This window comes from Vidua macroura, chromosome 4 (genome assembly GCF_024509145.1).
Source record: "Vidua macroura isolate BioBank_ID:100142 chromosome 4, ASM2450914v1, whole genome shotgun sequence".
NCBI classification, from domain to species: Eukaryota; Metazoa; Chordata; class Aves; order Passeriformes; family Viduidae; genus Vidua; species Vidua macroura.
This window is the reverse complement of record NC_071574.1, coordinates 74257660-74329748: the sequence shown is the minus strand read 5'-3', so window position 1 is coordinate 74329748 and position 72089 is coordinate 74257660. Positions and strand designations below refer to the sequence as shown.

Here is a 72089-nt window from a genome sequence, read left to right as displayed (position 1 = left end):
TCGGAAGGCCCCGTGATCGCCGGTTATCCTCTTAGTGAGCTACAATAAAGAACACCAAAATCAATGCGTGACTGTAGCGCTATGTGGGCCAAATCCCAGCGAGTCAGCTCCTTGACCTCTCCTAAGTATGCCTAGGTCCTCAAGGCTCCAGCTTCACCCTGGGTCCAAGGCCATAGCTGTTATGACTAGCACCTGGGTTACAGAGATCCAAAGTTACATGGTATTTCTGCGAGTGCTGTAGATGAGCTGGGGTGCTCTAAGACACGTGAATGCCTCTGCCACGCTTGCTAAAAACCTTGGGGGGGCCCTCAAATAGACACCATTTCTCACCCTGCTGCCCCCCTCCCCCAGTAACTCCTAACCAGACATCTACTCACCCTCCCTCTCCTGGTCACAATCCTCAGCATGACTCATCCGAAGCCTCAATCTCAAACATCATCTTCAACACGGAGCAGATCCCTCTTGTGATATGATGAATTTGCTGAAAAAAATCTGAAGTGTCACACTTGACACAGCCCAGAATTTCAGGAAGTTGGCCTCCTTGTAAAAAAGAAAATAAAAAAAAAACAAACCCAGAAACTACAAAAGCACCTAATCGCCCCTGAACACACAACCCAAAATCATGAATTTAAATACTCCCTGTGCTCATTTCTGTATTCTTCGCAGTATGTTCAAAGCCCCTATTGCTTCAGAGGCTGAAAAGCACCTGCTGAAAACAAGCTGAGATAAGCTGAAAGAGCCTCTTCACTGAAATGAGAGGAGACCTCTTACCTCAATGGATCCCAAAGAGGGAATGAAGCCCCTTAGCGAAGGCTGGGGTTAATATACCCCTGATTGGGCCCGCCTCTCGTTCCCACAATGCCCGGGAAAAGGGAGGGGGGGCAAATCCCACCGGGTATAAAAGCCCTCCCAGGAGTTACAGCTGTTTGGCTCCTCTGACTTGAATTCAAGGTGAGTAAAGGGCTTGATCCTCAGGGAAATGACAATGCTTTTGCTTTTTTTTTTTTTTTTTTTTTTTTTTTCCCTTCTATAACTGCTTTGAGCAAAAGGGCAGAAAACCGGTAAGAAATAAAACTTTATGTTTAGGTAGCACAGTTAAGTAAGTTGGGTAACTTGTTATTAGCTCACATAATTATTCTTTAGTAACTGCTAAGTAGTATTCCACATGTGACTAAGTAGGGTGGAGAACAATACTGATTATATAAATGGCCCAAGTCTCCTTAGGACCTCTAATTAGGGCTATCTATATTATATATAAAAATAAGAAAAATAATAGACTCCTGGGCAGCATTAGGGTTAAGTACAGGCCTGGCTTGCCCTTGTCTGAGGTATTCAGTCCCAGGGCACAGATACAAGTGCCCTGAAATGTAGTTTGAAACCATTAAATTGCTGAAAAAGACAGAGCTTCCATCAGGTGAACCCCTCAAAACAAGGAAATTAGGCGGTTATGTCTTTAGTTACCGGTCTACTGAAACTGATACAATGGCAAATAAATGGCTTCTCTCCTTTAATTTAGTCCCATAAAATATTGGGAAAAGAGGGGTGTTCCTCGCTTTAAATCTCTCCGGCGATGAAACAAAGTAGGTACGGCTGGCTTCCCCCTCAATTTGAGCCTTAGGACAACAAAAAGGGGCAGTGACCCTTAATTCAAACCCGCAAGTAAGCTCTGCCAAGGTTTTCCCCTTCTATTTAAAGTGGAAAATAATGAAAAATGGGAATTGCCTGTTAATTAACACCCCTAACAGCATAAAAGAAGCAGGAATCCTTTCAGCTGAGACCGTTAAAACTGCAAGAGAATGGGATTCCCTCACAATGTGAACACAAAAAATAATGGAAAAGGAAGCTTTTTCCATCAATTTAAACCCCTTATCTCCGAATAACCCCTCGGTTTTCTGGAGGTGCTGCAGAAGGACACAGGACTCTAGGGAGGGATTGACACGATAAAAGCGGACAGTTGAAAGCTCTCCCCTGGAACCCCGCACGCTGCCCTGCTGGCTCAGGTGCTGCCCCTCGGTAAGAGGGCTTTTCCCTCGGCGTTTTCTCGAATGGATGTTCCGTGAACGGACGCGTCCGGCTGCCCCCCGGGCCCTCAAGGATGGTTCCTAGAAGGACAGTGGGATAGCCTCGTTAGCGCCTCTGGAGTAACAACTCCCTGTGCGGGTGTGCCCGGGTGTGGCGGGTTTGGTGTTGGTTAATTACTAAAACACTTGCTTCTTGCTGGCAGATAGGAGAAAAGTAAAGTAGATTGAAAACTTCAAAAGGGTATAAAGAAAATTTTAGTAAAAGTAACTAGAAGATAAAAAAAAGATAGTAAGAATTAAAACAAACCTTTTAGAACACTTCTCTTCCCCCACAACTTTTTCTTTCCCACTGATAATATAAAGAAACTAAAGGTAAGATTTGCAGACCGTTTATTACTTTTATAATAGTTTTTTTCCACTTAGCGAGAGAAAGCTGTGTTGTTAGGGTGATGGAGATTTCTTTACAAGAGGGAAAAAAACGTTTTCTTGTGGTGCTTAATTCCGTTATGAATAACGGTTGTCTGGGGAATTCTGCTATTGTGAATTTTTTTTCATTTTTACGAGCCTTCCCACACCTTGTTGATGGGCTTTGTTGACTTATGGGGGATTGTTTTAAAGATGAGCTGTTTAAAGGCAAAAGTTTTTATTATTCATCTCTAAAATTACTTTTATCTCTGGTAACAGAAATCTTTTTCTTTTTCTGTTTAAACTTCTTATGGGATTACAGTTATTTTAACATTTGTTTCTTTTAGCACGGAGGCTTTTCCTTGATATCAATTTGAACACTTTCATCTCTTTATAGTTTCATGCATTATAAGGAAAAAGAGTCCTTCTTTTAATAACTCGTAAGAGGATTTTAGCTCTAAAAACAAGGCATCTCCTCCTCCCTCCCATTCGGGACTTAACTTCTTCTTTACTGACTTCGATGCCTTTATGTTGTTCTTTTACGTGCTTGCATTTTGGTTTTTTCTCTTACTCGAGAGACGACTGAAGTATTGAAAGGGTTACCATTACGCCCAAGGCCCACCTGACCCGCCGGTAACTCGCGGCGAGGATCTGCGACTGGGCTGTGTCGGGACTGGCTTCGCGGCAGGTTTTTGGTTTTGGGCGCGAGCCGCAGGGGTCTCTGATCTCAGCCACGCTGAGGGGGACGGGCCCTGACGGTAAGCGCTTCACAGCCACGGCCAGCGCCGCTCCGGCCAGGGCTCCGCAGCCTCCCCCGCCTTCCCGCCCGGCAGCTGCTGGGGCCCGGCCAGACCGGAGCCGATGGGGGAGCCGGCAGATGGCCCGGGGAGGGGAGAAGGGGCCCGGCCCGCAGCGGGACCGCCCGGACCGGCCTGGCTGACATGGGGGGCCGGGGCCCGCCACCTCCTCACCGACCGAAAGGAAAGAGAGAGTTCCCGGGTTTTTTCGTCTTTAACGTGTCTGTTTCACTGAGGCGTGTCCAGCTTCGCAGTGGTTCAACAAGCTTATAGCATCCCATGAACTCTCCCACCTCAGTCAATTCCCAAGTCCTCACCCCTGGCAACGGCAGTAACTACTCACCGTAGAGTTAGTCCTCCTGAGGAGAAAAACAGTCTGCCCTTTGGGCTTCGGCCGCAACTTCCCGCGTGTAACTTCCCCTGGTTTCTCCTCTCCCTGTCCTCTTGCTGGATTGGTATCCCTGGTGGCCACCCCCCTTTCCCTGGAGACCAAACCCCTCTGCCCAGCCCTTAGCTCTGCCCCCTTCCCCTTAAGCTGTCTTCTCCACGTGGTCAGTCTCTTTTTTTACCTCGCTGGGTTCCCTTCAGCCGCGTGTGATATCCTCCGCCAGAATAAAACCATGTAAAAAGAGCCTTTCTTGCCTTTATCGCTGAGCCACCTGCAGTGAGTGTTGGCTGAGGGTCTGACCGCGTCGCCTGAAGGTTATCTCAATTTGCTTTTCCACGGGAGAGGCTCGTGGGGGACGGATTTTAGGCAGCGGCGACCGCTACTCCGACACCGGCACCTTTACGAGCTGTCAGTTACACACAAAGCTTTGTATCGCTTCCCTGAATTTCCTCCCGTTCGAAACCGTGACGCCGGGTAACCCTCTAAAAGCAGCCGGTCACACGGGGAACTGCTACGCCGTGGAGTGGGGGATGACGTGAAGAAAGGTCCCGTGGGCAGTTCCCTCCCCTACAAAACCCTTCGTCTACCCTGTGAACGATGAACTTTACTTTCCGAGGAAATTAAGCGTATATCCTCTCTCCGTGCCCGTGGCCAAAACTGGGATTCGACCTCCAAAACTGCAGACGGTGAACGATTCCTGAGAGACCGCAGCTGCCGACGCTGAGAACTCTCGATGCCCTCGGAGTGCCGCACGCCTCCTGCGAACGGACGATGCGCAGGGAGGGTGAGTTTGGTTTCACGGGGAAAAGGGGCAGAAGATGTGTCCGGGGGCCTGTGGCCCCGAGTGGCCTTCTGCCTCCTCCAAGTCCGAACACGACGGGATTTTTCCCGGAGCGAAGCTGCCTGCGCCAAGGACTCGGGCAGCCCTTGAAGTCTCAAATACCTCCTCTAAACTGATATCAACACACGGGAGTGGCAAGTTTTGTTTCACAGGGCATTCACACTGTGGCCCCGAGTGGGCTGCTGCCTCCTAAAATTCCAAAAGGCGCGGGATGTCTCCCAGACCCAACTTGGTACTGCCTCCAGCTCAGGCTACCCTGGCAGTGCCAAGTACCTCCTACAAATTGACTTCAGGAACCCAGGGTGGTGAGTTTTGTTTCACAAGGAAACGCGCTGGCGTTCGTGTTCGGGGGCCAGTGACCCTGAGTGGCCAGGCGCCTCCTGAAATTGCGAACGGCGCGGGGTGTCTCCCGTACCCGACCTGCCGCCGCCTCCGACTCGGGCTGCCCTGGCAGTGCCGAGCGCCTCCTGCAAACTGGCGTCAGGAACCTGGGGTGGTGAGTTTTCGTTCCCACGGAAAATGGACGGCGTTCGGGTCCGGGGCCCTGCGGCCCTGAGCGGGCTGCTGCCTCCTAAAGCTCTAAACGGCACAGGATGTCTCCAAAAGGCAACCGGCCTCCACCTGCTACTCGGGCTACCCTGGCAGTGCCGAGCGCCTCTTGCAAACTGACGCCAGGAACGCGGGGTGGTGAGTTTTGTTGCACGGAGGAGAGGGCCGGCATTCGTGACTAGGGGCCCGTGGCCTTGAGTGGGTGGACGCCTGTGGAAATTCCGAATGGTGCGGGATGTCTCCCGAACCCAACCTGCTGCCACCTCCGATTTGAACTGCTCTGGCAGTTCAAAGTGCCTCCTACAAACTGACATCAGGAACCCAGGGTGATGACTTTTGTGTCACAGGGAAAAGGGCCGGCATTCGTGTCCAGGGGCCCGTGGCCCTAAGTGGGCCGGTACCTCCTGAAATTCTGAACGGCAAGGAATTTTGTCGGTTTCAGTTTGAAACTGGGCAGAAATGGTTCTGAAATACTTCATGTGAACTGTGTTGTTAAGCTGTACATTAAGGTTGAGCCTGAGTTGAAGGGGTTAAGCAACCCTTTTCGAAAAGTTTTAACTTGAGCCGGTGTTTGTGGGCTAGCAGAGCTGTAATAGAGAGAGCATATTCTAAGTTGATTCCCTAGATTTCAGGTACAGGGGAGTTGTGTGGCTTTTTCCCCCGCATTGTGGTAATTTGATTCTCGAGACCGTATAGTTGTGTCTGTAGAGATTTTAAGATTTTGTTTGCAACAAGTGCAGCATTTTATGTGGAAAAACTAGTGTGGGAATTTATATATGTTTAAAACAAATTAAAAGAATTGCAGGAATTGCCCCCCCCCCCCCCCATTTGTGTTTGTAGGCGTATCAGAGCTTTTGCTGTAACAGGCACGGCCTTTTCGTTTGTTTTAATCGTGGTGAAACGGATCAAAGGAGTCCCTTTACCTCACTGCTTTGGACTTGATCTTGGGGAATGTGTGCAAAACAATATTATTGTTATTCCACGAGGCAGCAAATTGAGTGTGCCCTGTATCAATAGAAACAAAACTTTAGTTGAGCAGATTTTGAACCAGAGATTTTAAAGTTACTGTGTTCAAAGTCATACTTAGTACATGAAGATTGGATTATGCAGGAAAAACTAGGAAAGGACTGTAAAATTTTGTGAAATAACATTTAGGTACAGTGCATAACAATAAGTAGCTCGGGTGTCCTATAAATAAAATCAGAAATCAGAAGAGACAGAATTTGGTAGAGGTTGCTCATTCAAAAAGCTACCCTTGTGAACCCTGGGTTTGTTTTTGCTGTGTTCGGTGTAAAACGTTGTGGTATACGCAGACGTTTCGGTAGAGAAGGGCGAGACTGGCGCTTTATCATCTTAAAGAAACAAAGGCTACTCGGAGAGCTATAAGGATTTTAGTAGCCGCTGGTCGTGAGGAGCAAGGAAATAACAGCAAGTTCTTGGAGAAAAATGGCAATGAAGAAAATAGAATTTATAGTAGACGTGGGGGAAACCTACTTGGTATTAAGTAAAGCCTTAATGTCTATAACAGATAATTATGTTATGGTAAGGGGAGCAACTGGCCAATCTGAAAAAGCGTATTTTGTAAATTTGGAAAACAAGTGGGCATTTATAGGTTTGTGTAGCAGTTAAAAGCAAAAGATGGGGAGATTATTTTGGAGGTAAAGGAAAATGATGGATCAGGTATCTTCTGAGGTGTGGGCTTCTAACATACCAGGAAGAGCAAAGAATGCACCCTCGGTGCAAGTTAATCTTAAAGAAAGGAAACAACCAGTTAGAGTTAAACAATATCCCTTAAAGAAGAAAGAAAGAAGGGATTAGTCCGTAATTGAGAATTTTTTATATGTAGGGCTATTAAAAGAGTGTCGGTCTGAGTGCAATACTCCTATTTTACATGTTAAAAAGCCTGATGGATCTTACTGAATAGTACAAGATTTAAGAGCTGTTAATAAGATAACCGAGGATTTATACCCGGTGGTTGCCAACCCCTGCGCTTTGTTGGCCTGTTTAACAGCCGAATTAACCTAATTTACCATTTCTGATTGGAAGGGTGCCTTCTTTTGCCTCCCTCCTCGTGAAGCCAGCCAGAAAATTTTTGCCTTCGAATGGGAAAATCCCAAAAGTGGGCGTAAGACTCGGCTCACGTGGACGGTATTAATAACAGCCCCGGGATATTCGGAGAGCAACCTACAAGAGATCTAGAGTCCTGGGCAGCTTCATCAGAGGAAGGACAGCTGCTGCAGCGAGTAGACGGCCTCCGGATAACTACTGGAACCCAAGAGGCGTACGTGGAGTGGACGGTAAGCCTCCTGAAATTTCTGGGTTTACAAAAATATAGAGTACTTCAGAAAAAGGCTCAGATAGTAAAACAAACAGTCGTCTCCTTGAGTTATGAGGGCAGTGCTGGACAAAGACTCTAATGCAAAATGACAAGGAAGCAATATGCCAAACCCCAAAACCCCAGACGATAAAGGACTGTAAGTGTGTGATAAGTTAGAGAAGACTCTTTGTTCATCAAGACAGAAAGGAGAAGCCTTGTGTAGATAACAGAAAATCAAAGGAGAAGCCTTGTGTAAGATAACAGAGAGCCAAAGGAGAAGCCTTGTGTAGATAACAGGAAACTGCCAGACAGAAACTAGCTAATATGTTGCTTACTTAAGCTAGTTGTGTAATTAGAACTTAGGTGCATATAACATATAACCTTATATGGAAAAGACCATTACAGGGCCGTGGACTTTCACCAAGGAAGAAGAGAAGAGCCTTCGTCAAACGACCACCAGAGAGTAGAGGACGACCCCCTGGCAACAGAAGGTGCAAGCGCAGAGTACACCCAGAGATACCGCGGCCCCGGGAAAAAAAAAAGTATAAAAAGACTGTGGGAAGGGGGAAAACGGTGTGTGAGCTGTAGGCGGAGCGGGGACTCCCCGGCTGCACCCGGCGCCGTTTGCTTGCCATCGCTCGCTGTAATCAATAAATTTCTGATTGACTCTTGAAAGGCTGAACAAATTATTCGCCTCTATTTATAACAATCTGGTGCCATGACTCGGATAAGGGCTATCCGTTGGAAGCTCCTCACGGGGAGGCGCCCTCGCTGCCTTGGCAGCGAGCCCCGTTCAGGAGACCTCCTCCTGGGACCCTTACTGACAAACCCAAATTCGGTGGCAAGCAAAGAATAGCCGGCAACCCCTTAATCTTTGTGCACAAAGTCCCAGGCGAAGACACAGGACTGTGTAAGTACCTTTCAGTGGTCCTTCGGGGCTACTGAGGTTGCCCCGTTCGGAGGCAGCGGGGCCCGCTCTGTCAGGGTTGGGATCCCGGAGTGTGATGAGTGAGACGTCTCTGTGAGACGACGTGAGTGTGGACCTCGTAGTAGTGCGTTTCCCACAACCGGCGACGGGCTGGGCCACGAATTGAGGGAAGCGTAGAGGTGTGTGTGAGAAGGCGCTCTGGAAGATGGGACAGAGGAAAAGCAAGCGCTCTGGTCCCATGGGTAGGGGAAACCCTGTAAAGCTTCCCCAAATTCCTCCAGATAGTCCATAAGGACTAATGATTAAAAATTAGGATGCCTTCCCCTCCAGGAAAGGACGAGGTAGGATACAGACCTACCCGACTCCACCCCTCCACCCTACATACCTCCTCCCCCTCCACCCCTACCTCCGCATTCACCACAACATCCCTCTGCCCCGGTTCGGAGGGGGATGAGGTGAGAATGAGGTGAATGTTGAGCTCCAGGGCAATAACCAGCGGGTAACTAGAATCCAGACTAGGAAAAGGCAAGAGGACCTCCCCAGCTGATAGCGCGGCTCGGGGAGGGAGAAATCGCAATTTCAGTGTGTTGTGTCCCGATTGCAGTGTGGTGTGCCCCAGTTTCGGTGTGGTGTGTCTGTTACATCCGGACGTGCGTGCTTGTGTGTGTGTGTGTGTGTGTGAAGCGCGGTGCGGCTTTACTAAGATACAGAGACGTGGCGCGGCGGTGCCGAAGAGCGCATGCGCGGGGCAGTTCAGCTACACTCCCTGATGGAGCGGGTGGTGCGCATGCGCGGCACGGGCTGTCTCTGGTGAGCGGGCGGATCGCGGCGCGGGGCTTAAGTCGGGGCTTGCAAAGGCGCATTAGGCGCGGCCCAGCTGATAGCGCAGCGGGCGCGCGGGCACAAGCCGCGGTTTGAGGAGCTGCTTTGAACGCCGCTAGCTGATAGCGCAGCTAGTGGGAGCGTGGTACAAGCTAGGAGTTACAAGCACCGCTTACAAGCATCGCTAGTTGGTAAAGAGCTTGCAAAAGTAGCCAGCGAGCCCGGCTGGGCTAAGAGTTAAGTGTTCGTTATACAATAGCACTGCCCTTCAGTGTTAAAAGCTGTCATTGGGAGATCCTTTGCATTACAGGGCGAATAAAGGGGGGATGAATGTGTGTGAATGAGAGGCGGGCTGGTTACCCCAGACCTGCTAAGCGAGAGCGGTAGTCTCCCATGCTGCGTTTCCGTCTTTTTCGCGAGAAAAGCGGCCAGTAAAGAGATGAAGTGAGTGATAAAAAGAGTGAGAGAACCCCCCCTGGGACTGGGTCTCAGAGAAAGAGTGGGGACCCCTTGGTGGGGGGGGGAATAAAAGGTAATTAATTAGAAAAAAAAATTATTAAAAGGTAAAAAGAGGGTTTTCTTGGCATAATCTATTGGGGAAAAATAAAAGGTAAAATGTGTAGGAGGGGCCCCTAAAAATTCTGCTGGATTGAGGGATAAGAATGCCCAAGAACATCCACGGTTGATTAAACCTGCTGGATTGACGGATTAATATTCCAAGAGCATTCAGGCTTGATTAAACCTGCTGGATTGAGGGACTAATGTTACAAGAGCATCCAGGGTTGCTTCAAACCTGCTGGGTTGAGGGATTAATATTCCAAGAGCATCCAGGGTTGATTCAAACCTGCTGGGTTTAGGGATTAATATTCCAAGAGCATCCAGGGTTGCTTCAAACCTGCTGGGTTGAGGGATTAATATTCCAAGAGCATCCAGGGTTGATTCAAACCTGCTGGGTTGAGGGATTAACATTCTGAGAGCACCCAGAATTAAGTTTGCTGGGTTGAGATATTAATATTCGAGAGCACCCAGAATTGAATAAAAATTTTGCCAGTTTGAAGATAAATCGGAGAGGATCTGGAGTTAGGAACAACACAGCTGGATTGAGGGGTATCCGAGAACACTGAGACTGGCCAGGGAAACCTAAAAGTGTAAAAAGTGTGTTGAAAAATAAAAGGTACCTTGTTGTTGTGATTGTTTTGTTGTGCGTGAGAGTAAGTGAAAAATAAAGTTAAGGTAATGTGGACGAATAAAAGTATACGTATGCATCCTACCCTGTTAGGAAGCCTCACTGTGCTCCCCTAGTGTGATCCACAGATGCAGGTTACGATCCGATAGACAAAAGGACTACAGCTGACGGTTGGAGAGTAACGAGCCGACCCGGAAACCTGAAGGTCACCTCGAAGAAAAACTGTCGGACTCAGTCTGGGTAATCCAGATAGACCAAGAAGGGGAACGGAAAAGATACACTTACCCCTTGGCTGATGATTATGGAGTAGTGTGTAAAGAAATACGTTGTGATTGTTATCCTTTTGTGTGCTTTGTTTGTAAAGCTTGCCAAGAACAGTGGTGAGTCCGTTGCCGCAAAGGAAAGCCACCTACTGGGATTTGCTCCAGCTGCTACAAGCTAGAGCAAGGATTAACAAGAATCATATTAGAGTTAGGGGAATTGGAGAATAAGTGGGTAAGGTTCAAATCAGAAGAGTGGTGGGAGGTTTACAGAAAAGGGGTTAACCCTGAGAATTTTTTTCCACCTGAATGAACCTGTCCCCCCCTTGCTGCCCATATTGTAAACCGCTGTTGTCGGAAAGAGCTGAAAGAAATCCCGTGTGACTCATCCCCGGTCAAGGATAAGAACTGGGAGCGGTATACGGCTAGAAGGGGAAAAGGTAACGGATGCGCTGGAGAGTACCGCTGCTGCCGAGAAGATGGTAATCCCCGCGGCTCGAAGCACCAGAGTCGGCGGGCGAGGCAGAGGGGCAAGAACCAGGCTCTTCCCGATCCCAAGTGGAATAATGCAGAGATACTCCAAATATTACCGACTGGGTATTGATAATCTCCCCAGAAGGTACCGACTCAACCACCCTGGGTAAACAAAAAGGGCAACAAGCTAAAAGGGAAATGGTAGGAAATTATGAGTTAAGTACAAAACCTGGACTCTGTCCTCCTTGGCAAGTTATCGTTATTGTAATTCTGATGATGTTATTACCAGGAAGATATTCTCAATTTTCACATCGACCCTTTAAATAGATATTACCCCGAGTAGATAGGAAGGAAATTCAAACTCAGCTATTGTCCAGATCTCCTAGTTTTACATCGTCATTATGCACATTGGCCCCCATCGATGTGTCCAGCATCAAATCCAGGAAAGGGATATTGCAATTACCCCGGGGAATACTTCTGTGGGTATTGGGGCTGTGAAACAATAGCATCGGATTGGTCAGTAGGAGGAGATCAATGGCTTACTGTTTCTTAAAGACCCCACGGCTGTAAAGCTCCGCAGAAGGACTGGTCGAGCGGCATGGTCAATCCGGGGAATTGTCAATTTGTGTATATGAATGTAACTAAACCGTCAGATCCGAGATAGACAGTAAGACGAACGTGGGGTTTTCAGTACATAGAACCCAGTAAGAAAGAGCCTATCCCACCAGATACCCGGCCAGTAGGCCCTAACCTGGTAATAGCCAAAGATAGAGAGCCAGGTTATGTTGAAATAATCAGTAATCAAAGTAACTCAGGAATAGAAAATTCAACAAGTGATAACCAGACAATAATACCCACTAGCGAAGATTCTCGATTTAACACCCTTTAGAAGCTAGTAGAGAGAGCGTGCCTAACCCCCAGATTACAAAACGTGGTTAGCTTTGTTTTAATGTTAAACCCCCATTTTATAACACTGTTAAAATAACTAAAAAAGTTTGATGAACAAAAGAAAGAAAAAGAAAAGGGGGGATTGTAATAAGGTAGAAAAGACTCTTTGTTCATCAAGACAGAAAGGAGAAGCCTTGTGTAGATAACAGAAAATCAAAGGAGAAGCCTTGTGTAAGATAACAGAGAGCCAAAGGAGAAGCCTTGTGTAGATAACAGAAAACTGCCAGACAGAAACTAGCTAATATGTTGCTTACTTAAGCTAGTTGTGTAATTAGAACTTAGGTGCATATAACATATAACCTTATATGGAAAAGACCATTACAGGGCCGTGGACTTTCACCAAGGAAGAAGAGAAGAGCCTTCGTCAAACGACCACCGGAGAGTAGAAGACGACCCCCTGGCAACAGAGGGCGCAAGCGCAGAGTACACCCAGAGATACCACGGCCCCGGGAAAAAAAAAAAAGTATAAAAAGACTGTGGGAAGGGGGAAAACGGTGTGTGAGCCGTAGGCGGAGCAGGGACTCCCCGGCTGCACCCGGCGCCGTTTGCTAGCTGTCACTCGCTGTAATCAATAAATTTCTGATTGACTCTTGAAAGGCTGAACAAATTATTTGCCTCTATTTATAACAAGTGTATAATTATAAACTGTTAGTTAAACCCCTGTATGCTGTGATCAGGGAAGGAAACGGAGATCTCCGATGGACGACAGAATCGGTACGACCCTTTGGCCAGCTAAGGAAGGCCCTCGTGTCACCTCGAGCACTAAGACTTCCAGATGTGAGTAAACCGTTCCTGTTTTCTCGTGAAAAGCAGGGAATTGCTTTGGGAATGTTAGCGCGAGATCTGGACCCGTGCCGCGGGGCGGTCGCCTGCCTCTCTAAGCGGCTGGATGCGGCGGCTAAGGGATGGCCGGGACGCCTTGGAGCTTTGCGGCGGTGGCGGCGAACGTCCGAGAAGCGCGCGGCTTCGCCCCGGGCCAGAAGATGACTCTGCTGGTGTCCCGCGCGATGTCTGCAATGTTGGAAGGAAAGGCTGGAAGTAAAAGGGACGTTGGCTCTCTCCACAGAAATTCTTGAAATACCAAGTCATAATGGTGGACCGAGATGATGTAGAAATTGTGGTGACTAACATTGTGAACCCAGCTTCTTTCCTCAGTGGTAGTATGGGAGAACCGGTGATCCAGGATGGCCTGGAGACTATCAAAGCTACCTACTCCAGTTACCCGGATCTGAAGGACAACCCTCTCGAGGACACTGAGACCTGGTTTACTGATGGAAGTAGCTATGTCATCAGCAGAAAAAGATATGCTGGGTATGCGGTTAGCACGAGCCGAGAGGTAATAGAGTCTAGATCGTTACTGACCGACACCTTGGCACAGAAGGCTGAAATAATTGCCTTAACCGGGGCTTTAGAGCTGGCAAAAGGAAAGAAAATCAATATTTATGGACTCGAGGTATACGTTTGGGGTAGTCCGTGTGCGTGGAGCCATCTGGAAGGAAAGAGAACTGTTGAACTCGCAAAGAAAAAGCATTAAACGTGCACAAGAGATAATAAAGCCGTTGGAGGCAGTCCAGCTGTCGCGCACATCGAGGCACACAAAAAAGTGAGCTCTGAATTAGAAGAAGGGAATGAGCTGGCAGACAGAGAGACAAAAGAAGCAGTTAAAGGTGAGGTAATTGTTGAGACAGTTGAGGCAGCCTTAATCCCAGATGGACAAATTTCTATTGAAAGTAAGCCAAGATACGGTAAAAAAGAAAAAAGGCTTGCTGAAAAAGTAGAAGTTATAATCGAGAGGGGTAGGCTGTTACAGATGCGGAGAAAGGAAAGCTGGTGATCTCTTACGTGCTATAGTCATAAGTGAAAGATGAACGTGAGAGAACACATTAGGGAATAGATGCCTTGTATAATTACTTGAAAAAGAGAATCCTAACCAGAAATTTGCAAAATACAGTGTTTCGGGTGACTCGCCAATGTAGCCTTTGCCTCCAAACTACTCCCAAAAATATTCCTAAAACAAAACTTGAACCTGGACAACAATGGCAAATTAATTTTTCAGAAGTACCCAGGAGAGGGGGGTATTGATACCTATTGATGTTAACAGATACCTTTTCAGGGTGGCCAGAAGCTTTCCCTACTAGAACTACCAAAGCACAAGAGGTGACCAAAGAATTGTTATGAACCAGTACATAGTGTACAGCCTGGGGATTATGTATATCTTAAGTCTGTTGCAGAGAAGACTCTGGAACTGCAGTGAGAGGGACCATTCCAAATGCTCCTCACCACCTTTACTGCAATCAAGATTAAGGAACAAAACGCCTGGATCCATATTTCCCAAGTGAAGAAACTCCTGAGGGACTTGAGAAAGTTATACCAGTTATTTTATAAACTAAAATTAAAACTTTCTAGAGGAAATAAATAGAGTGTGAGTAAAATGATAAGCATAGTGATATAATCCTCCCAAAGAATAGAAAAGCTTGTAGTTGTAATAGATAATCAGGTAGGTGTAGCTTAGAGAGTTGTGGCATTTATACTTATTGCTATAACCGCAGCTAATACGGTACTGCTTATATATAATGTGACTGGTATATAAGTGCCAAGGGAAAGCCTATGATTTTGACTCCTGTAAGTCTCTGGATCAAACGCTACAAATTACAAATGCAACTGTATAAGGAGGAAAAAATGTGTAAAGATATAAATGTGTGTACATCCAGGATGGATTTCATGAATCTCATCAAGAATCCCAAATACTGATACAAATGCTTAACAAACTGCTCTGAATTTAGGCTCTGGATACAGAGCAAAGTATTTATCACTTTGAAATGCATCCCATTAACCAGACAACCTTGCTCATGTATACAGGACAAGGCTGTGTCTGCCTCGAATAGCACGCCCCGCTATAATAGTGGATGAGATCACTGTGAAAAAAACTCAATTTAACTTGTGCATTTAGAACTTTGTCAAAATTGATTATTCCTGTCAGGTACCTGGGGTATCATACCAACATATAAAGGCAAACTTAATTACTGTCAAAGAAATATTGCCTGTGCCTATAGGGATGAACAACTTTGGTTACCCAATGTTTGAAACATCATGAATTAAAGGAAATTCTTAAAGAAATTCAAGATGAAGGAAAGAGAACTCTGATTACAATATACCATGACATGGAGACTATACGGAAGGTATTTAAATTATTGGAAAAAGGCCAATTCCATCATTGGTGGAATGTGCTTTTTGGGTGGTCTCCAACAGCAACCAGCTTGCTCAATACCTTGGTTCATCCAATTAAAAAACAACAACTCATACCATCCCAACTACCGTGATTAGAACACATATTCTATGCAAAAATGTCCTCTACCCTGCCATCAACTCCACATAAAACAAAGAAATTACTCTCATCATACAGTACACCCCTGTCAAAACTCTAATTGCCCTAAAACCTTAAAAATCATTACAAATTAACCCCAAAATAAAAACTTTAATCTCTAACTAACAAAAAAACCTAATCTCTAACAAACAAAAAACCCCAAAACCAAATAACGCTAATTTAAAAAACTCCACCATAGAACCAACTACCAGCAAAAAAACACACTACGCTCTTTTCACTAACAATTCTTATCACATCACAAAAATGAAACAGAAATAAAAAACAACCATATAGAAACCCACAGAGCAAATCACAACAAACACTAAAAAAATAAATCCAACCAACTTACTAAAACTCTGTCTCTACACTAACTCATAAAGAGCAACCAATACTCTATAAAACTTACAAAAAAAAACCACCAACCTAATTAACGATATAAAAAAATCTAAACCACCAAGAAATTAAAAATCACTACCAAAATAAAACTACCTTAAAAAATCCACCATAAAAATACCCATGTTCCCAAAATAAAACTAATAAAAAACAACCACCAAATACATCAAATTACAAAAAAAAACCCTTACATTAACAACAACACAAAAATTATTCCTAACTCAATGAACCCATAATGTCTCAAACCATCAAAACAAAAATACCACCTAGAAATAAACACGATGCCAAAAGATAAATGTAGCCATAAACAATATCTCCCAAAGGATCCATAACCATAAAACATACAGTACAATCAAACAAACCAAAGAAATAAAATCCCTATAATAAACGGTAATGTAGTTAACAATATTTTAAAAACCTCACCAATTAACTATAGGACACTACCTCAAACCCACCAAAACAAACACTACATACGCTAATAAGAGCCATTACAAGAGAATTAAAAACTTACCCTCTACTTCATGCAACGACCCATAAAAAACATTGTGAACCTTAAAAAACACGTCCTTTAAAAACATAATACACCATCAAAAAAAAAAAAAAAAATCCAACAGCAAAGCTCAATTCAAAGAAAACCCTTATCATCAACACATGAACCAAGAACCATAACATTCAAGAAGTAGACCGTATTCCTTATCATACGCCAACTACAAAAAAAATAAAACGATACAATCAATTCCTAAGAACCACCTCCAAACCGCTACACCAAGGACCTTCGGAAAATGAAAAGCCGCGCTGCCGGCACCGGGCGGAGCGCGGCTCCCGGCAGGAAAGCGGCTCCTGCGGCAGGCAGAGGCGGCGCCGCGCCGGGAGACCCCCGCCCGCTCCCCCTGCCCGGCGGGGCCGGCACCGGGCCCAGGGGGCCCCGGCGGCGCCCGAGCCCCGCGCCCTGAGCGGACGGGGCGGCCGGCACCGGCCGGCATCGGCGCAGCGCCCGCGCCGCCTCTCCCGCCCGCCGGCCCGGCAAAGCTCCCCTCGGCTCCGCACGCCTCGCTCCGGCGCGGCTCCGGCAGTCCCGCGCCAGCCCGGCCGCGCCCAAGTCCCCTTCCACCTCGGTAGCTCCCCAGGCAACGCCAGCAGCTCCCGCGCCGGAACCTTTGGTGCCGGGCCAGGGGCAGAAGAAGCGCCCTCAAATGCAGCGGCACACCCCGATATCAACCCTTCAAACACTGCGAGAGCTGCAGCTTCCTTCAACTGAACCCGCAAAACTGACGCCACACTCAAGTGCTCACCTCACTTCAACAAGGGCAAATAAATGAGTTCTCCCCATCAATTTCATCCCCTATAATAGCAGGAAAAGGGGTTTTACTCAAATGATGGTAAAAGGGGGATTTTAACCTCAATCCAAACCCTTTACAAGGACGGACAACAGGGCTGCCCCCTCAGTTGAAAACTTAGGCAGATGAAAATGGAGGGGCTAGCCTCAGATTAAACCCATCATACGACAACAATATTTTTCCCCTTCCATTTAAAATACAACACAAGGATTCCCAGTCACCCCTGTGATACCCCTAACGCCGTGGAAAAGGCAGGTTTTCCTTCAATCAGTACCCTCAAAACCACAAGTGAAGGAGGATCCCTCCCAGTTCAAACAGACAATAATGGAAGAGAAGTCGCTTCTCTCAATTTGAATTTCTTTTGTCCTCAAAAGCCCTTTTTTTTTTTTTTTTTCCGGGGCAGCAGAAAGTGATTGCAAGATGAAACTTAAAAGGGAAAGGAGAAAAGTCCCCGCTACAAATCCACACGGGCTTACGTGTTTGGCTGCAACTTCCCGGCACAAAGGTTTGTCCCTCGGCACCTCCCTTGAGCAATGCTCCATGTATCCAGGTGCTCCCCCAGACCCTGTCAGAAGCTCCCACCGTCCTTCCATGAGACAGCCCCCGGAGCTCCCCATAAACCCCTCTGCTCCAGCAGCTCCATGCAAAAGGGACCTGAGGCAAACCCTTTCCCTAAAATAGCCTGCGGTAGGAGCCGCCCCCGTCCTCATCCTCAAAGCTCACACCTGGGGCTGCTCTGGGTTTCTTTCCAAATGAATTTAGCAATAAATTCCTATTCTTTAGCAATACCTATAAAAACGAAGCACTTGACAGGATGTAGTATTCTACACACCCCCCTCCCTGTGCATTTTGGGGCAGCTTTGGGTCCCTCGGGGGGACGGCATCCGGCATGACCCCCCCTCATTCGCCACCCACCTGCTCCTCCACCGCAGTATGCCTCCCCCTCCTAGGGACCTTGGGGTGCCCCAAATGACACCAGAGCCCCGAGTCTTCACCCCCTTTTCCTGGCCCCCAAAGAAGGCACAGAAGGAGTCTTAACTGCCCCGGACAGCAGCCCAGCACTTGCTTCCATCCCTTTCCACATGTACATCCCCCCCGAAAGGGACTCTGCCGCAACGAGAAAGGGGGGCAGCCCCCAGAAGGGTTGAAGCTCCTGCCCAGCCTCGCTGTCACGGGCGAGGGGCAGAGAGAGGGAGCGGCAGAGACGGCGGGGACGCGGCACGGACGGCACGGCACCGAGCGGGGGCCGCTCTCAGCGCGATGCCGGCAAAGCCGCAGGTCCGGCGGGGCCGGGCGGGGTTTGACCGGCACGGGGGGATCCGCCGAGAGCCTCCGGCCCCGTGCGGGGACTCCCGCAAGGGCCCGGGGGCGCCGGGCTCCGGCCCTCTGGGCTTTATTCTCCGGCGCCCCCGGCCCCGCGGCTGCGGGGAAAGAAGGAACGGGGCGACGGGAAGAGAGGAGGGACAGCAGGGCATGAGAAAGGGTAGGGAGGGAGGGAGGTCGGGCTGTGGAGGAAAGCGGGAGGGCAAGGGAAAGGCCGGGAGCGGGGAAGAGGGACGGTGCACAGAGGAGGGAGAGAAGAGGAATAGAACGGAGGAGCGGGATAGGGACGGGACAGGAAGGACGTGAAGGCAGTGGGGGGTGGGGTTTAGGAGGGAGAGGAGGGGAGGGTCTGGGGGACAAAGAACAGTAATATGGGGAGAAAGAGGGAAGCGTAGCGGGAAAGGGAGAGGGGATGCCAAAAAGGAAGAGAAAGGAGCTGGCTTTGGGCAGAGCGGGAAATGGGGGAAAGAGAGAGAGAAGAGGAGAAATACGGGGAGGAGGAAGGAGGAGTAGAGAGAGGGATAGGAGGGGAAGCCTCACAGAGCGCCTGTCCACCACGAGCCCGCCCCGGCGCCCAGCCCTGCTCGGAGTGCTGCGCTCGGCAGAGCTCGGCTCGGTTAGAATCGGCTATTATTGGCCAAACTCGGCTGGATTCGCCTCTTCGGCGTAGCTCGGCTCGGCTGAACTCGCTGCCGCTCGCTGCGTTCGGATCAACTCGGCTCGGTCCGGCTCAGCTTGGATCGGTTCCACTCCCTGGGGGCGGCGCCGCCTCCCGTGCAGCGCGCACAGCTCGGGGCTCTCCTGATGCCGAACCCCGCGGCCGGCCGGACCGTCGCACGGAAACCCCCCACGCCAGATTAGACCAAGCAGTTTCTATGTTAAACCCTTTTTGCCCTAGAAGAAAAAAACTTATCTACCTCTTGCGTTTTCTCATTTTTCTTCATTGATTTCAAAATCAGAGTATAAAAAAGTTCCCCTAAAAAAGATTTGGTAAGAAGTCAAGAAAGTAGTCCCGTAAACTTTATAACCTGAAGATATACTTAGGTTTCTACAAAAAATAGACCACACAAGTGTCCTACTCACTATGTCAAACCTTATGTAAAGTAGTAAAAAAAAAAAAACAATCCAAAAAAAAAAAAAAAACACCACCAAGATAAAGAGTTCCACAACCAAAACAAAACATAAGCAACACTAAAACCACCCATCCAAATACAATATGTTTATTGGTCACCAATCCTAAAAATCTATTTTCTAAATGCCGTGTTAAGTATACCTCTTCACAACTAACCTTTATCCCTCACAGAATTCACAGAGTAAATACAAAAATTCCTCCACATAACATACATTTAAAATAACAGCTATACACTCTTATACCAAATTACAACTAAACTACAAAACTACAAATTACAAAAAACATTTAAAAAAATCCAAGTATAACACTTACACTCAAAAAAAAAAAAAAAAGAAAAACTTAACAAAAAGAAACCACAAGGAAGTTATCTCAAAATATAACACCTACAATTGAAAACAATAATACATCAAAAATAACCAAAAATACCCAAAAACTACAAGAAAAATTTAGTTCACAATATCAATTCCCATAGAAGCGAAACCGGGGGTCCATTGGCCACTTGCGGACGTGGACTCACTGTAACAGGAGCGGACCGCCTAGAGCACACAAACAAGAACGGAGCCTAAAGAGCTGCACCGGAAATTGAGACCGGAGCAAGAACAACTGCTGCCTGCCACCGCTCACTGCTCACCTTGCCCACTTACCTTGACCGCTAGTATCTGGCTTTAGTTCCTAAAAATAACAACAAAGAAAATAGCTGTAATACAGAGGCACCATTTATACTCCCCCTGCAAAGACAAACGGTGACTGACCTTCTCGGGGGACCCCCCTCACCCGGGACGGGGCCCTCTGCCACGGATTCCATCTGGCTGCGTCTGAAAGAACGTTAGCACAAAAGTCAGAGCACTGCAGGATAACTTAACAGCTCCAGATAGCCTTCATCAATCTACAGATCCCATCTAGAGTCCAAATACACCCCACATTACAAATTTCCAGGACACGCCCCATTCTAGACCTACACCAGGCTATGCAGCAGGGCAGAGCAGCTCCAGGCCAAATACCCAGACACCCGTGACACAGAACAAGACAAACAAGGGGACACAACAGGGGGAGAAAGCTCTGAGCGAGAAGAATGCCCTCAGGGAGCCAGAGACTGCAGAATGAGATGACCTAGCTGAGACTGATGGCGAGCCTCTAAGGCTCAGAGAACCCTGCAGGAACAAGATGCTAACTGAATGACCTATTCCAAGCAAGGCAGAGAAGGATGCCCGACAACCCTAGCGTCAGAATGCTCTACGGATCTCCGCATCGCTACGAGGCCTAATCTGCTAGAACGCATCCTTGCCGTCACTATTGTCACAAATCACAGCTGTCGAGAACAGCCCAGAACAAGACCTCAAAAGACATCTGACCGGATGCTACTCTGATGCCTGTCCGGGCTCCCGAGCCAAAGGCGAGAAGGAATCAGCACGGGGCCGAGGAACACAGAGATGAGAGATGCTAAGATGGACGCCCGGGCTTCTGATAAGCCCCTCAAAGGACTAAGGCAAAAGACACAGAAGGCACGACAGACAAGTGACACACCGTGCACCGGCACTGCTCTGCCCTGAGCACTTCAGCACTTGTGAGGCTTTTCCTTTATGTGGCCTAAAGGGCCACCCCCATCTCCAAAGCTGCCTCCAAAAGCCCTCCCAGCGCCTCGCTTCCATCCCCTCTCAGGGTCCCAGCCCTCGACTTATCTCTCGGATGTCCGGGGACGAGAATCCACGTCCGGTGCCGAGGAAGGCCGCCTCGCCCGCTGGCAGTCTCCTAGAGTCACCGACTGTGGCCCCTTGCTCAGCTACAATCAAGAACACCAAACATCACTGCAGGATCTTAGCTGCACAGCGGCCAATAACCAATAACAATTCTGCTACTCACCATTCTCCTAAGAACGTCCGCCTCATCTGGCCGCGCCCGGAGGCCGATGCCCTCGCGGCAGGGTCTGCCTGGGTGAAGAGGAGACGAGGTGACGTGGCATTGCTGAAACTCGAGTGGACCCTGGCTCCTCCTCCCTAGCTCCCCGACTTACAGCAACTCCTCGGCCGCTCCTGAAGGCTCCCCGGGTGACACCTTCAAATGACAAAGATCAAGGCTTCATCACAGATCCGTGCACTGCTTCCCGAATTCCCACGAGAGTGACGAAGCGGGGGTCTGCGGCCCCGTTGCTGAGGGGGGTCTCGGCGTAATACGAGCGGACCGCCTAGAGCACGCAAACAAGAACGGAGCCTAAGAGCTGCACCGGGAATTGAGACCGGAGCAAGAACAACTGCTGCCTGCCACCGCTCACCGCTCACCTTGCCCACTTACCTTGACCGCTAGTATCTGGCTTTAGTTCCTAAAAATAACAACAAAGAAAATAGCTGTAATACAGAGGCACCATTTATACTCCCCCTGCAAAGACAAACGGTGACTGACCTTCTCGGGGGACCCCCCTCACCCGGGACGGGGCCCTCTGCCACGGATTCCATCTGGCTGCGTCTGAAAGAACGTTAGCACAAAAGTCAGAGCACTGCAGGATAACTTAACAGCTCCAGATAGCCTTCATCAATCTACAGATCCCACCTAGAGTCCAAATACACCCCACATTACAAATTTCCAGGACACGCCCCATTCTAGACCTACACCAGGCTATGCAGCAGGGCAGAGCAGCTCCAGGCCAAATACCCAGACACCCGTGACACAGAACAAGACAAACAAGGGGACACAACAGGGGGAGAAAGCTCTGAGCGAGAAGAATGCCCTCAGGGAGCCAGAGACTGCAGAATGAGATGACCTAGCTGAGACTGATGGCGAGCCTCTAAGGCTCAGAGAACCCTGCAGGAACAAGATGCTAACTGAATGACCTATTCCAAGCAAGGCAGAGAAGGATGCCCGACAACCCTAGCGTCAGAATGCTCTACGGATCTCCGCATCGCTACGAGGCCTAATCTGCTAGAACGCATCCTTGCCGTCACTATTGTCACAAATCACAGCTGTCGAGAACAGCCCAGAACAAGACCTCAAAAGACATCTGACCGGATGCTACTCTGATGCCTGTCCGGGCTCCCGAGCCAAAGGCGAGAAGGAATCAGCACGGGGCCGAGGAACACAGAGATGAGAGATGCTAAGATGGACGCCCGGGCTTCCGATAAGCCCCTCAAAGGACTAAGGCAAAAGACACAGAAGGCACGACAGACAAGTGACACACCGTGCACCGGCACTGCTCTGCCCTGAGCACTTCAGCACTTGTGAGGCTTTTCCTTTATGTGGCCTAAAGGGCCACCCCCATCTCCAAAGCTGCCTCCAAAAGCCCTCCCAGCGCCTCGCTTCCATCCCCTCTCAGGGTCCCAGCCCTCGACTTATCTCTCGGATGTCCGGGGACGAGAATCCACGTCCGGTGCCGAGGAAGGCCGCCTCGCCCGCTGGCAGTCTCCTAGAGTCACCGACTGTGGCCCCTTGCTCAGCTACAATCAAGAACACCAAACATCACTGCAGGATCTTAGCTGCACAGCGGCCAATAACCAATAACAATTCTGCTACTCACCATTCTCCTAAGAACGTCCGCCTCATCTGGCCGCGCCCGGAGGCCGATGCCCTCGCGGCAGGGTCTGCCTGGGTGAAGAGGAGACGAGGTGACGTGGCATTGCTGAAACTCGAGTGGACCCTGGCTCCTCCTCCCTAGCTCCCCGACTTACAGCAACTCCTCGGCCGCTCCTGAAGGCTCCCCGGGTGACACCTTCAAATGACAAAGATCAAGGCTTCATCACAGATCCGTGCACTGCTTCCCGAATTCCCACGAGAGTGACGAAGCGGGGGTCTGCGGCCCCGTTGCTGAGGGGGGTCTCGGCGTAATACGAGCGGACCGCCTAGAGCACGCAAACAAGAACGGAGCCTAAGAGCTGCACCGGGAATTGAGACCGGAGCAAGAACAACTGCTGCCTGCCACCGCTCACCGCTCACCTTGCCCACTTACCTTGACCGCTAGTATCTGGCTTTAGTTCCTAAAAATAACAACAAAGAAAATAGCTGTAATACAGAGGCACCATTTATACTCCCCCTGCAAAGACAAACGGTGACTGACCTTCTCGGGGGACCCCCCTCACCCGGGACGGGGCCCTCTGCCACGGATTCCATCTGGCTGCGTCTGAAAGAACGTTAGCACAAAAGTCAGAGCACTGCAGGATAACTTAACAGCTCCAGATAGCCTTCATCAATCTACAGATCCCACCTAGAGTCCAAATACACCCCACATTACAAATTTCCAGGACACGCCCCATTCTAGACCTACACCAGGCTATGCAGCAGGGCAGAGCAGCTCCAGGCCAAATACCCAGACACCCGTGACACAGAACAAGACAAACAAGGGGACACAACAGGGGGAGAAAGCTCTGAGCGAGAAGAATGCCCTCAGGGAGCCAGAGACTGCAGAATGAGATGACCTAGCTGAGACTGATGGCGAGCCTCTAAGGCTCAGAGAACCCTGCAGGAACAAGATGCTAACTGAATGACCTATTCCAAGCAAGGCAGAGAAGGATGCCCGACAACCCTAGCGTCAGAATGCTCTACGGATCTCCGCATCGCTACGAGGCCTAATCTGCTAGAACGCATCCTTGCCGTCACTATTGTCACAAATCACAGCTGTCGAGAACAGCCCAGAACAAGACCTCAAAAGACATCTGACCGGATGCTACTCTGATGCCTGTCCGGGCTCCCGAGCCAAAGGCGAGAAGGAATCAGCACGGGGCCGAGGAACACAGAGATGAGAGATGCTAAGATGGACGCCCGGGCTTCCGATAAGCCCCTCAAAGGACTAAGGCAAAAGACACAGAAGGCACGACAGACAAGTGACACACCGTGCACCGGCACTGCTCTGCCCTGAGCACTTCAGCACTGTGAGGCTTTTCCTTTATGTGGCCTAAAGGGCCACCCCCATCTCCAAAGCTGCCTCCAAAAGCCCTCCCAGCGCCTCGCTTCCATCCCCTCTCAGGGTCCCAGCCCTCGACTTATCTCTCGGATGTCCGGGGACGAGAATCCACGTCCGGTGCCGAGGAAGGCCGCCTCGCCCGCTGGCAGTCTCCTAGAGTCACCGACTGTGGCCCCTTGCTCAGCTACAATCAAGAACACCAAACATCACTGCAGGATCTTAGCTGCACAGCGGCCAATAACCAATAACAATTCTGCTACTCACCATTCTCCTAAGAACGTCCGCCTCATCTGGCCGCGCCCGGAGGCCGATGCCCTCGCGGCAGGGTCTGCCTGGGTGAAGAGGAGACGAGGTGACGTGGCATTGCTGAAACTCGAGTGGACCCTGGCTCCTCCTCCCTAGCTCCCCGACTTACAGCAACTCCTCGGCCGCTCCTGAAGGCTCCCCGGGTGACACCTTCAAATGACAAAGATCAAGGCTTCATCACAGATCCGTGCACTGCTTCCCGAATTCCCACGAGAGTGACGAAGCGGGGGTCTGCGGCCCCGTTGCTGAGGGGGGTCTCGGCGTAATACGAGCGGACCGCCTAGAGCACGCAAACAAGAACGGAGCCTAAGAGCTGCACCGGGAATTGAGACCGGAGCAAGAACAACTGCTGCCTGCCACCGCTCACCGCTCACCTTGCCCACTTACCTTGACCGCTAGTATCTGGCTTTAGTTCCTAAAAATAACAACAAAGAAAATAGCTGTAATACAGAGGCACCATTTATACTCCCCCTGCAAAGACAAACGGTGACTGACCTTCTCGGGGGACCCCCCTCACCCGGGACGGGGCCCTCTGCCACGGATTCCATCTGGCTGCGTCTGAAAGAACGTTAGCACAAAAGTCAGAGCACTGCAGGATAACTTAACAGCTCCAGATAGCCTTCATCAATCTACAGATCCCACCTAGAGTCCAAATACACCCCACATTACAAATTTCCAGGACACGCCCCATTCTAGACCTACACCAGGCTATGCAGCAGGGCAGAGCAGCTCCAGGCCAAATACCCAGACACCCGTGACACAGAACAAGACAAACAAGGGGACACAACAGGGGGAGAAAGCTCTGAGCGAGAAGAATGCCCTCAGGGAGCCAGAGACTGCAGAATGAGATGACCTAGCTGAGACTGATGGCGAGCCTCTAAGGCTCAGAGAACCCTGCAGGAACAAGATGCTAACTGAATGACCTATTCCAAGCAAGGCAGAGAAGGATGCCCGACAACCCTAGCGTCAGAATGCTCTACGGATCTCCGCATCGCTACGAGGCCTAATCTGCTAGAACGCATCCTTGCCGTCACTATTGTCACAAATCACAGCTGTCGAGAACAGCCCAGAACAAGACCTCAAAAGACATCTGACCGGATGCTACTCTGATGCCTGTCCGGGCTCCCGAGCCAAAGGCGAGAAGGAATCAGCACGGGGCCGAGGAACACAGAGATGAGAGATGCTAAGATGGACGCCCGGGCTTCCGATAAGCCCCTCAAAGGACTAAGGCAAAAGACACAGAAGGCACGACAGACAAGTGACACACCGTGCACCGGCACTGCTCTGCCCTGAGCACTTCAGCACTTGTGAGGCTTTTCCTTTATGTGGCCTAAAGGGCCACCCCCATCTCCAAAGCTGCCTCCAAAAGCCCTCCCAGCGCCTCGCTTCCATCCCCTCTCAGGGTCCCAGCCCTCGACTTATCTCTCGGATGTCCGGGGACGAGAATCCACGTCCGGTGCCGAGGAAGGCCGCCTCGCCCGCTGGCAGTCTCCTAGAGTCACCGACTGTGGCCCCTTGCTCAGCTACAATCAAGAACACCAAACATCACTGCAGGATCTTAGCTGCACAGCGGCCAATAACCAATAACAATTCTGCTACTCACCATTCTCCTAAGAACGTCCGCCTCATCTGGCCGCGCCCGGAGGCCGATGCCCTCGCGGCAGGGTCTGCCTGGGTGAAGAGGAGACGAGGTGACGTGGCATTGCTGAAACTCGAGTGGACCCTGGCTCCTCCTCCCTAGCTCCCCGACTTACAGCAACTCCTCGGCCGCTCCTGAAGGCTCCCCGGGTGACACCTTCAAATGACAAAGATCAAGGCTTCATCACAGATCCGTGCACTGCTTCCCGAATTCCCACGAGAGTGACGAAGCGGGGGTCTGCGGCCCCGTTGCTGAGGGGGGTCTCGGCGTAATACGAGCGGACCGCCTAGAGCACGCAAACAAGAACGGAGCCTAAGAGCTGCACCGGGAATTGAGACCGGAGCAAGAACAACTGCTGCCTGCCACCGCTCACCGCTCACCTTGCCCACTTACCTTGACCGCTAGTATCTGGCTTTAGTTCCTAAAAATAACAACAAAGAAAATAGCTGTAATACAGAGGCACCATTTATACTCCCCCTGCAAAGACAAACGGTGACTGACCTTCTCGGGGGACCCCCCTCACCCGGGACGGGGCCCTCTGCCACGGATTCCATCTGGCTGCGTCTGAAAGAACGTTAGCACAAAAGTCAGAGCACTGCAGGATAACTTAACAGCTCCAGATAGCCTTCATCAATCTACAGATCCCACCTAGAGTCCAAATACACCCCACATTACAAATTTCCAGGACACGCCCCATTCTAGACCTACACCAGGCTATGCAGCAGGGCAGAGCAGCTCCAGGCCAAATACCCAGACACCCGTGACACAGAACAAGACAAACAAGGGGACACAACAGGGGGAGAAAGCTCTGAGCGAGAAGAATGCCCTCAGGGAGCCAGAGACTGCAGAATGAGATGACCTAGCTGAGACTGATGGCGAGCCTCTAAGGCTCAGAGAACCCTGCAGGAACAAGATGCTAACTGAATGACCTATTCCAAGCAAGGCAGAGAAGGATGCCCGACAACCCTAGCGTCAGAATGCTCTACGGATCTCCGCATCGCTACGAGGCCTAATCTGCTAGAACGCATCCTTGCCGTCACTATTGTCACAAATCACAGCTGTCGAGAACAGCCCAGAACAAGACCTCAAAAGACATCTGACCGGATGCTACTCTGATGCCTGTCCGGGCTCCCGAGCCAAAGGCGAGAAGGAATCAGCACGGGGCCGAGGAACACAGAGATGAGAGATGCTAAGATGGACGCCCGGGCTTCCGATAAGCCCCTCAAAGGACTAAGGCAAAAGACACAGAAGGCACGACAGACAAGTGACACACCGTGCACCGGCACTGCTCTGCCCTGAGCACTTCAGCACTTGTGAGGCTTTTCCTTTATGTGGCCTAAAGGGCCACCCCCATCTCCAAAGCTGCCTCCAAAAGCCCTCCCAGCGCCTCGCTTCCATCCCCTCTCAGGGTCCCAGCCCTCGACTTATCTCTCGGATGTCCGGGGACGAGAATCCACGTCCGGTGCCGAGGAAGGCCGCCTCGCCCGCTGGCAGTCTCCTAGAGTCACCGACTGTGGCCCCTTGCTCAGCTACAATCAAGAACACCAAACATCACTGCAGGATCTTAGCTGCACAGCGGCCAATAACCAATAACAATTCTGCTACTCACCATTCTCCTAAGAACGTCCGCCTCATCTGGCCGCGCCCGGAGGCCGATGCCCTCGCGGCAGGGTCTGCCTGGGTGAAGAGGAGACGAGGTGACGTGGCATTGCTGAAACTCGAGTGGACCCTGGCTCCTCCTCCCTAGCTCCCCGACTTACAGCAACTCCTCGGCCGCTCCTGAAGGCTCCCCGGGTGACACCTTCAAATGACAAAGATCAAGGCTTCATCACAGATCCGTGCACTGCTTCCCGAATTCCCACGAGAGTGACGAAGCGGGGGTCTGCGGCCCCGTTGCTGAGGGGGGTCTCGGCGTAATACGAGCGGACCGCCTAGAGCACGCAAACAAGAACGGAGCCTAAGAGCTGCACCGGGAATTGAGACCGGAGCAAGAACAACTGCTGCCTGCCACCGCTCACCGCTCACCTTGCCCACTTACCTTGACCGCTAGTATCTGGCTTTAGTTCCTAAAAATAACAACAAAGAAAATAGCTGTAATACAGAGGCACCATTTATACTCCCCCTGCAAAGACAAACGGTGACTGACCTTCTCGGGGGACCCCCCTCACCCGGGACGGGGCCCTCTGCCACGGATTCCATCTGGCTGCGTCTGAAAGAACGTTAGCACAAAAGTCAGAGCACTGCAGGATAACTTAACAGCTCCAGATAGCCTTCATCAATCTACAGATCCCACCTAGAGTCCAAATACACCCCACATTACAAATTTCCAGGACACGCCCCATTCTAGACCTACACCAGGCTATGCAGCAGGGCAGAGCAGCTCCAGGCCAAATACCCAGACACCCGTGACACAGAACAAGACAAACAAGGGGACACAACAGGGGGAGAAAGCTCTGAGCGAGAAGAATGCCCTCAGGGAGCCAGAGACTGCAGAATGAGATGACCTAGCTGAGACTGATGGCGAGCCTCTAAGGCTCAGAGAACCCTGCAGGAACAAGATGCTAACTGAATGACCTATTCCAAGCAAGGCAGAGAAGGATGCCCGACAACCCTAGCGTCAGAATGCTCTACGGATCTCCGCATCGCTACGAGGCCTAATCTGCTAGAACGCATCCTTGCCGTCACTATTGTCACAAATCACAGCTGTCGAGAACAGCCCAGAACAAGACCTCAAAAGACATCTGACCGGATGCTACTCTGATGCCTGTCCGGGCTCCCGAGCCAAAGGCGAGAAGGAATCAGCACGGGGCCGAGGAACACAGAGATGAGAGATGCTAAGATGGACGCCCGGGCTTCCGATAAGCCCCTCAAAGGACTAAGGCAAAAGACACAGAAGGCACGACAGACAAGTGACACACCGTGCACCGGCACTGCTCTGCCCTGAGCACTTCAGCACTGTGAGGCTTTTCCTTTATGTGGCCTAAAGGGCCACCCCCATCTCCAAAGCTGCCTCCAAAAGCCCTCCCAGCGCCTCGCTTCCATCCCCTCTCAGGGTCCCAGCCCTCGACTTATCTCTCGGATGTCCGGGGACGAGAATCCACGTCCGGTGCCGAGGAAGGCCGCCTCGCCCGCTGGCAGTCTCCTAGAGTCACCGACTGTGGCCCCTTGCTCAGCTACAATCAAGAACACCAAACATCACTGCAGGATCTTAGCTGCACAGCGGCCAATAACCAATAACAATTCTGCTACTCACCATTCTCCTAAGAACGTCCGCCTCATCTGGCCGCGCCCGGAGGCCGATGCCCTCGCGGCAGGGTCTGCCTGGGTGAAGAGGAGACGAGGTGACGTGGCATTGCTGAAACTCGAGTGGACCCTGGCTCCTCCTCCCTAGCTCCCCGACTTACAGCAACTCCTCGGCCGCTCCTGAAGGCTCCCCGGGTGACACCTTCAAATGACAAAGATCAAGGCTTCATCACAGATCCGTGCACTGCTTCCCGAATTCCCACGAGAGTGACGAAGCGGGGGTCTGCGGCCCCGTTGCTGAGGGGGGTCTCGGCGTAATACGAGCGGACCGCCTAGAGCACGCAAACAAGAACGGAGCCTAAGAGCTGCACCGGGAATTGAGACCGGAGCAAGAACAACTGCTGCCTGCCACCGCTCACCGCTCACCTTGCCCACTTACCTTGACCGCTAGTATCTGGCTTTAGTTCCTAAAAATAACAACAAAGAAAATAGCTGTAATACAGAGGCACCATTTATACTCCCCCTGCAAAGACAAACGGTGACTGACCTTCTCGGGGGACCCCCCTCACCCGGGACGGGGCCCTCTGCCACGGATTCCATCTGGCTGCGTCTGAAAGAACGTTAGCACAAAAGTCAGAGCACTGCAGGATAACTTAACAGCTCCAGATAGCCTTCATCAATCTACAGATCCCACCTAGAGTCCAAATACACCCCACATTACAAATTTCCAGGACACGCCCCATTCTAGACCTACACCAGGCTATGCAGCAGGGCAGAGCAGCTCCAGGCCAAATACCCAGACACCCGTGACACAGAACAAGACAAACAAGGGGACACAACAGGGGGAGAAAGCTCTGAGCGAGAAGAATGCCCTCAGGGAGCCAGAGACTGCAGAATGAGATGACCTAGCTGAGACTGATGGCGAGCCTCTAAGGCTCAGAGAACCCTGCAGGAACAAGATGCTAACTGAATGACCTATTCCAAGCAAGGCAGAGAAGGATGCCCGACAACCCTAGCGTCAGAATGCTCTACGGATCTCCGCATCGCTACGAGGCCTAATCTGCTAGAACGCATCCTTGCCGTCACTATTGTCACAAATCACAGCTGTCGAGAACAGCCCAGAACAAGACCTCAAAAGACATCTGACCGGATGCTACTCTGATGCCTGTCCGGGCTCCCGAGCCAAAGGCGAGAAGGAATCAGCACGGGGCCGAGGAACACAGAGATGAGAGATGCTAAGATGGACGCCCGGGCTTCCGATAAGCCCCTCAAAGGACTAAGGCAAAAGACACAGAAGGCACGACAGACAAGTGACACACCGTGCACCGGCACTGCTCTGCCCTGAGCACTTCAGCACTTGTGAGGCTTTTCCTTTATGTGGCCTAAAGGGCCACCCCCATCTCCAAAGCTGCCTCCAAAAGCCCTCCCAGCGCCTCGCTTCCATCCCCTCTCAGGGTCCCAGCCCTCGACTTATCTCTCGGATGTCCGGGGACGAGAATCCACGTCCGGTGCCGAGGAAGGCCGCCTCGCCCGCTGGCAGTCTCCTAGAGTCACCGACTGTGGCCCCTTGCTCAGCTACAATCAAGAACACCAAACATCACTGCAGGATCTTAGCTGCACAGCGGCCAATAACCAATAACAATTCTGCTACTCACCATTCTCCTAAGAACGTCCGCCTCATCTGGCCGCGCCCGGAGGCCGATGCCCTCGCGGCAGGGTCTGCCTGGGTGAAGAGGAGACGAGGTGACGTGGCATTGCTGAAACTCGAGTGGACCCTGGCTCCTCCTCCCTAGCTCCCCGACTTACAGCAACTCCTCGGCCGCTCCTGAAGGCTCCCCGGGTGACACCTTCAAATGACAAAGATCAAGGCTTCATCACAGATCCGTGCACTGCTTCCCGACTTCCCACGAGAGTGACGAAGCGGGGGTCTGCGGCCCCGTTGCTGAGGGGGGTCTCGGCGTAATACGAGCGGACCGCCTAGAGCACGCAAACAAGAACGGAGCCTAAGAGCTGCACCGGGAATTGAGACCGGAGCAAGAACAACTGCTGCCTGCCACCGCTCACCTTGCCCACTTACCTTGACCGCTAGTATCTGGCTTTAGTTCCTAAAAATAACAACAAAGAAAATAGCTGTAATACAGAGGCACCATTTATACTCCCCCTGCAAAGACAAACGGTGACTGACCTTCTCGGGGGACCCCCCTCACCCGGGACGGGGCCCTCTGCCACGGATTCCATCTGGCTGCGTCTGAAAGAACGTTAGCACAAAAGTCAGAGCACTGCAGGATAACTTAACAGCTCCAGATAGCCTTCATCAATCTACAGATCCCATCTAGAGTCCAAATACACCCCACATTACAAATTTCCAGGACACGCCCCATTCTAGACCTACACCAGGCTATGCAGCAGGGCAGAGCAGCTCCAGGCCAAATACCCAGACACCCGTGACACAGAACAAGACAAACAAGGGGACACAACAGGGGGAGAAAGCTCTGAGCGAGAAGAATGCCCTCAGGGAGCCAGAGACTGCAGAATGAGATGACCTAGCTGAGACTGATGGCGAGCCTCTAAGGCTCAGAGAACCCTGCAGGAACAAGATGCTAACTGAATGACCTATTCCAAGCAAGGCAGAGAAGGATGCCCGACAACCCTAGCGTCAGAATGCTCTACGGATCTCCGCATCGCTACGAGGCCTAATCTGCTAGAACGCATCCTTGCCGTCACTATTGTCACAAATCACAGCTGTCGAGAACAGCCCAGAACAAGACCTCAAAAGACATCTGACCGGATGCTACTCTGATGCCTGTCCGGGCTCCCGAGCCAAAGGCGAGAAGGAATCAGCACGGGGCCGAGGAACACAGAGATGAGAGATGCTAAGATGGACGCCCGGGCTTCCGATAAGCCCCTCAAAGGACTAAGGCAAAAGACACAGAAGGCACGACAGACAAGTGACACACCGTGCACCGGCACTGCTCTGCCCTGAGCACTTCAGCACTTGTGAGGCTTTTCCTTTATGTGGCCTAAAGGGCCACCCCCATCTCCAAAGCTGCCTCCAAAAGCCCTCCCAGCGCCTCGCTTCCATCCCCTCTCAGGGTCCCAGCCCTCGACTTATCTCTCGGATGTCCGGGGACGAGAATCCACGTCCGGTGCCGAGGAAGGCCGCCTCGCCCGCTGGCAGTCTCCTAGAGTCACCGACTGTGGCCCCTTGCTCAGCTACAATCAAGAACACCAAACATCACTGCAGGATCTTAGCTGCACAGCGGCCAATAACCAATAACAATTCTGCTACTCACCATTCTCCTAAGAACGTCCGCCTCATCTGGCCGCGCCCGGAGGCCGATGCCCTCGCGGCAGGGTCTGCCTGGGTGAAGAGGAGACGAGGTGACGTGGCATTGCTGAAACTCGAGTGGACCCTGGCTCCTCCTCCCTAGCTCCCCGACTTACAGCAACTCCTCGGCCGCTCCTGAAGGCTCCCCGGGTGACACCTTCAAATGACAAAGATCAAGGCTTCATCACAGATCCGTGCACTGCTTCCCGACTTCCCACGAGAGTGACGAAGCGGGGGTCTGCGGCCCCGTTGCTGAGGGGGGTCTCGGCGTAATACGAGCGGACCGCCTAGAGCACGCAAACAAGAACGGAGCCTAAGAGCTGCACCGGGAATTGAGACCGGAGCAAGAACAACTGCTGCCTGCCACCGCTCACCGCTCACCTTGCCCACTTACCTTGACCGCTAGTATCTGGCTTTAGTTCCTAAAAATAACAACAAAGAAAATAGCTGTAATACAGAGGCACCATTTATACTCCCCCTGCAAAGACAAACGGTGACTGACCTTCTCGGGGGACCCCCCTCACCCGGGACGGGGCCCTCTGCCACGGATTCCATCTGGCTGCGTCTGAAAGAACGTTAGCACAAAAGTCAGAGCACTGCAGGATAACTTAACAGCTCCAGATAGCCTTCATCAATCTACAGATCCCATCTAGAGTCCAAATACACCCCACATTACAAATTTCCAGGACACGCCCCATTCTAGACCTACACCAGGCTATGCAGCAGGGCAGAGCAGCTCCAGGCCAAATACCCAGACACCCGTGACACAGAACAAGACAAACAAGGGGACACAACAGGGGGAGAAAGCTCTGAGCGAGAAGAATGCCCTCAGGGAGCCAGAGACTGCAGAATGAGATGACCTAGCTGAGACTGATGGCGAGCCTCTAAGGCTCAGAGAACCCTGCAGGAACAAGATGCTAACTGAATGACCTATTCCAAGCAAGGCAGAGAAGGATGCCCGACAACCCTAGCGTCAGAATGCTCTACGGATCTCCGCATCGCTACGAGGCCTAATCTGCTAGAACGCATCCTTGCCGTCACTATTGTCACAAATCACAGCTGTCGAGAACAGCCCAGAACAAGACCTCAAAAGACATCTGACCGGATGCTACTCTGATGCCTGTCCGGGCTCCCGAGCCAAAGGCGAGAAGGAATCAGCACGGGGCCGAGGAACACAGAGATGAGAGATGCTAAGATGGACGCCCGGGCTTCCGATAAGCCCCTCAAAGGACTAAGGCAAAAGACACAGAAGGCACGACAGACAAGTGACACACCGTGCACCGGCACTGCTCTGCCCTGAGCACTTCAGCACTTGTGAGGCTTTTCCTTTATGTGGCCTAAAGGGCCACCCCCATCTCCAAAGCTGCCTCCAAAAGCCCTCCCAGCGCCTCGCTTCCATCCCCTCTCAGGGTCCCAGCCCTCGACTTATCTCTCGGATGTCCGGGGACGAGAATCCACGTCCGGTGCCGAGGAAGGCCGCCTCGCCCGCTGGCAGTCTCCTAGAGTCACCGACTGTGGCCCCTTGCTCAGCTACAATCAAGAACACCAAACATCACTGCAGGATCTTAGCTGCACAGCGGCCAATAACCAATAACAATTCTGCTACTCACCATTCTCCTAAGAACGTCCGCCTCATCTGGCCGCGCCCGGAGGCCGATGCCCTCGCGGCAGGGTCTGCCTGGGTGAAGAGGAGACGAGGTGACGTGGCATTGCTGAAACTCGAGTGGACCCTGGCTCCTCCTCCCTAGCTCCCCGACTTACAGCAACTCCTCGGCCGCTCCTGAAGGCTCCCCGGGTGACACCTTCAAATGACAAAGATCAAGGCTTCATCACAGATCCGTGCACTGCTTCCCGACTTCCCACGAGAGTGACGAAGCGGGGGTCTGCGGCCCCGTTGCTGAGGGGGGTCTCGGCGTAATACGAGCGGACCGCCTAGAGCACGCAAACAAGAACGGAGCCTAAGAGCTGCACCGGGAATTGAGACCGGAGCAAGAACAACTGCTGCCTGCCACCGCTCACCGCTCACCTTGCCCACTTACCTTGACCGCTAGTATCTGGCTTTAGTTCCTAAAAATAACAACAAAGAAAATAGCTGTAATACAGAGGCACCATTTATACTCCCCCTGCAAAGACAAACGGTGACTGACCTTCTCGGGGGACCCCCCTCACCCGGGACGGGGCCCTCTGCCACGGATTCCATCTGGCTGCGTCTGAAAGAACGTTAGCACAAAAGTCAGAGCACTGCAGGATAACTTAACAGCTCCAGATAGCCTTCATCAATCTACAGATCCCACCTAGAGTCCAAATACACCCCACATTACAAATTTCCAGGACACGCCCCATTCTAGACCTACACCAGGCTATGCAGCAGGGCAGAGCAGCTCCAGGCCAAATACCCAGACACCCGTGACACAGAACAAGACAAACAAGGGGACACAACAGGGGGAGAAAGCTCTGAGCGAGAAGAATGCCCTCAGGGAGCCAGAGACTGCAGAATGAGATGACCTAGCTGAGACTGATGGCGAGCCTCTAAGGCTCAGAGAACCCTGCAGGAACAAGATGCTAACTGAATGACCTATTCCAAGCAAGGCAGAGAAGGATGCCCGACAACCCTAGCGTCAGAATGCTCTACGGATCTCCGCATCGCTACGAGGCCTAATCTGCTAGAACGCATCCTTGCCGTCACTATTGTCACAAATCACAGCTGTCGAGAACAGCCCAGAACAAGACCTCAAAAGACATCTGACCGGATGCTACTCTGATGCCTGTCCGGGCTCCCGAGCCAAAGGCGAGAAGGAATCAGCACGGGGCCGAGGAACACAGAGATGAGAGATGCTAAGATGGACGCCCGGGCTTCCGATAAGCCCCTCAAAGGACTAAGGCAAAAGACACAGAAGGCACGACAGACAAGTGACACACCGTGCACCGGCACTGCTCTGCCCTGAGCACTTCAGCACTGTGAGGCTTTTCCTTTATGTGGCCTAAAGGGCCACCCCCATCTCCAAAGCTGCCTCCAAAAGCCCTCCCAGCGCCTCGCTTCCATCCCCTCTCAGGGTCCCAGCCCTCGACTTATCTCTCGGATGTCCGGGGACGAGAATCCACGTCCGGTGCCGAGGAAGGCCGCCTCGCCCGCTGGCAGTCTCCTAGAGTCACCGACTGTGGCCCCTTGCTCAGCTACAATCAAGAACACCAAACATCACTGCAGGATCTTAGCTGCACAGCGGCCAATAACCAATAACAATTCTGCTACTCACCATTCTCCTAAGAACGTCCGCCTCATCTGGCCGCGCCCGGAGGCCGATGCCCTCGCGGCAGGGTCTGCCTGGGTGAAGAGGAGACGAGGTGACGTGGCATTGCTGAAACTCGAGTGGACCCTGGCTCCTCCTCCCTAGCTCCCCGACTTACAGCAACTCCTCGGCCGCTCCTGAAGGCTCCCCGGGTGACACCTTCAAATGACAAAGATCAAGGCTTCATCACAGATCCGTGCACTGCTTCCCGAATTCCCACGAGAGTGACGAAGCGGGGGTCTGCGGCCCCGTTGCTGAGGGGGGTCTCGGCGTAATACGAGCGGACCGCCTAGAGCACGCAAACAAGAACGGAGCCTAAGAGCTGCACCGGGAATTGAGACCGGAGCAAGAACAACTGCTGCCTGCCACCGCTCACCGCTCACCTTGCCCACTTACCTTGACCGCTAGTATCTGGCTTTAGTTCCTAAAAATAACAACAAAGAAAATAGCTGTAATACAGAGGCACCATTTATACTCCCCCTGCAAAGACAAACGGTGACTGACCTTCTCGGGGGACCCCCCTCACCCGGGACGGGGCCCTCTGCCACGGATTCCATCTGGCTGCGTCTGAAAGAACGTTAGCACAAAAGTCAGAGCACTGCAGGATAACTTAACAGCTCCAGATAGCCTTCATCAATCTACAGATCCCACCTAGAGTCCAAATACACCCCACATTACAAATTTCCAGGACACGCCCCATTCTAGACCTACACCAGGCTATGCAGCAGGGCAGAGCAGCTCCAGGCCAAATACCCAGACACCCGTGACACAGAACAAGACAAACAAGGGGACACAACAGGGGGAGAAAGCTCTGAGCGAGAAGAATGCCCTCAGGGAGCCAGAGACTGAGACTGATGGCGAGCCTCTAAGGCTCAGAGAACCCTGCAGGAACAAGATGCTAACTGAATGACCTATTCCAAGCAAGGCAGAGAAGGATGCCCGACAACCCTAGCGTCAGAATGCTCTACGGATCTCCGCATCGCTACGAGGCCTAATCTGCTAGAACGCATCCTTGCCGTCACTATTGTCACAAATCACAGCTGTCGAGAACAGCCCAGAACAAGACCTCAAAAGACATCTGACCGGATGCTACTCTGATGCCTGTCCGGGCTCCCGAGCCAAAGGCAAGAAGGAATCAGCACGGGGCCGAGGAACACAGAGATGAGAGATGCTAAGATGGACGCCCGGGCTTCCGATAAGCCCCTCAAAGGACTAAGGCAAAAGACACAGAAGGCACGACAGACAAGTGACACACCGTGCACCGGCACTGCTCTGCCCTGAGCACTTCAGCACTGTGAGGCTTTTCCTTTATGTGGCCTAAAGGGCCACCCCCATCTCCAAAGCTGCCTCCAAAAGCCCTCCCAGCGCCTCGCTTCCATCCCCTCTCAGGGTCCCAGCCCTCGACTTATCTCTCGGATGTCCGGGGACGAGAATCCACGTCCGGTGCCGAGGAAGGCCGCCTCGCCCGCTGGCAGTCTCCTAGAGTCACCGACTGTGGCCCCTTGCTCAGCTACAATCAAGAACACCAAACATAACTGCAGGATCTTAGCTGCACAGCGGCCAATAACCAATAACAATTCTGCTACTCACCATTCTCCTAAGAACGTCCGCCTCATCTGGCCGCGCCCGGAGGCCGATGCCCTCGTGGCAGGGTCTGCCTGGGTGAAGAGGAGACGAGGTGACGTGGCATTGCTGAAACTCGAGTGGACCCTGGCTCCTCCTCCCTAGCTCCCCGACTTACAGCAACTCCTCGGCCGCTCCTGAAGGCTCCCCGGGTGACACCTTCAAATGACAAAGATCAAGGCTTCATCACAGATCCGTGCACTGCTTCCCGAATTCCCACGAGAGTGACGAAGCGGGGGTCTGCGGCCCCGTTGCTGAGGGGGGTCTCGGCGTAATACGAGCGGACCGCCTAGAGCACGCAAACAAGAACGGAGCCTAAGAGCTGCACCGGGAATTGAGACCGGAGCAAGAACAACTGCTGCCTGCCACCGCTCACTGCTCACCTTGCCCACTTACCTTGACCGCTAGTATCTGGCTTTAGTTCCTAAAAATAACAACAAAGAAAATAGCTGTAATACAGAGGCACCATTTATACTCCCCCTGCAAAGACAAACGGTGACTGACCTTCTCGGGGGACCCCCCTCACCCGGGACGGGGCCCTCTGCCACGGATTCCATCTGGCTGCGTCTGAAAGAACGTTAGCACAAAAGTCAGAGCACTGCAGGATAACTTAACAGCTCCAGATAGCCTTCATCAATCTACAGATCCCATCTAGAGTCCAAATACACCCCACATTACAAATTTCCAGGACACGCCCCATTCTAGACCTACACCAGGCTATGCAGCAGGGCAGAGCAGCTCCAGGCCAAATACCCAGACACCCGTGACACAGAACAAGACAAACAAGGGGACACAACAGGGGGAGAAAGCTCTGAGCGAGAAGAATGCCCTCAGGGAGCCAGAGACTGCAGAATGAGATGACCTAGCTGAGACTGATGGCGAGCCTCTAAGGCTCAGAGAACCCTGCAGGAACAAGATGCTAACTGAATGACCTATTCCAAGCAAGGCAGAGAAGGATGCCCGACAACCCTAGCGTCAGAATGCTCTACGGATCTCCGCATCGCTACGAGGCCTAATCTGCTAGAACGCATCCTTGCCGTCACTATTGTCACAAATCACAGCTGTCGAGAACAGCCCAGAACAAGACCTCAAAAGACATCTGACCGGATGCTACTCTGATGCCTGTCCGGGCTCCCGAGCCAAAGGCAAGAAGGAATCAGCACGGGGCCGAGGAACACAGAGATGAGAGATGCTAAGATGGACGCCCGGGCTTCCGATAAGCCCCTCAAAGGACTAAGGCAAAAGACACAGAAGGCACGACAGACAAGTGACACACCGTGCACCGGCACTGCTCTGCCCTGAGCACTTCAGCACTGTGAGGCTTTTCCTTTATGTGGCCTAAAGGGCCACCCCCATCTCCAAAGCTGCCTCCAAAAGCCCTCCCAGCGCCTCGCTTCCATCCCCTCTCAGGGTCCCAGCCCTCGACTTATCTCTCGGATGTCCGGGGACGAGAATCCACGTCCGGTGCCGAGGAAGGCCGCCTCGCCCGCTGGCAGTCTCCTAGAGTCACCGACTGTGGCCCCTTGCTCAGCTACAATCAAGAACACCAAACATCACTGCAGGATCTTAGCTGCACAGCGGCCAATAACCAATAACAATTCTGCTACTCACCATTCTCCTAAGAACGTCCGCCTCATCTGGCCGCGCCCGGAGGCCGATGCCCTCGCGGCAGGGTCTGCCTGGGTGAAGAGGAGACGAGGTGACGTGGCATTGCTGAAACTCAAGTGGACCCTGGCTCCTCCTCCCTAGCTCCCCGACTTACAGCAACTCCTCGGCCGCTCCTGAAGGCTCCCCGGGTGACACCTTCAAATGACAAAGATCAAGGCTTCATCACAGATCCGTGCACTGCTTCCCGAATTCCCACGAGAGTGACGAAGCGGGGGTCTGCGGCCCCGTTGCTGAGGGGGGTCTCGGCGTAATACGAGCGGACCGCCTAGAGCACGCAAACAAGAACGGAGCCTAAGAGCTGCACCGGGAATTGAGACCGGAGCAAGAACAACTGCTGCCTGCCACCGCTCACCTTGCCCACTTACCTTGACCGCTAGTATCTGGCTTTAGTTCCTAAAAATAACAACAAAGAAAATAGCTGTAATACAGAGGCACCATTTATACTCCCCCTGCAAAGACAAACGGTGACTGACCTTCTCGGGGGACCCCCCTCACCCAGGACGGGGCCCTCTGCCACGGATTCCATCTGGCTGCGTCTGAAAGAACGTTAGCACAAAAGTCAGAGCACTGCAGGATAACTTAACAGCTCCAGATAGCCTTCATCAATCTACAGATCCCATCTAGAGTCCAAATACACCCCACATTACAAATTTCCAGGCCCCAGGACACGCCCCATTCTAGACCTACACCAGGCTATGCAGCAGGGCAGAGCAGCTCCAGGCCAAATACCCAGACACCCGTGACACAGAACAAGACAAACAAGGGGACACAACAGGGGGAGAAAGCTCTGAGCGAGAAGAATGCCCTCAGGGAGCCAGAGACTGCAGAATGAGATGACCTAGCTGAGACTGATGGCGAGCCTCTAAGGCTCAGAGAACCCTGCAGGAACAAGATGCTAACTGAATGACCTATTCCAAGCAAGGCAGAGAAGGATGCCCGACAACCCTAGCGTCAGAATGCTCTACGGATCTCCGCATCGCTACGAGGCCTAATCTGCTAGAACGCATCCTTGCCGTCACTATTGTCACAAATCACAGCTGTCGAGAACAGCCCAGAACAAGACCTCAAAAGACATCTGACCGGATGCTACTCTGATGCCTGTCCGGGCTCCCGAGCCAAAGGCAAGAAGGAATCAGCACGGGGCCGAGGAACACAGAGATGAGAGATGCAAAGATGGACGCCCGGGCTTCCGATAAGCCCCTCAAAGGACTAAGGCAAAAGACACAGAAGGCACGACAGACAAGTGACACACCGTGCACCGGCACTGCTCTGCCCTGAGCACTTCAGCACTGTGAGGCTTTTCCTTTATGTGGCCTAAAGGGCCACCCCCATCTCCAAAGCTGCCTCCAAAAGCCCTCCCAGCGCCTCGCTTCCATCCCCTCTCAGGGTCCCAGCCCTCGACTTATCTCTCGGATGTCCGGGGACGAGAATCCACGTCCGGTGCCGAGGAAGGCCGCCTCGCCCGCTGGCAGTCTCCTAGAGTCACCGACTGTGGCCCCTTGCTCAGCTACAATCAAGAACACCAAACATCACTGCAGGATCTTAGCTGCACAGCGGCCAATAACCAATAACAATTCTGCTACTCACCATTCTCCTAAGAACGTCCGCCTCATCTGGCCGCGCCCGGAGGCCGATGCCCTCGTGGCAGGGTCTGCCTGGGTGAAGAGGAGACGAGGTGACGTGGCATTGCTGAAACTCGAGTGGACCCTGGCTCCTCCTCCCTAGCTCCCCGACTTACAGCAACTCCTCGGCCGCTCCTGAAGGCTCCCCGGGTGACACCTTCAAATGACAAAGATCAAGGCTTCATCACAGATCCGTGCACTGCTTCCCGAATTCCCACGAGAGTGACGAAGCGGGGGTCTGCGGCCCCGTTGCTGAGGGGGGTCTCGGCGTAATACGAGCGGACCGCCTAGAGCACGCAAACAAGAACGGAGCCTAAAGAGCTGCACCGGGAATTGAGACCGGAGCAAGAACAACTGCTGCCTGCCACCGCTCACCTTGCCCACTTACCTTGACCGCTAGTATCTGGCTTTAGTTCCTAAAAATAACAACAAAGAAAATAGCTGTAATACAGAGGCACCATTTATACTCCCCCTGCAAAGACAAACGGTGACTGACCTTCTCGGGGGACCCCCCTCACCCGGGACGGGGCCCTCTGCCACGGATTCCATCTGGCTGCGTCTGAAAGAACGTTAGCACAAAAGTCAGAGCACTGCAGGATAACTTAACAGCTCCAGATAGCCTTCATCAATCTACAGATCCCATCTAGAGTCCAAATACACCCCACATTACAAATTTCCAGGACACGCCCCATTCTAGACCTACACCAGGCTATGCAGCAGGGCAGAGTAGCTCCAGGCCAAATACCCAGACACCCGTGACACAGAACAAGACAAACAAGGGGACACAACAGGGGGAGAAAGCTCTGAGCGAGAAGAATGCCCTCAGGGAGCCAGAGACTGCAGAATGAGATGACCTAGCTGAGACTGATGGCGAGCCTCTAAGGCTCAGAGAACCCTGCAGGAACAAGATGCTAACTGAATGACCTATTCCAAGCAAGGCAGAGAAGGATGCCCGACAACCCTAGCGTCAGAATGCTCTACGGATCTCCGCATCGCTACGAGGCCTAATCTGCTAGAACGCATCCTTGCCGTCACTATTGTCACAAATCACAGCTGTCGAGAACAGCCCAGAACAAGACCTCAAAAGACATCTGACCGGATGCTACTCTGATGCCTGTCCGGGCTCCCGAGCCAAAGGCAAGAAGGAATCAGCACGGGGCCGAGGAACACAGAGATGAAAGATGCAAAGATGGACGCCCGGGCTTCCGATAAGCCCCTCAAAGGACTAAGGCAAAAGACACAGAAGGCACGACAGACAAGTGACACACTGTGCACCGGCACTGCTCTGCCCTGAGCACTTCAGCACTGTGAGGCTTTTCCTTTATGTGGCCTAAAGGGCCACCCCCATCTCCAAAGCTGCCTCCAAAAGCCCTCCCAGCGCCTCGCTTCCATCCCCTCTCAGGGTCCCAGCCCTCGACTTATCTCTCGGATGTCCGGGGACGAGAATCCACGTCCGGTGCCGAGGAAGGCCGCCTCGCCCGCTGGCAGTCTCCTAGAGTCACCGACTGTGGCCCCTTGCTCAGCTACAATCAAGAACACCAAACATCACTGCAGGATCTTAGCTGCACAGCGGCCAATAACCAATAACAATTCTGCTACTCACCATTCTCCTAAGAACGTCCGCCTCATCTGGCCGCGCCCGGAGGCCGATGCCCTCGCGGCAGGGTCTGCCTGGGTGAAGAGGAGACGAGGTGACGTGGCATTGCTGAAACTCAAGTGGACCCTGGCTCCTCCTCCCTAGCTCCCCGACTTACAGCAACTCCTCGGCCGCTCCTGAAGGCTCCCCGGGTGACACCTTCAAATGACAAAGATCAAGGCTTCATCACAGATCCGTGCACTGCTTCCCGAATTCCCACGAGAGTGACGAAGCGGGGGTCTGCGGCCCCGTTGCTGAGGGGGGTCTCGGCGTAATACGAGCGGACCGCCTAGAGCACGCAAACAAGAACGGAGCCTAAGAGCTGCACCGGGAATTGAGACCGGAGCAAGAACAACTGCTGCCTGCCACCGCTCACTGCTCACCTTGCCCACTTACCTTGACCGCTAGTATTTGGCTTTAGTTCCTAAAAATAACAACAAAGAAAATAGCTGTAATACAGAGGCACCATTTATACTCCCCCTGCAAAGACAAACGGTGACTGACCTTCTCGGGGGACCCCCCTCACCCGGGACGGGGCCCTCTGCCACGGATTCCATCTGGCTGCGTCTGAAAGAACGTTAGCACAAAAGTCAGAGCACTGCAGGATAACTTAACAGCTCCAGATAGCCTTCATCAATCTACAGATCCCATCTAGAGTCCAAATACACCCCACATTACAAATTTCCAGGCCCCAGGACACGCCCCATTCTAGACCTACACCAGGCTATGCAGCAGGGCAGAGCAGCTCCAGGCCAAATACCCAGACACCCGTGACACAGAACAAGACAAACAAGGGGACACAACAGGGGGAGAAAGCTCTGAGTGAGAAGAATGCCCTCAGGGAGCCAGAGACTGCAGAATGAGATGACCTAGCTGAGACTGATGGCGAGCCTCTAAGGCTCAGAGAACCCTGCAGGAACAAGATGCTAACTGAATGACCTATTCCAAGCAAGGCAGAGAAGGATGCCCGACAACCCTAGCGTCAGAATGCTCTACGGATCTCCGCATCGCTACGAGGCCTAATCTGCTAGAACGCATCCTTGCCGTCACTATTGTCACAAATCACAGCTGTCGAGAACAGCCCAGAACAAGACCTCAAAAGACATCTGACCGGATGCTACTCTGATGCCTGTCCGGGCTCCCGAGCCAAAGGCAAGAAGGAATCAGCACGGGGCCGAGGAACACAGAGATGAGAGATGCAAAGATGGACGCCCGGGCTTCCGATAAGCCCCTCAAAGGACTAAGGCAAAAGACACAGAAGGCACGACAGACAAGTGACACACTGTGCACCGGCACTGCTCTGCCCTGAGCACTTCAGCACTGTGAGGCTTTTCCTTTATGTGGCCTAAAGGGCCACCCCCATCTCCAAAGCTGCCTCCAAAAGCCCTCCCAGCGCCTCGCTTCCATCCCCTCTCAGGGTCCCAGCCCTCGACTTATCTCTCGGATGTCCGGGGACGAGAATCCACGTCCGGTGCCGAGGAAGGCCGCCTCGCCCGCTGGCAGTCTCCTAGAGTCACCGACTGTGGCCCCTTGCTCAGCTACAATCAAGAACACCAAAGAAACCTGTTACCATAATCAGTATTTCACAGATTCTCTGCAACAACAAACAAAACATACACGACAATCAAACAAACTAAATGAATAAAACCTCTATTATACAATAAATAATAATGCAATTTCCAATATTATAAATACCTCACTGATTAACTACAGGACAGTACCTAAAACCCATCAAAACGAACACTTCATACTCACACTTACAAAACCCACTCCAGCAGAATTATAAACCTACCCTCTACTTCATGGTATGACCCATATAGACTTTTGTAGACCTTAAACAACAGATCCTCTTAAAATTTTACTGTTTTAATTATATTTTTATAGCATCAAAATATTACTACATAGTAAAAAAAAAAAAATCAAAAGAAAAAAATCTAGCAAATTCCACAACAAACAATATTCAACAAAACTCAATCCCAAAAAACCCTTGCCATCAGCACCTGAAACAAGAACCATAACATTCAAGAAGTACACCATGTCCGTTATCATACATCAACTACGAACGAAATAAAACATAGGAATTGATAAAATCAATTCCTAAAAACCACCTCAAAGTCACAACATCAAGGAACTTTGCAAAATTAAAAGCCGCGCTCCCAGCACCGGGCGGAAGGCGGCTTCCGGTAAGAAAGCGGCTCCTCCGGCGGCTCCTGAGGGCTGCAGGGGGCCCCGGCGGCGCCCGAGCCCCGCGCCCGGAGCGGACGGAGCGACCGGCACCGGCCGGCACCGGCGCAGCGCCCGCGCCGCCTCTCCCGCCCGCCGGCCCGGCAAAGCTCCCCTCGGCTCCGCACGCCTCGCTCCGGCGCGGCTCCGGCAGTCCCGCGCCAGCCCGGCCGCGCCCAAGTCCCCTTCCACCTCGGCAGCTCCCCAGGCAACGCCAGCAGCTCCCGCGCCACAGCCTTGGCTGCCGGGCCAGGGGCAGAAGAAGCGCCCTCCAATGCAGCAGCACAGCCCGATTTCAACCCTTCAAATGCTGCGAGAGCTGCAGTTTCCTTCAATTCAACCCCCGGAACTTACGCCACACTCAGGTGCTCGCCTCACTTCAACAAGGGCAAATAAATGTGTTCTCCCCTTCAGTTTCATCCCCTGTAAGAGCAGAAAAGAAAGTACTTTCCTCAAATGATGGTAAAAGGGGGATTTTTACCGCAATCCAAACCCTTTACAAGGACGGACAACACGTCCCCTACCAACTACCCCCTCCATTTAAACCTCAGGATGATGAAAATGGGGGGGGGGGGGGCTACCCTCAAGTCAAAACCCAGCATACAACAACAATATTTTTCCCCTTCTATTTGAAATAGAACACAGGGATTCGCTGCCACCCCGGGATACCCCTAACACCCTGGAAAAGGCATGTTTTCCTTCAATCAAGACCCTCAAAACCACGAGTGCACGGGAATCCCACCCAGTTCAAACACAGGCAATAATGGAAGAGAAGTTGCTTCCCTCATTTTGAATTTCTTTTGTCTTAATAAACCCTAGTTTGTTTGGGTTTTTGGTTGGTTTTTTTTTTTTTTTTTTTTTTGTTTTTTGTTTTTTTGTTTTGGGGTTTTTTGGTTTTTTTGGTGGGTTTTTTTTTTTTTTTTCGGGGAGCAATGGGGAGGGATTGGCAAAACGAAATTTAAAAGGGAAAGGAGAAAAGTCCCCCCTACAAAGGCACACCGTCTCACCTGTTTGGCTGCTGTTTCCCGGCACAAAGGTTTGTCCCTCGGCACCTCCTCTGAGCAATGCTCCAGGTATCCAAGCGATCCCCCAGACCCTGTCTGAAGCTCTCACCGTCCTTCCATGAGACAACCCCGGGAGCCCCCCCCCCCCCCCCAAACTCCTCTTCCCCAACAGCTCCATGCAAGAGTGAGCTGAGGCAAACCCCCTAAAACAGCCGCCGGCAGGAGCCGCCCCCTCATCATCCTCACAGCTCACACCTGGGGCTGCTCTGAGCCCTCATCATCCTCACAGCTCACACCTGGGGCTGCTCTGAGCCCTCATCATCCTCACAGTTCACACCTGGGGCTGCTCTGAGCCCTCATCATCCTCACAGCTCACACCTGGCACTGTTGCCACTCTCCAACAGCGCCTCTCCCTGTCCAGCACACAGCCCACTTCTCACAGACACACACCAAGCAGAAATCCACTAGGGGTGTTGGCTTTTCTTAGTCCGTGTGGTTAGACGATTAAAACACGCACATGCATTGATGGTCATTGAGGGAAAGCTTTCCAGTGGACAAAATAGTCATTTTGGAAGCACACTTTGATACACCTTCAGAAAAAGCAGAATCAGCACCAGCTCCTAAGACCCTTGCTGAGGAACCCAGCCCTCCTTGGGACACCCAAAGCAGCAGACCTCGAAAAAGGAGGGAAAAAGTCAAGCTTGGAGTGGAAAAAGAGAACATAAGTACACCAGCCTTTCAAAATGCCTGCACACAGCAATAGTGGGAACCAGTCACATTTCTCCTTTCCTTGCTTTCTGTGATGACATAAATATGAAGTAAAAACACGTTAAACAAAAGGCAGAGCTAGGATTTTACAGGTCTTCATTTTGGCAGTCTGGATGACAAACGCCTCTTACGGGACTGCGACACGTTTTGGGGACTGGCAGAGAATGGAGGCAAAAGGTGCCAGAGCGCCCTTTCTATTCCCTTCAGCCCCTGCAGCTGTTCTGATGGTTTCAGGGCACTTGCTTGGTTCATTCCTAGATCAAAACGTTATGGCATTATTTTCAAAACTACTACCCATGCCCAGTCAGAGTTTCCTACATTCCTGGATACAAATGAGTGGATAGAGAGAGGGTTTCTTTCCAAATGAATTTAGCAATACTTTCCTATTTTTACCAATACCTATAAAAACGAAACATTTGCCAGGATTTAGTAGTATTCTACACACCCCCCTCCCTGTGCATTTTGGGGCAGCTTTGGGTCCCTCGGGGGGACGGCACCCGGCAGGACCCCCCCTCATTCGCCACCCACCTGCTCCTCCGCCGCAGCGTGCGTCCCTCTCCTAGGGACCTTAGGGTGCCCCAAATGACACCAGAGCCCCGAGTCTTCACCCCTTTTTCCTGGCCCCCAAAGAAGGCACAGAAGGAGTCTAACTGCCCCGGCCAGCAGCCCAGCACTTGCTTCCATCCCTTTCCACATGTACATCCCCCCCGAAAGGGACTCTGCCGCAACAAGAAAGGGGGGCAGCCGCCAGAAGGGTCGAAGCTCCTGCCCAGCCTCGCTGTCACGGGCGAGGGGCAGAGAGAGGGAGCGGCAGAGACGGCGGGGACGCGGCACGGACGGCACGGCACCGAGCGGGGGCCGCTCTCAGCGCGATGCCGGCAAAGCCGCAGGTCCGGCGGGGCCGGGCGGGGTTTGACCGGCACGGGGGGATCCGCCGAGAGCCTCCGGCCCCGTGCGGGGGGACTCCCGCAAGGGCCCGGGGCCGCCGGGCTCCGGCCCTCTGGGCTTTATGCTCCGGCGCCCCCGGCCCCGCGGCTGCGGGGAAAGAAGGAACGGGGCGACGGCAAGAGAGGAGGGCTAGCAGGGCGTGAGACAGCGTATGGAGGGAGGGAGGTCGGGCTGTGGAGGAAAGCGGGAGGGCAAGGGAAAGGCCGGGAGCGGGGAAGAGGGACGGTGCGCAGAGGAGGGAGAGAAGAGGAATAGAACGGAGGAGCGGGATAGGGACAGGGCAGTGGGGGTCGGGTTTGCGAGGGAGAGGAGGGGAGGGTCCGCGGACAAAGAACAGGAATACGGGGAGGAGGAAGGAAGGGTAGAGGGGGGGACGGGAGGGGAGACCGAAAAGGGAGAGAAAGGGGTCGGCTTTGGGGAGAGAGGGAACTAAGGGATAGAGAGAGAAAGAAGGGGAATACGGGAAGGAGGAAGAAAGGAAGAAGGATTGGTAGAGAGAGGGACAAGAGGGGGAGCCTCAGAGAGCGCCGATCCACCCCGAGCCCGCCCCGGCGGCCCGCCCTGCTCGGGATGCTGCGCTCGGCGGAGCTCGGCTCGGTTCGGCCCCACTCGGCTCCTCGCCTACACTCGGGCTGTTCTCCGCTAGACTCGGCTGGATTCGCCTCTTCGGCGCAGCTCGGCTCGCCTCAACTCGGAGCCGCTCGGCTCCGCTCGGCTCCGCTCGGCTCCCCGCGGGAGCGCGCCTCCCGCGCACGCGCACAGCTCGCCGCTCTCCTGCCGCCGAGCCCCGCGCCCGGCCCGGCCGGCGCACGGAAACCCCCGCGCCACATCAGACCCAGCAGTTTCTGCGCTAAAGCCTTTCTGTCCTAGAAGGAGATAAACTTCTCTACCTCCTTCGTCTCCTCAGTTTTCTTCTTTGATTTCAAAATCAGAGTTACAAAAACCTACTCAACTACAAGACTCAGTAAGTAGCCGAGAAAGTAGTCCCGTCAATTTCAGAACCTAAAGAACACGTTATACTTAAGTTTCCACACTTCAAAAAAGAAAAATCACACACGAGTCCTACTCACTGTGTCAAGCCTTATTTAAAACACACCAAAAAACCCTAAAAGAAATAGTTCCACAACCAAAACAGAACAAACAAGTAACACTAACTAAAACCACGCATCCAAATACACTGTTTATCAGTCACCAACCCGAAAAATCTCTTTTCAACGTGTCTCGTTTGTATACCTCCTCACAACTAACCTTATCCTTTACAAACACTAAATTGCAAATCAAAAAACTTACACATAACATAAACTCTTCAAATAACATTTATACACTCATACCCCAAATTACAGGTAAACCACCAAAAGTCAAATTACTCAAATCATTACAAACAAATACTTGTACAATATTTAGTTACAAAACAACCCCCAAACCACACAAAACCACAAAGAAGTTACCTCAAAACAGCACACCTACAATTTAAAACAATTAATCCACTAAGACCAAACTTAACAATAATACATTAAAAAAACACCAAAAAAAAAAACCCAAAAAAACCACAAACAAACAACCAAAAAAAAAGAACACCCACCCAAAAATACCCAATCGCTCCAACACAAATTTACTTCTCAGTATCAAAACAGTATGACCTTTTAATAACCTAATTCTATTATTTCTGCATCTCTTTTAACACCTAAAATAACTACAACTCACACTTGAACCACATTAAATGAACTTACTTATTAACTAGCCAAATGAAACAATAACACATCTATAACATTAAATAAATTACTGCCAAATAGGAACATCTTTAAACATACTACCTTACAAAATAAAACAACTGTTCATTTTTTATTATTCACACACAATCATAAATATAAAACATTTAAAAAATATATAAATTGATGAAATCACAAGAAATCAATTTACAAAAACATTACAAAAATTTTAAATTAATCAATCACACATAAATAAAAAATAACGAAATAATATTTTCAAGAATTAAAACATCACTAAATAACTTAAATCATTATTAAAAACTAAAATACTCATCTTATTAATAATTACCGCTTTTTATCTCCCCTACCGATTTAAATTTTTACATAGAACTCTACAAAAATCCTTAACAAGTAGATTTATAACTTAAATTTAAAACATTTATAGATAAACATACTTCATGAATAATCTACACACCAAACAACTAAACTAACAAGAAAAACCTAATAAAATACTAATATATTCATAACATCAAAACCCCAAATCATTAACATAAAAACCCATATAAACACATGAAAATACCTACAGTTAAAAAAGACGTACCTTAATGAACAATATTCACAGCTTAATAATTCATTACAAACTCTTACCAATTAACGATTAACATTAATTACTTGATACCAATAAAATACAAGAAAATGTTACTTTAGCCAATAACTATAATAAAATATCATAACTAATAACTTAAAATCTCACTTTATTAAAAATATACAACGGTGAAGCAACGTATCATAAAAAATCCCATTATTATCACTACACAGATATACGTATATACATATATCTATCTACAGATAGATAGATCATATATCCATCTCAACAGCAGCATCTGGGACCGATTCCTGTTTTCTCTCTTGTCTCCTAAATTTATTAGCCATAGAGGATGGAGTAAGGAAATAGTTTTATTTATCACCTTGTTCTCCAGAAACCTGAAAAACAAAATAAAACAGAACAAAAAGAAAAAAAAAGAAAACCACATTTGAAAGGCAGATCCTCACCAGCAGCTGGTCCATCTCCTACGGGGGACCATATTCTAGGGCACTTTTGGTGCACTTGCCTGAACCTGTCAGGGCACTCTGTGCCTGCAGAAGAGATTTTTTTTGTCAGGGAGAGGCAAGGGGAGGAGAAATAACGTTCGAGACAGCTCAAATCCATTACTGTGCCACTTCCTGTGCAGCAGGTCCTGTGACAGGATGGGAACTGAGGCTGCTTGAAATTTAAAAGCTAAAGACACCAGCACAAGGTGTCCTTTTGCTTTGTCAAGGAAGTGATTCCCAAATCACACAGCCCCCCCACCATTGTCCCTCCTACCACTACCTGAAAGCCTCTTGATTCTCTTCTCAAAAACACAAGGGACACCTCAGAGTTCAGCAAGTTCTGCCAGTGCAGCCCTCGGTGCCCCCGTCTCCAGGTCTGTCCCCCTTGCTTTCATCCTCAGCCACGTCATTCTTCAGCCGTGGACAGGAAATTGTCCCCATTTCTCCCGTACTTCCCTGGTTACCTTTTCTCTAAGCCGTGCAGGACCCCCGAGAGGAGGCTGTGATCCTCTATCAGCTCATGGGCAGCTCTAGAGGTGACACGGGCAGCACTCTGTCATATCTCCAGAATACGACGCTGAAACAGAGAATGCAACTTGTTCTTTTACAGCCAAGATCTGATTATCTAAAATAAAATGAGCAATTTGGCTGGTACCCCCATCAACTTCCAGCTAAAATGAACACCGCCTGTTCTCAGCAACTCCAGAGAAGGAAAGACATTCTCCCTTCAACGCTTCGCACCACAGGTGCTGCTCTTACAAGAAGTATTCAGGTAGCAAGACAATTTTCTCTTTTTGTCCGAGGTTTTGATACCTGAAATCCTCAGGGTGGATGCTCCCAAACCTGAGAGCTCCCGGCAGGCGAGGTTCCCTCCTGCCGAAGCACTGTGCAGGTGACAAACGTGCTGGCTGGGGAAATAGAGACCCCAAAAAGAAAAGGCCCCGACTGCAGGAGCAAAACCACGGCACCCCCGTGAGGCTCCACGACGGCAGGAACCGGTCCCAGTTTCAGGGGATAAGGATGGGACCGGTTTAGACACAAGCAAAATTATTTCTCCCTCCACACATCCACAAAACCAACAAGGAACAGATTTTCAAGAGGACCAAGGCAGAATCAGCTATTCCTTTCTGTTTGGTACTTGAGATCTCGAGGCCAATACAAGCTTTTGTGGTTTTGGGGGATTTGGGAACTGTTCTTTTTCAATTCTTACCTGGGAGCCCTGGTCACACAAAGGACTGCTGAAAAAGGCAAGAATGACCTGGAAAATCCTCTGGTAGACATAGAGCTCACAGCAATGTTTGTCACGCAGCCCTTCCCCAAGAAATCTGAGGATCCACTCGTGCTGTTTTGTACTGGAAGCCATAAAGAAAAATACCACCGTCAGACATTCCGACATTTCCAAAGGATACCTGCTCCTAAGAGCACAAAACCCCGGTTCCCTCTGAGTGCCAGCTCAGGAATTACCACAGCTTGTTCTGGACTTCTCAATTTTCCATTCCTATCAAATTTAATCGCTAACATCCATTGGGAACAGTCAGTCTGCAGCCCAAACATGCAGTGGAAATGGAATTTTAGAAGTTGCTGTTTCTAAAATACTTCAGTTGAACTCCAAGTTACTAACCTAAACTCAAAGAGGAATTGTAGCTTGCCGGGGCAGAACATTCTTTTCTTGTGCTCACAGAGCATACACAGCACAACTCATTGTGCGTTAGTATTAAGAAGACAACAAAAACCTCACAGAAAGAACATTTTGAATTCCTATATGAAACAGAAGAAAGACGCTTCTAATTAACTACCTGTGGGAGAATGAGGTTTCATTGTATTTTTGCGGCTGTTTCTAATACATTTCTGAAGAATTACTGGGTACCTAAAATGGGACTCTTACCTCAAAATCAAAACTGTAGAAAAGCTGGAGAAAACCTGGTACCTTTCTCAGGTCCAAATACCAGTGCGACAGAAGGAATCTCTTTACCCTTATGTACACGTGCTCCTCTGTAAAGAGAAAAAGCTGGCATGGTGGAGGAGGACAGCGCTCCCAATCCACAAGCACCGACGACAATTTGTGGAAGCTGCAGTCAGTGAGCGTGCAGCGCTCCGAGCTGGGAGAACAGCCCGGCAACTGCAGAAGGCCTTTGCTCTGAGGCGCGTTCCCATTGCTGCCCACCCTCCCCTTCTCTTGCCCAGGAGGAAAAGCTCAGGCAAGAGCGCATGAGCAGAGAGCAGGTGAGGGGATCAACACTCCCCAGGGCTCTGTTTTTCATCCCAGCAGTGACACACGCAGCACGTTCCAGTACCTGGCTTCAGGATCTGCTGTGTCACACGAGCAGCGCAGAGGGTGAGGGAGAAGGTGAACCTGAGGCTTGGCTGCCTGATTCCGTTCTGCACGGCATCCAAGAGATACAGCAACGGCAAGGGCCCCGGGAGAGAAGCCTGAAGCACAGCCCAAATGAACACAGCAGGAGCACAAAGACATCGATCAGCTTCCGGGACATTTCACGGGTCACACAGGTAAGAGCCCCAGTTCAGCAAATCTGAGGGTTTGGTGACGTCAGGATCAAAACACCCGGAAACCTGTGAGAAAGAAACTGAACTGCACCCGGCTAAAAGCCGACCCTGCCTCAAACTCCTTCAAACAACTTGTTCACGAGGAGGCAGGGATTGATTCAATACTCACCAGCCCATCTGGCCAAGGTCAGAGCTCTGTGCCCACCCAGGACACGGCAAACAGCAGGGACCTTTCTCCCACTCTCCAGCACGGACCTGTGAAGCCAGGGAGAAGTTTACAGAACAGAAGCAGCCAGAAGATGCTCTCTACTTCCATATGCTCTCTGATCGATCATTCCCAAGGAAAGTCCCCACGGATCGGAAGCAACAACCTCTCATTTCTCCTCCGCAATCATCACTGCTTGCCTTTCTGTGCGTTTCCTCCCGTGCCCGTCCCCAGAGCACATTAAGTCCATCTTTTGTTCCCAACCGCAGCTCTCCAGCACAAATGCCACTCCTCACACACACAAAGCAAACACTCATCTGCTTCAGCTTTTGGCTTAGAAAGTAAAAACCTCAGTGCGTCCGGCTATGTGATTAAAACACAGAGACACACGGGTGGACATAGATGGAAAGCTTTTCAGGAGAGAAAAGAGCTGATTTGCTAGCACGCCTCCATACAGCTTCAGAAAAATCAGAATCCACAGCAACTCCTAAGACCCCTGCTGAGGAACCCAGCCCTCCTGGGAACACCCAATTCAGCAGCCACGGGAAAAGGATGGGAGAAGCCAAGCTTGGGGTGAAAAAAAGATGACATCAATACAGCAGCCTGTAAAAAGCCTTCACACAGCAACAGTGGGAACCAGTCCCATTTGCTCCGTCCCTGCTTTTTGGGATGACGCAAACAGGAAATGAAAACACGTGCAACACAAGGCACACCTATAGGGCGTACCAGGTGCTCCTTTTGGCAGCGTGGACGACAAAGGTCTCTCTGCGCACTTACAGGCAGCCCGGTTTCAATCCATCCTTAGCCCAAGCCTTCCTCGCCTCCCATTCGCCAGCGCTCTGCGCTGGCCTTTGGAGCGCTGGCCCCGTCCTCCCGCAGCAGCACGGCACCGGAACACAGCGAGGCAAAGCGTGCCGGAGCCGCCCGTGCTGTCAGCGTACCTGTCAGCTGCCGGCGGTGGGCAACTCCGGCCCTGCGGGCAAGGGGGAGACGGCTCGGGCACCTCCAGCGGCTGCTCTGCCCCGATGCTTTCGCGTTCTCCTGCATTTCCCTGCAGCGGAGGGGGTCCGGGACGGGGGCGGATCGTGTCAGAGTGGAGACGGCGGGGAAGCACGGGGAGGCGGCGGGAACGCGGCGGGACGAGACGGGGACGCGGCGGGACGGCGACGACTCGCTTGACCTTCCAAAGATGGCGGCAGGAGGGGCGGGGAAAGCCGGGGCCCCGCTCCGCCGCCCGCGCGCCGCCCCGGCGGCATTTTCCGGCACGCGGTCGCTTCCAGCGTCTAGAGAGGGACGCGCGCGGGGATCGGGAAAGGGGAGTGCAGCCCTGTTCCGACGCCGCTCGCCCCCCGCCCGCCGCCCCCGGCCCGTGAGCGCTGCGACCGCGCCTCCGCCGCCCGCCGAAAGCGGCCCCGCCGGGCCGCCCTCGCCGCTGCCGTTCTTCTCGGTCATCGGGTCCCTTTGCTCTCCCGCATCTCCTTCACCCCTCCCCTCTATTTACAGACACCGCCCCGCTTGCCGCTCGCTCCCGCGCCTCGCCCTTCCCACGCTCGGCAGCCGTCCTTCCCCCCTCAGCCGGCACCCAGCGGCGAGGGGCAGGGCGCTGGCTGGGGGGGGGGGCTGCAGTACCGCTCTCTGTCCACAAGGCGGCAGCACCGCCGCCGGCCACAGCCGGGGGCTGCCGCTCGCCCGGAGGGAAGGGAGGCAGAAAAGAACGGGGGCGATCCCCTTGGAAAAATCCTGAAAAATAAATGGCCCAAAAAACACCCGCACACAAACTAAAACACACTGCCTCTAACCCAATACAACCCCTCTGTGATAAATTGAGGCGAATAATTTGGTTCAGCCTTTTTAAAGTCAATTAGAATTTTATTAATTACAGCAAGCAGTAGCAAGCAAAACAGCGCTGGGTGGGTAGGGGTCTCCAAACCGCCCCTCCTGCAGTGTCCCACACTGCAGTGCCCCACACCCCACTCCCCTTGTTCAGTCTCTTTTATAGTTTCTTGGAGGTTTCTTCATTCGCGTCTCTTGCGATAGCGGTGGGCGTAGCTTAAGCATCCCTCTGCATCGTCTCTGCGTTGTGTCGAGGCAGGTGATCGTTGGTTTCACAATCGGCTCCGGACAGTGATGGGCGTACCCGGAGCACTCCTACGCCGTCTACTCCGGTGACCGCCGCCCGGTAGTCGCTGATTTCACAATCAGCTCCGGCCATCCCCCAACATCCTTAGCCTGTGTCTGCAAAAGAAGCTAAGAAAAGCTCCCTATATGATGATTAATCATATTTGTGGTCTTGCGCCTTGCAATATGTCTATAGCCTTGCGGTTTGTAGCAGTTGCTTCCTGTTTCCCAACTTCACAGATGCTTCCCCTATCTCTTAACAAGCAAGCTGGTCTCTTATACTTTAATTTTATATTTCCCCCTTTAATATTCTAATTCTTTTGATGAACAAACAAGTTACCACAGTTTATCACAATCCCCCATTTTCTCTTTTATCATTTTGTTCATCAAATCACTTTGCTGCTTTTAAGGCTAGAAGTAAAGTGTTCAGCATTGTCCTGACTAAAAACACCACTAGGACATAGCAATAGAAAACTAATAATTTGCCAATAAGGGTGGAGTCCTAGCCTTGTTTTTGTTACGTAATATCCTGTTTTCCCCTTTTTGGCTTGCTGCTTCCTTGGTGTTTCGGAGGCACTTAGACTGGTCCTTTGAGGGATCCTAGTACTCGGCTGGCAATAGTTGGAGCATTTCAGCATTGTTCCACTTAGAGGGGGCTTGGCCTTTTCCTCTCTGCCTCGCTCGCCGACTCGGGTGCTTCGAGCCGCGAGGTAAACCATCTTCTCGGCAGCAGCAGGACTCGCCTGAGCGTCCCCTTTTCCGCTCCTGCCTAGCCTTGTACTGTTCCCAGTTCTTATCTTTGACCAGAAGTGGGTTGCAAGGAATCTCCTTCAGTTCCTTTTGACAACACCCTTTTATTATCTGAGCAGCAAATGGAGTGGGCTCGTTAGTATGAAAACAAGAATATTTCCCACCACTCAGATCCAAAACTGACCCACCGATTTTCCAATTCTCTTATCCTTAGCACAGTTTCAGTTAGTTTTCGCTGAGTTTTATAGCACTCAGTACAAACCCCAATTGGTGGTCTTCCCCTCTGGCAATGGACCCACCACCGTTCTTGGCAAATTTTACATATAAAGCACACAAAAGGATAACAATCTCTACAACCTTCCTTATTATAAATCACTATACAGTCTTTAGCTAGTTTGTAATTGTATCTCTTTGCTTCCTCTTATGGTTGATTTGGATAATGTCTACAGAGTTCATTAGTTTTTCTTAAGAGTCACTTTCAAGTTCCCAGGCTGGCTAGTCACTCTCTACTGGTATTTGTGGCAACAGGGCCTTTCACTCGGCTGGCGTGAGTTCACCCCTTTTCGGCCGTCCTGACTGCTGTTTCTGTGGTAAGCAAAACAAGAAAAGGACCTTCTCCACATGGAGTTAAGGAATCTTCTTTCCAAGACTTAATAAGTACTTGACCCCCTGGTTTTATCTTATGGATTGTGATATCCAGAGGTGGTCTCTGTGCCAACACTCCTTTCTTCCTCAATTCTTGCTTTCTGCTCATAATTTGGGTAATGTAGAATTTATATGAGAATCTTTTAGGCAGGGGTGATCTGTGGGGGCTTCCATATCATAAGGCATTCCAAATAGCATTTCAAATGGGGAGATTCCCACATCAGTTCGGGGTTGAGTTCGAATGTTCAATAAGGTAAGAGGTAGGCACTTAACCCATGACATTTTTGTTTCCAGCATTAACTTTGTGAGTTGTTTTTTTTTTATTTCTCCATTCATCCTTTTCACCCTCCCCGAGCTCTGTGGATGCCATGGGGTGTGATATTTCTATTGAGTCCCCAAAGCTGTCAGGACATCTTTTGCAATTTTAGAGGTGAAATGGGATCCCCGGTCTGAGTCTAAACACTCAATTAATCCATACTGGGGAATAATTTGCTCTAATAATACTTTTACCACAGTGTTTGAAGTAGCTCGGGCCGTAGGATAAGCTTCTATGTAATGGGTTAAGTGGTCTACCAGTACCAATAAATATTTATACCTCCCCACTTTTGGTAATTCTGTAAAATCTATTTGTATATGTGAAAAGGGTCGTTGTGCCAGTTCCCTTCTGCCCATTGGTCTTTCTCTTAATTGTTGTTTATTTATTCTTTGACAGGTTAAACATTGTTGGGTTACCTGTTTTGCAAGGTTATAGATCCCTATGCACATATATTTAATTGCAAATTGGTCAACCAGGGCTTGTGTTCCCCAGTGGGTTTTCTCATGAATTGCTTGCAGGACCCTCATTGCTATTCCTTTTGGGAGTACTTCCCGCCCATCCGGTAGTATCCACTTGCCTCCTTCTTTTTCCTTCACCCCCATTTGGTTTAATTTTTGTTTTTCCTGTACCATGAAGGCTAACACATGGTTAATGGGTTCATGGAACCGGCAATGTTTGTCTTGGGGGTTATCACAGGCACACTGTATTGAATCACTCCCGTATGCATCTCAACAAGCCCAACATGGTTCTTCCTCTAAGTCAGCTCCACAAGTGGAGCAATCTTCCCTTTGTGTGACCCCCCCTTTATATGGTTTTAAATTCATTAAAGCTGCCTTTCTCGCCTCCTGGTCGGCTAAGTTATTTCCCCGTACTGAGCTTCCCATTTTCACTTGATGTCCTTTTACATGAACAATAGCTATTTTTTCCGGACCTCTCAAGGCCTGGAGCACTTTCAGGATTAATTCCCCATGTATCAACCCCCTTCCCTGTGAATTGATAAGACCCCTTTCTTCCCAGATTTTACCAAATGTATGAACCACCCCATAAGCATATTTTGAATCAATATAAATGGTCCCAACTTTTCCTTTTAGTAGTTCTAAAGCTCTGAGTACTGCATACAATCCACATGCTTGTGCTGACCAGCTGGGGCTAAGAGGACTAGATTCTATTTTCTTAAAAATCTTCCCATCCACAATAGCATACCCAGATTTCCTTTTCTCTTCAAGGACCCGAGAGGACCCATCTACATAATATTGATATCCTTCCTCTAATTCCTCCTCTTCGAGGTCTGGTCTTATTTTTGTTTGTTCCTCTATTTGCAAAAGACAATCATGAGTTAGTCCCACAACTGGTTCCCCATATAGAAACTGGGCTGGATTTTGTAAGCTTGTGGTTTCAATACTTAACCTAGGAGAAGAAATTAGGATGCCTTCATACTTTAGGAGTCTGGCATCTGTTATCCATTTATCCGCTTTTTTGTTGTAGTACTCCACAGATGTTATGAGGAGATAAAACCTTCAGTTCACTCCCAAAAGTTATCTTTCCTGCTTCTTCTACCAAAAGGGCAGCAGCCACTATCGATTGCAAACAGGCAGGCCACCCTCGGCTAACAGGGTCGAGAAGCTTTGAAAGATATGCCACTGGTTTTTTTCCTCCAGCCCATTCCTGGGCTAACACCCCGTACGCCACCCCTTCATTGACATTAATGAATAAAAAGAATGGTCTTTTTAAATCCGGGAGGCTGAGAACAGGGGCACTGACCAATTCAGTTTTCAATGATTTTAACCAGGTCTCATCCTCAGGGCTCCACTTTAATAGCCCGTCTGTTGTTAATTTTTCATACAGAAATTTAACTTTCCCACTAAAATTTTCAATCCATTGTCTGCAATACCCAAAAAGTCCCAGTAACTGCCGAACCTGCCTTTTAGTTTTTGGGGCTTCCAGGGAAAGTATTCCTTGGACTCTATCAGTATCTAATTTCTTAGTCCCCTGAGTCAGCCAGTGTCCGAGGTATTTAACTTCCTCTTCCACAAATTGTAATTTCGACTTTGAAACTTTGAGTCCCTTAAGGCTTAAATAATTTAGGAGTTTTATAGTTTCTTCCCTTACTCTTTCTTCTTCTTTCCCTGCAATTAATAAATCATCTACATATTGTAGAAGCACAATCCCCTCCCCCTGTGAATATTCTGCCAATATTTGTTCCAGAGCTTGCCCAAACAAATTTGGGGATTCGGTAAACCCCTGGGGAAGGACAGTCCACCTCAATTGTTGTTTTCTATGTGTATCCGGGTCTTCCCATTCAAAGGCAAAATAATCTCTAGAGGTTTCCTTAAGGGGACAGGCCCAAAAAGCATCTTTAAGATCTATCACACTATACCACTGGTTTTCTGGGCCAAGTTGGCTTAAAATAGTATGTGGATTGGCTACGACCGGGAATCTTTCAACTGTTCTTTTATGAATTTCCCGCAAGTCATGCACTAATCTGTAACTGCCATTCGGTTTCTTTACCGGCAGGATGGGGGTATTGAAAGGGGACATACAGGGTTCTAAAAGTCCCTTTTCCAAAAGTCTCTCTTTATTTCTGTTTTTAGTCCTTCCCTCCCCTCTTTGGGTATGGGATATTGCCGAATCTTGACAGGGATTTCTGGGTTTCTGATAGTTACCTCAAAGGGTTCAATATTTAATTTCCCCACACTGTCGGGGGTATACCAAACTTCCGGGTTAATCTTTTTTTTTTTTTTTTTTTCGTCTTCAGCCCGGAGAGGATATAGTTTTACTGTTAGTTCTCCCTTTTTTGCCTCTATCCCTATCCCCAACTCGACCATCAAATCTCTCCCTAATAGATTATAATCTGCTTCTGGAACTAGTAAAAATGACCCAATTCCTAATTTAGAATCACTTTCTAAGAGTACATCCTTAATTACAGGTACTCCAAAGGGTTCCCCTTTGGCCCCAATCACCTGGATTATCTCAGGTGAAATCTTACACCCTTGGGGAAGGGTCTGGACGGTTGATCTCTCCGCCCCTGAGTCCACAAGGAACTCATATTCTTGTTGCTGGGGACCTATTTTTAATTTTACTAGGGGCTCTGTTCTTTCTCTTGTCCCCAGCAGATAGAGCCCCCGACCCCCCTAATCTTCTTTGAACTGTTCCTCATCAGCAATCTTCTGCCGACACTCTTTCCTTATGTGTCCCTTCTTCCCACAATAGAAACAAACAATGCTCTCTCCACCTCTCGACTTCCCTTCAAGCCAACTCTCAACTTCCCTTCAAACCAACTCTCGACTTCCCTTCAAACCAACTTCGCTGGACGTCAGTCCGACCTCTGGACTGACCTCCAGTTCCCCCCACCGGGGACTCCGCTGTCCCCCCCCACTGCTGCTAACACGATTCCAGACTGCTTTTTAAAACTCTCATCCTCTCTCCCAACACACACCTTTTGAGCCTCTCACAACAACTCATCCAATCCTCTTGCCTGCCATCCCTCCAACCTCTCCAACTTCTTCCGAATGTCCACCTAAGAATCGACCACAAAATGCACCTTCAAAAGTGTCTCACCCTCTGGGGTATTGGGGTCCACCCCTGAATACAACTGGAAAGCTTTCTTCAATCTCTCCCACTATCCAAAGAGCTGCATATTCGCTCTCCTCTTGGTTAAAGGGCTCTTTGGAGTTAATATATCTATATTAGAGCTTGACAGATCCAATCCTCAAACGACCCAAACACGGGCCAATACCGCTGGTCTCCCCTTATCCGTTTACTCCCCCCAAATTGTCATACAATAATGGATCATTTTAACCCTATCTTTTCCTTTTCTAGAAGGAAAGACATCCCAATACTTTACCATTAAGCCTAGTGGAAGTTTTACCGAGATTCTCCCACCCATGGGTTCAGCAGATTTACTTTTTCTCTGACCCATCTTCTAGAGTGCCTTCTCACACTCAACACAAACAATACGACAGTCGCTTCCCCCAATTCATGGCCCACTCCGTCGCCGGATATGGGAAACGCACTACTATGGGGTCCACACTCACTTGGGGAATCTGAGCTGCCAGTTCCCCTCTCACACACACATTCGCATTCGCTGCACTCCAGGACTCCCACCCCTGACCGAGCGACCGAGCGGACCGGACTACTCACGTCTTTCCGGCGCCTCCGTTTCTCGACCGGGGCTTCGCCCTGTGTGTCTTCTTATTCACCTCAATCACCCCGGGACTACACACCCCTAAACGACTCTTAAAGACCCCGTTTCCGGGGTCGAGGCTTTGTCCCTTTCACATGCACTCCGGAGCCCGCTTGTACGGGGCCCACCGTCTTTTTCACACGCACACGCATTCCGGAGCCCGCTTGTACGGGGCCCACCGAGCACATACACTTATACTAAGTTAGTAAGCCGAAACTTGGGGAAGTTTCTCCGGGGATCCCCCGCCCCAGGAACTTTGACGCAGTCCACCTCCGCGTCTGGGTTAGGCCCGCTTGCTCTCCTCCTAACCCAGGAGCCTCCCCACCGAGGGTAACTTGACGCCGAGGGGGTGCAGCTCCCCTCCTCTTACGTCCCCCAACCCTGGATGCTCTTGGAACATTAGTCCCTCAATCCAGCAGGTTTTAATCAACCCTGGAAAAAGGAGGCCCACCACCCACCGGGAAAAGAGGCCCACCACCCACCGGGGGCTACTTACGCTTCCTGCGTGTTCACTCTTCCGCGGTTCTTCGTGCACAAAGATTAACGGGGGTACCTTTGCTTGCTACTGAGTTTTAGGTTCGTCGGTAAAGGCCCAAGGAGGAAGCCTCCCCTTAGGTCCACCGCAAAAAGGCGGTGGGGCGCCTCACCCTAGTGGGGCCTCCCTCCCGGGTTTCCTTTATCCGAGTCACGGCACCAAATTGTGATAAATTGAGGCGAATAATTTGGTTCAGCCTTTTTAAAGTCAATTAGAATTTTATTAATTACAGCAAGCAGTAGCAAGCAAAACAGCGCTGGGTGGGTAGGGGTCTCCAAACCGCCCCTCCTGCAGTGTCCCACACTGCAGTGCCCCACACCCCACTCCCCTTGTTCAGTCTCTTTTATAGTTTCTTGGAGGTTTCTTCATTCGCGTCTCTTGCGATAGCGGTGGGCGTAGCTTAAGCATCCCTCTGCATCGTCTCTGCGTTGTGTCGAGGCAGGTGATCGTTGGTTTCACAATCGGCTCCGGACAGTGATGGGCGTACCCGGAGCACTCCTACGCCGTCTACTCCGGTGACCGCCGCCCGGTAGTCGCTGATTTCACAATCAGCTCCGGCCATCCCCCAACATCCTTAGCCTGTGTCTGCAAAAGAAGCTAAGAAAAGCTCCCTATATGATGATTAATCATATTTGTGGTCTTGCGCCTTGCAATATGTCTATAGCCTTGCGGTTTGTAGCAGTTGCTTCCTGTTTCCCAACTTCACAGATGCTTCCCCTATCTCTTAACAAGCAAGCTGGTCTCTTATACTTTAATTTTATATTTCCCCCTTTAATATTCTAATTCTTTTGATGAACAAACAAGTTACCACAGTTTATCACACCTCCAAAATCCTTTTCTTTTAAACTCTCTCTAACTATCTTTCATATTTATACTTTTCACATGCCCATTTATCATGTATATTGATGCATGATGTTATTTCGATTCTATATTAAATATCTTCCTATGACTTCTATTTATTTCTATTTTATCTTTTTATAGATCTAGATATATATATGATACATTTCTATATTTATATTGCAAAAATAGTTCTGTTATTTAAAATAAAAGCCCTGCCTGTAACCAAATTCTAGCTCTATGATATTAATATTAACGATCTCTTATTTAAAAGAAAAATGCTGCCTGAAACCCACCCGCCCGCGGCGCAAGTGTGGCAACAGCCCGTGTCCGCAGTACTGGCAAGGCCGCGGGAAATCCCGGCGGGGCGGCGCCTGCGTGGCGCGCGGGCAGTGCAGCAGGCGGACCACGATTTTCCCGCGCTTTTTTTTTTTTTTTTTTTTTTTTTTTCTATCCGCCATATTGAGAAGGTCAAGAGTGTCCCGGCCGCCGCGACACTTTCAAGATGGCGGCCGCGTGAGGCCCTCGGAAGGGAGAGGCGTTTTTGCCGATGCCTGTCGGCGCCCGCTCACAACCTGACCGCCCGCGCAGCCGCTGAGCTCACAGTCCGTGGCCACGACACGGGAAAAAGCGAAAAAAATCCCGCGGGGCGGCGCCGGCGTCAGGGTGGCGTGCAGGCAGTGCAGTAAACAGACCGTGGTCCTCGTTTTTCCCGCCTTTTTTGCCGCCATATTGGGAAGGTCAAGCGAGTCCGCGACAACCCACTCCCAAGATGGCGGCCGCGGGAGGACCTCGGGCGACGGCTGCAGTCCCGCACTCTGGCCACAAGGCGGCGGCACTGCCGCCCGCCCTGGGGCTGCAGGCGGGGAAGGCGCGCAAAGAAGAACAGGCGCGACCCCCTTCAAAACATCCTCTGCAATAAATGCGCCTAAACAGCCCGCACGAAACCAAAAAACACCGACAAAAAAAAAAAAAAAACAAAAAAACCTGCCTCTAACCCAATAATAACCAAAATAAAAAATCTTTTCTTTTAAGCTATATTTCAATCTATATTATTTTTATATTTTTAATATTTATATTCACATTTTGATTTAAAATGTATACTGATGTATAATGATCATTTTATAATTTCTTACATTCATTCATATTACTTAAAGTTTATTTTATTTTATATTTTTATGCATGTCTTAATATATGGATTACATATTTCTATATTTAGATTGATATTTCTAAAAGGTTTATATTTTTAAAAATAAAATCCCTGCATCTATCCAAGTAAAAACCTAAAAAAAAAAAAAAAAAACAACTCTTTTAAACTGTTTGTAAATTTATCTATATATTTTTCGCATTTATATTCAAATTTGCATTTTAAAGGTAGATTGATATATGTCGTTATTTATATTCTATCTCTTCCTATTACTTATTTTTACTTATATTTTATATCTATCTTTGTACATTGATTATATATTTTTATATTTAGAAGTCTATCAAAATAAAATGTATATTCATATTTTTTTTAATAAAAACCCTGCCTCGAACCAAATAAAAACCAAAAAAGCCCTTTCTTTAAACAATATTTAAATATTTATAGCATATTTTCATCATTATAATCACATTTGCATTTATACTTTCTATTGATGGATTATATTTATAAATGCATATAATATATATAATAAGATAACAAGATAGATAAAATATTATATATATTATATTTCATACATACTGCTAATACTTCTATTTACTTACATTTTAATTTTTATATAGATTTTAATGTACGTATGATATACTTCTATACATAGATTTCTAACTTATTTATATTTCTAATTTTTACAATAAAAACCCTGCCTACTAACAAATACAAAATTTTAAAAATCCTTTTATTTTAAACTATATTTGAATATTTCTATATTCATGCTTTTGATATTTACATTTATATGCTCTTGTATATTATATTACAGTATATTGACGTACTATATTTAGATAGATATAATATATTACATGTAATGTGGTATAATAAGACATATACACTAGAATATCTATTAGGTATTGTATCGATTTCTGTGATTTTGTATTTTTTTTTCTATTTTCTATTTCTATTTCTATATACACGTATATTAATTATACATTACATCCTCACAGCGCATACCTGGGGCTGTTCTGGCTTTCTTTCCAAATGAATTTAGCAATACTTTCCTATTTTTACCAATACCTATAAAAACGAAACATTTGCCAGGATTTAGTAGTATTCTACACACCCCCCTCCCTGTGCATTTTGGGGCAGCTTTGGGTCCCTCGGGGGGACGGCACCCGGCAGGACCCCCCCTCATTCACCACCCACCTGCTCCTCCGCCGCAGCGTGCGTCCCTCTCCTAGGGACCTTAGGGTGCCCCAAATGACACCAGAGCCCCGAGTCTTCACCCCTTTTTCCTGGCCCCCAAAGAAGGCACAGAAGGAGTCTAACTGCCCCGGCCAGCAGCCCAGCACTTGCTTCCATCCCTTTCCACATGTACATCCCCCCCGAAAGGGACTCTGCCGCAACGAGAAAGGGGGGCAGCCGCCAGAAGGGTCGAAGCTCCTGCCCAGCCTCGCTGTCACGGGCGAGGGGCAGAGAGAGGGAGCGGCAGAGACGGCGGGGACGCGGCACGGACGGCACGGCACCGAGCGGGGGCCGCTCTCAGCGCGATGCCGGCAAAGCCGCAGGTCCGGCGGGGCCGGGCGGGGTTTGACCGGCACGGGGGGATCCGCCGAGAGCCTCCGGCCCCGTGCGGGGGGACTCCCGCAAGGGCCCGGGGCCGCCGGGCTCCGGCCCTCTGGGCTTTATTCTCCGGCGCCCCCGGCCCCGCGGCTGCGGGGAAAGAAGGAACGGGGCGACGGCAAGAGAGGAGGGCTAGCAGGGCGTGAGACAGCGTATGGAGGGAGGGAGGTCGGGCTGTGGAGGAAAGCGGGAGGGCAAGGGAAAGGCCGGGAGCGGGGAAGAGGGACGGTGCACAGAGGAGGGAGAGAAGAGGAATAGAACGGAGGAGCGGGATAGGGACAGGGCAGTGGGGGTCGGGTTTGCGAGGGAGAGGAGGGGAGGGTCCGCGGACAAAGAACAGGAATACGGGGAGGAGGAAGGAAGGGTAGAGGGGGGGACGGGAGGGGAGACCGAAAAGGGAGAGAAAGGGGTCGGCTTTGGGGAGAGAGGGAACTAAGGGATAGAGAGAGAAAGAAGGGGAATACGGGAAGGAGGAAGAAAGGAAGAAGGATTGGTAGAGAGAGGGACAAGAGGGGGAGCCTCAGAGAGCGCCGATCCACCCCGAGCCCGCCCCGGCGGCCCGCCCTGCTCGGGATGCTGCGCTCGGCGGAGCTCGGCTCGGTTCGGCCCCACTCGGCTCCTCGCCTACACTCGGGCTGTTCTCCGCTAGACTCGGCTGGATTCGCCTCTTCGGCGCAGCTCGGCTCGCCTCAACTCGGAGCCGCTCGGCTCCGCTCGGCTCCGCTCGGCTCCCCGCGGCAGCGCGCCTCCCGCGCAGCGCGCACAGCTCGCCGCTCTCCTGCCGCCGAGCCCCGCGCCCGGCCCGGCCGGCGCACGGAAACCCCCGCGCCACATCAGACCCAGCAGTTTCTGCGCTAAAGCCTTTCTGTCCTAGAAGGAGATAAACTTCTCTACCTCCTTCGTCTCCTCAGTTTTCTTCTTTGATTTCAAAATCAGAGTTACAAAAACCTACTCAACTACAAGACTCAGTAAGTAGCCGAGAAAGTAGTCCCGTCAATTTCAGAACCTAAAGAACACGTTATACTTAAGTTTCCACACTTCAAAAAAGAAAAATCACACACGAGTCCTACTCACTGTGTCAAGCCTTATTTAAAACACACCAAAAAACCCTAAAAGAAATAGTTCCACAACCAAAACAGAACAAACAAGTAACACTAACTAAAACCACGCATCCAAATACACTGTTTATCAGTCACCAACCCGAAAAATCTCTTTTCAACGTGTCTCGTTTGTATACCTCCTCACAACTAACCTTATCCTTTACAAACACTAAATTGCAAATCAAAAAACTTACACATAACATAAACTCTTCAAATAACATTTATACACTCATACCCCAAATTACAGGTAAACCACCAAAAGTCAAATTACTCAAATCATTACAAACAAATACTTGTACAATATTTAGTTACAAAACAACCCCCAAACCACACAAAACCACAAAGAAGTTACCTCAAAACAGCACACCTACAATTTAAAACAATTAATCCACTAAGACCAAACTTAACAATAATACATTAAAAAAACACCAAAAAAAAAAAACCAAAAAAACCACAAACAAACAACCAAAAAAAAAAGAACACCCACCCAAAAATACCCAATCGCTCCAACACAAATTTACTTCTCAGTATCAAAACAGTACGACCTTTTAATAACCTAATTCTATTATTTCTGCATCTCTTTTAACACCTAAAATAACTACAACTCACACTTGAACCACATTAAATGAACTTACTTATTAACTAGCCAAATGAAACAATAACACATCTATAACATTAAATAAATTACTGCCAAATAGGAACATCTTTAAACATACTACCTTACAAAATAAAACAACTGTTCATTTTTTATTATTCACACACAATCATAAATATAAAACATTTAAAAAATATATAAATTGATGAAATCACAAGAAATCAATTTACAAAAACATTACAAAAATTTTAAATTAATCAATCACACATAAATAAAAAATAACGAAATAATATTTTCAAGAATTAAAACATCACTAAATAACTTAAATCATTATTAAAAACTAAAATACTCATCTTATTAATAATTACCGCTTTTTATCTCCCCTACCGATTTAAATTTTTACATAGAACTCTACAAAAATCCTTAACAAGTAGATTTATAACTTAAATTTAAAACATTTATAGATAAACATACTTCATGAATAATCTACACACCAAACAACTAAACTAACAAGAAAAACCTAATAAAATACTAATATATTCATAACATCAAAACCCCAAATCATTAACATAAAAACCCATATAAACACATGAAAATACCTACAGTTAAAAAAGACGTACCTTAATGAACAATATTCACAGCTTAATAATTCATTACAAACTCTTACCAATTAACGATTAACATTAATTACTTGATACCAATAAAATACAAGAAAATGTTACTTTAGCCAATAACTATAATAAAATATCATAACTAATAACTTAAAATCTCACTTTATTAAAAATATACAACGGTGAAGCAACGTATCATAAAAAATCCCATTATTATCACTACACAGATATACGTATATACATATATCTATCTACAGATAGATAGATCATATATCCATCTCAACAGCAGCATCTGGGACCGATTCCTGTTTTCTCTCTTGTCTCCTAAATTTATTAGCCATAGAGGATGGAGTAAGGAAATCATTTTATTTATCACCTTGTTCTCCAGAAACCTGAAAAACAAAATAAAACAGAACAAAAAGAAAAAAAAAAAAAAAAAAAGAAAACCACATTTGAAAGGCAGATCCTCACCAGCAGCTGGTCCATCTCCTACAGGGGACCATATTCTAGGGCACTTTTGGTGCACTTGCCTGAACCTGTCAGGGCACTCTGTGCCTGCAGAAGAGATTTTTTTTTTGTCAGGGAGAGGCAAGGGGAGGAGAAATAACATTCTAGACAGCTCAAATCCATTACTGTGCCACTTCCTGTGCAGCAGGTCCTGTGACAGGATGGGAACTGAGGCTGCTTGAAATTTAAAAGCTGAAGACACCAGCACAAGGTGTCCTTTTGCTTTGTCAAGGAAGTGATTCCCAAATCACACAGCCCCCCCACCATCGTCCCTCCTACCACCACCTGAAAGCCTCTTGATTCTCTTCTCAAAAACACAAGGGACACCTCAGAGTTCAGCAAGTTCTGCCAGTGCAGCCCTCGGTGCCCCCGTCTCCAGGTCTGTCCCCCTTGCTTTCATCCTCAGCCACGTCATTCTTCAGCCGTGGACAGGAAATTGTCCCCATTTCTCCCGTACTTCCCTGGTTACCTTTTCTCTAAGCCGTGCAGGACCCCCGAGAGGAGGCTGTGATCCTCTATCAGCTCATGGGCAGCTCTAGAGGTGACACGGGCAGCACTCTGTCGTATCTCCAGAATACGACGCTGAAACAGAGAATGCAACTTGTTCTTTTACAGCCAAGATCTGATTATCTAAAATAAAATGAGCAATTTGGCTGGTACCCCATCAACTTCCAGCTAAAATGAACACCGCCTGTTCTCAGCAACTCCAGAGAAGGAAAGACATTCTCCCTTCAACGCTTCACACCACAGGTGCTGCTCTTACAAGGAGTATTCAGGTAGCAAGACAATTTTCTCTTTTTGTCCGAGGTTTTGATACCTGAAATCCTCAGGGTGGATGCTCCCAAACCCGAGAGCTCCCGGCAGGCGAGGTTCCCTCCTGCCGAAGCACTGTGCAGGTGACAAACGTGCTGGCTGGGGAAATAGAGACCCCAAAAAGAAAAGGCCCCGACTGCAGGAGCAAAACCACGGCACCCCCGTGAGGCTCCACGACGGCAGGAACCGGTCCCAGTTTCAGGGGATAAGGATGGGACTGGTTTAGACACAAGCAAAATTATTTCCCCATCCACACATCCACAAAACCAACAAGGAACAGATTTTCAAGAGGACCAAGGCAGAATCAGCTATTCCTTTCTGTTTGGTACTTGAGATCTCGAGGCCAATACAAGCTTTTGTGGTTTTGGGGTATTTGGGAACTGTTCTTTTTCAATTCTTACCTGGGAGCCCTGGTCACACAAAGGACTGCTGAAAAAGGCAAGAATGACCCGGAAAATCCTCTGGTAGACATAGAGCTCACAGCAATGTTTGTCACGCAGCCCTTCCCCAAGAAATCTGAGGATCCACTCGCGCTCTGTTTTCTACGGGAAGCCACAAAGAAAAACACCACCGTCAGACATTCCGACATTTCCAAAGGATACCTGCTCCTAAGAGCACAAAACCCCGGTTCCCTCCGAGTGCCAGCTCAGGGCTCACCACAGCTTCTTCTGGACTTCTCCATTTCCATTCCTACCAAATTTAATCGCTAACATCCACTGGGAACAGTCAGTCTGCAGCCCAAACATGCAGTGGAAATGGAATTTTAGAAGTACCTGTTTCTAAAATACTTCAGTTGATCTCAAAGTTACTAACCTAAACTCCTTCAAACAACTTGTTCACGAGGAGGCAGGGATTGATTCAATACTCACCAGCCCATCTGGCCAAGGTCAGAGCTCTGTGCCCACCCAGGACACGGCAGCCAGCAGGGACCCTTCTCCCACTCTCCAGCACGGACCTGTGAAGCCAGGGAGAAGTTTACGGAGCAGCAACAGCCAGAAGATGCTCTCTGCTTCCGTACGCTCTCTGATCCATCACTCCCAAGGAAAGTCCCCACGGATCGGAAGCAACCACCTCTCATTTCTCCTCCGCAATCATCACTGCCTTGCCTTTCTCTGCAAGCGTTTCCTCCCGTGCCCGTCCCCAGAGCACCTTTAGTCCATCTTTTCCTCCCAACCGCAGCTCTCCAGCACAAATGCCACTCCTCACACAGACAAAGCAAACACTCATCTGCCTCAGCTTTTGGCCTAGAAAGCAAAAACCTCAACGCGTCTGCCTACGTGATTAAAACACAGAGACGCACGGGTGGACATAGATGGAAAGCTTTTCAGGAGAGAAAAGAGCTGATTCGCTAGCACGCCTCCATACAGCTTCAGAAAAATCAGAATCCACAGCAACTCCTAAGACCCCTGCTGAGGAACCCAGCCCTCCTGGGAACACCCAATTCAGCAGCCACGGGAAAAGGATGGGAGAAGCCAAGCTTGGGGTGAAAAAAAGATGACATCAATACAGCAGCCTGTAAAAAGCCTTCACACAGCAACAGTGGGAACCAGTCCCATTTGCTCCGTCCCTGCTTTTTGGGATGACGCAAACAGGAAATGAAAACACGTGCAACACAAGGCACACCTATAGGGCGTACCAGGTGCTCCTTTTGGCAGCGTGGACGACAAAGGTCTCTCTGCGCACTTACAGGCAGCCCGGTTTCAATCCATCCTTAGCCCAAGCCTTCCTCGCCTCCCATTCGCCAGCGCTCTGCGCTGGCCTTTGGAGCGCTGGCCCCGTCCTCCCGCAGCAGCACGGCACCGGAACACAGCGAGGCAAAGCGTGCCGGAGCCGCCCGTGCTGTCAGCGTACCTGTCAGCTGCCGGCGGTGGGCAACTCCGGCCCTGCGGGCAAGGGGGAGACGGCTCGGGCACCTCCAGCGGCTGCTCTGCCCCGATGCTTTCGCGTTCTCCTGCATTTCCCTGCAGCGGAGGGGGTCCGGGACGGGGGCGGATCGTGTCAGAGTGGAGACGGCGGGGAAGCACGGGGAGGCGGCGGGAACGCGGCGGGACGAGACGGGGACGCGGCGGGACGGCGACGACTCGCTTGACCTTCCAAAGATGGCGGCAGGAGGGGCGGGGAAAGCCGGGGCCCCGCTCCGCCGCCCGCGCGCCGCCCCGGCGGCATTTTCCGGCACGCGGTCGCTTCCAGCGTCTAGAGAGGGACACGCGCGGGGATCGGGAAAGGGGAGTGCAGCCCTGTTCCGACGCCGCTCGCCCCCCGCCCGCCGCCCCCGGCCCGTGAGCGCTGCGACCGCGCCTCCGCCGCCCGCCGAAAGCGGCCCCGCCGGGCCGCCCTCGCCGCTGCCGTTCTTCTCGGTCATCGGGTCCCTTTGCTCTCCCGCATCTCCTTCACCCCTCCCCTCTATTTACAGACACCGCCCCGCTTGCCGCTCGCTCCCGCGCCTCGCCCTTCCCACGCTCGGCAGCCGTCCTTCCCCCCTCAGCCGGCACCCAGCGGCGAGGGGCAGGGCGCTGGCTGGGGGGGGGGGCTGCAGTACCGCTCTCTGTCCACAAGGCGGCAGCACCGCCGCCGGCCACAGCCGGGGGCTGCCGCTCGCCCGGAGGGAAGGGAGGCAGAAAAGAACGGGGGCGATCCCCTTGGAAAAATCCTGAAAAATAAATGGCCCAAAAAACACCCGCACACAAACTAAAACACACTGCCTCTAACCCAATACAACCCCTCCAAAATCCTTTTCTTTTAAACTCTCTCTAACTATCTTTCATATTTATACTTTTCACATTCCCATTTATCATGTATATTGATGCATGATGTTATTTCGATTCTATATTAAATATCTTCCTATGACTTCTATTTATTTCTATTTTATCTTTTTATAGATCTAGATATATATATGATACATTTCTATATTTATATTGCAAAAATAGTTCTGTTATTTAAAATAAAAGCCCTGCCTGTAACCAAATTCTAGCTCTATGATATTAATATTAACGATCTCTTATTTAAAAGAAAAATGCTGCCTGAAACCCACCCGCCCGCGGCGCAAGTGTGGCAACAGCCCGTGTCCGCAGTACTGGCAAGGCCGCGGGAAATCCCGGCGGGGCGGCGCCTGCGTGGCGCGCGGGCAGTGCAGCAGGCGGACCACGAT

General features: G+C 50.3%; 2 long non-coding RNA genes across 3 annotated transcripts; one reads left to right on the top strand and one right to left on the bottom strand.

The window, feature by feature from the left end:
- Positions 1-45273: 45273 nt before the first annotated feature.
- On the top strand, positions 45274-45774 carry LOC128806779 (uncharacterized). Its single transcript, XR_008436944.1, has 2 exons — positions 45274-45310; positions 45584-45774. It is a non-coding gene; the product is annotated as an uncharacterized LOC128806779 (long non-coding RNA).
- Positions 45775-55024: 9250 nt separating this feature from the next.
- On the bottom strand, positions 55025-62488 carry LOC128806765 (uncharacterized). 2 transcript variants are annotated; one of them, XR_008436937.1, is made up of 2 exons: positions 61685-62488; positions 55025-55437 (listed from the first exon to the last, which is right to left on the bottom strand). It is a non-coding gene; the product is annotated as an uncharacterized LOC128806765 (long non-coding RNA). The 2 variants fall into 2 exon arrangements; XR_008436936.1 differs by lacking the exon at positions 61685-62488 and adding an exon at positions 61146-61671.
- Between the last annotated feature and the right edge of the window lie 9601 nt (positions 62489-72089).